The sequence below is a fragment of the Dama dama genome, chromosome 17, assembly GCF_033118175.1.
Source record: "Dama dama isolate Ldn47 chromosome 17, ASM3311817v1, whole genome shotgun sequence".
NCBI classification, from domain to species: domain Eukaryota; kingdom Metazoa; phylum Chordata; class Mammalia; order Artiodactyla; family Cervidae; genus Dama; species Dama dama.
Window position 1 is genome coordinate 20,690,260 of NC_083697.1, and position 72,089 is coordinate 20,762,348.

Sequence of the window (72,089 nt, forward strand, 5' to 3'; positions counted from 1 at the left end):
CCTCTGTTCGTAAAGCCTTAAACAATTTACCTGTGCTTCCTCTGAATTCCCAAAGAACAGACAGGTTACATAAGACTTTGGGGGGCTGAATCAAATATTGACAGGGTGAATATGACGTGGTATGTGGGAACCTAGAAGGCCTAGAATCTAACCTACTCTCACAAAAATTAGCTTGAGATCATAGACGTAATTATTCTGAATCTCAATTTCCTCACATTTAAAATGGAAAAATTACTTTTTCCACTTTATAAGGTTGTTAGATAATCAAAGAATTTACCTCAGAGATTGTCATGATTATATGCATATATTTTCACTGTGTCTTGATTGTTGGTATATTTTGCAGCTTGATGGAGGCATAATTGACAAAATTATAGTATAACATATTTAATGTATACATGATAATGATTTGATATATATATGCATTGTGAAAGGAGTTTCCCTCCATATAATTACACATACATCACCTCATTTATTTATTTATTTTTTGGTGGAAATATTTAAATTCTACTCTCTTAGCAAATTTTAGTTAAAACATTGTTATCAGTGACAGTCATCCTGTTACACATTAGATTCTTACATTTTATAGCTGAGCATTTTTACCCTTTTACACTCTCTGTCAATTTTCTCTATGCTCTAGGCCCCTGGCAACCACTTTTCTACTCTCTGTTTGTATGTTAGACTTTTTTTTTCTAAAGATTTCAAATAGAACTGATACCATGCAGTATTTATCTTTGTCTAGCTTATTTCACTTAGTATAAGGACCTCAAGTTCTATCCACGTTGGTGCAAATGGCAGAATTTTATTTTTTCTCATGGCTGAATTGAACAATGAAATGAACATGAAATGAACAATCTCATCATTGTTATAATATTTTGGTAAAAGTTAGGCATTGATTTGTGTAATGCTTATAGATTTGGGGGGAAATAACTGTATTAGCTTCCCAGGTGGTGCTAGTAGTAAAGAACCTGCCTGCCAACACTGGAGACAGTAAGAGATATGGGTTAGAAACTTGGGTCAGGAAGATCCCATGGAGAAGGAAATGGCAACCTACTCCGGTATTCTTGTTTGGAGAATCCCATGAACAGAGGAGCCTGGTGGGTTAGAGTTCATGGGGTCACACAGAGTCGGACACGATTGAGCGACTTGGCACGATAGCATATAAACTGTATATAAAAACTATAATAGGTGCTATTTAACACATATATTTCTTTAGGACAGAAATAAATTCTAAAATATATTTCATAATGAATTATGGAATAATTCATCATGAAGAAATTCAGTCTTCTAAATTCATTTTGTATTTTGCATTCATCATTTTCTATCTAAGTCCCTGAGAACTACACTTCTAAAAAGCATGGTGTTTAAAACAAACATATTAACAAACTTTTGGCATCATCAAGCTGAGTGAAAATTCCAGAGAAGGTTATTATGCTTTCTTGAGTTATTTCAGTTTCCAGAAGGAATAAAGACAAAAAGAATAAATACTGATTAAAGTTTAAATTTTTTTCTTTAACCTTGAAGTCTAACTTTTCCTTAAACTAATTTATTTTTGGTTTGTTTGAAGCCCACAGACCCCCTCCTAAAGGGAGAAATTATTATTAAAATGGTCCATTTGTAAGATTACCCCCGTACTGGCCCCACCTAGGCTAATTGGCATTATTGAATGTGGGTAGAAGGAATGCTGGCCACAGGGAGTAGACCATTTTCTGTGATTCATATCTTGGAGCCACTGGGGTAAAATTTAGAGGGAATCCACTCCTATTTAAATGTCAGTTTCTTACTCTTAGACAACTATTTTTCAGTACCCAATTAAAAAAAAAAATCTGGCCACACCCCTTGAGGAAACAGAAAACATGTCAAGCCATCACAGGTAGCAACTTCAGTCTTATTCATTCAGTTTTGTTAACCGCAGACACAATGAAGAAATAAGATGTAGTAATTCAAAATGATTGTGAACTGGATTCTTTTATTTAGCCTTAGCTCTGGGAATTTTGTAAATAAGAATGCATGCAGTAGAGGTGAAGATGATTTTTTTTCAAGGAAATAATATAGACTTTCTAGTTCATTCCAACTCCTGCTGGTATTCTTGTATGTTGATGCTTTTGAAAGAAATAATATTCCAAAATTAGTGTAATCTGTGAAGGAATTCTTGGAGGGTATAATGCTTTCTAAGATGATTATTCAAAGCCCTTATGTTACATAAGTTCTTTGGTGACTAGAAGAAACAGTTATAATAACAAAAATAATAGGCTGAACTTTCCACTGGGATCTTTGAATAGACTCCTTGAACAAAGAAGTGAAAGTTGTGAGCATATGTGAGCATATGAGCAAATAATTAAACTTAAAAGATTAAAAGATGTGGTTTACATATAATTTACATTGACTGTTATTTTGATATGGGAACTCTTCCTTTTGTTTCGGTTTTCTGAAGTGTGCAGCTAAGAAAATCTTCCAATTATTTTTCAGTGGAGACTGGGATTTGAGCAGAATCTGAAATGGAAAGTACCTTAAAATGATATATTTGCATTCTTCCTTTAGGGTCAATGTTTAAAGTTTGCTAATGTAAGAATGTTTAAAAAGTAGGACTTTCATTAAAAAAACATTTCTTTCTCTTTTTTTGTTTGGATAATTCTTCCTCACTGGAATCCCAGGCCTGTGCTCCAATAACAGGATGATGGTTGTTATTTTTGTTTGTTTGTTTGTTTGTTTTTCCCATTTATTTTTATTAGTTGGAGGCTAATTTGTTTTTTAATTAGTCTTTAACTCTGTTTTTTTTTGGGGGGGGGGTCAGATTATTTCAAAGTCAGAAATTCAAATAAGGTTCTTTGATTTAATGAACTTTATTGAAATAATTATATTCAACAGTAAAAATCCATTAATTCAACAAAATTTAATAGTTTACCAGGAAATAAGGCCAAGAGTTCTTTGTATAATTACTAATATTCTCCTGTGAATTGTGGAAAGTCAAGCAGGGAACGAAAAAGCCAGAAACTTTTTTGTAAGACTCCATTATCAAACTATTTGTGTGACAGATATCCTTTCTTTTTTTCTGTTTCAACTCAAAATTCATAAGTAAATCTTCTATTTTTCCTTTTGAAAATGAAAACACTAATACAGATCTTTTGAGGCGTGGGAAGTTTATGGATTTGAGGAATTCAGGAGTGAATGTGGGTTGTAATGGGTAACAAAGATAATATTTTTCAGTATCTTTTGGGAACTAGAGAGGAAAGAGGTATATTTTAGAGATTAGAGGAATCCAGGCCCAGGTATATATATACAAATTTGCAAATTTTAGTCACCTTCCCAAGAATATTTCAAAAAACTATTACTATAAGTGACCCACTGCAGAAAAACTATGAGTATTATTGACTGAGGTCACTGCTCTTGTGCAAATCATCTAAATTTCATGCAGTTCCAAGTACAGCTATATGAATAAAAGTGATATTACAACATTTTGTGTTGTGTTGGATTGTTCTCATTTTTCATGGTGGGTCTGTTATCCCTCCCTGCTCCCAATTCTTGCTAATTTTTCCTTTCAAGTATCTACAATTCAGAGCCTATAGTCAAGGAGAAAATGGGAGGACAGCCCCAATATGAAGGGTGGAAAAAATTAAAACGCAAATGAAGGATATCACTTTTTTTCAACCTAGGCTGAAATCTAGGTTGTATTTCATAAAATGAGAGAAGGAGTTGCAGGAAGGTTTTCCCCTGTTGCTGTGACAGGTCAGCATTTCTAATCTGAGGGTCACAGCCAAGTTCCCTGTTTAGTAATTGCTTGATTTGACATCTATCTTGACCTTTATTTACTTTGGCCTCTCTGGTTAGAGGTCACAAAAGCAAAAGAAGATAGAAGTCTTATAATGCCTTGATGATGAAAAATGAGAACGGTATCCCTTTGCCCCTATGTATGAATATATGTATAATGCACTGCAGCATTTTAATTCTTTGGTGCAATCCACAGTGGAAACACTTATAAATTTTCATCTGATTCTAGAGATGTATTTTGTAATGACTTTGTGGTGAAGATAAAAGATGTTAAAAATGTTTAATCTAAACTTGACCATAAGGAAATAGAGACAGGTTGTCCTGGATTAATTACTTTTTATATGATCAGAATTCCCAAGCACATAATTGTGGTGTCACAAATAGAAAATGTTACTTTCCAAATCCTCTAAAACAAGATTTTGATATATGCTTTTAACTGCATGGTTATCATGGATGGGAATCCAGATAGAAACTGCAGTATCAAGAATAGATGTTAAATTTATCCTTTCCTATATTGTTAGATATACATCAGGCATAAGTCTCAGCTTTTTCCACGAATGAAAATATCGTATTTTAAAAATAAAAATAGTAAATTGAATTATTATTTTTCCTTCATATAGTCAGCCCAGGAATATGAATTTTAAGATGAGATTCCTCAATTTCTTTGCCAAATGTTATGTCCTAACCAGAGAATTTTACTAATAATATTCAAGGCAATTATTTAGAAAAAGTGAGAGTCTAGTTTAACATGAGATATTCTTTACAATGTAAATAACAGTGGCCAAAGGAGAAAAATTCTGATTTTTGATGCTATTCAAATTTCTCTGTTTCTGTATCTTTGTAATGATACAGCAGATGTATGTAATGATACAGTAGATGGAAAACATGAGGTACTATGATTGCTAGTGAATATGTGGAAATTTTTGGAAAAAAATCAGTATTCACCTGGGCTTTTCATAACAGTAGGTAAGACAAAATTTTCTAAAAATAACTATAATTTGCTTTCTCTGAAACTGTATATCATTAATTCTTAGTCTCTATTAACTTGATGTTTTACTTTATGCTATGTGGTGATTTGTAAAGTTAAAACATCAAAGATATTCAAATATCTCTCATTCTCTATCTTTTCTTCATTATAGTCACCATTTATGGTTATATATATTTATTTTATGATTTATTTAGTGTTTGTGTCTTGACTGTAAATAGGAACTAAGTCTTTTACTTGCTCACTATCAAGTTCTCAGTACCTAACTTAGCTTTTAATACATCAGTTCAGTTCAGTCGCTTAGTCGTGTCCGACTCTTTGCAACCCCATGAATCGCAGCACGCCTGTCCATTACCAACTCCCGGAGTCTACCCAAACCCATGCCCATCGAGTCGGTGATGCCATCCAGCCATCTCATCCTCTGTCGTCCCCTTCTGCTCCTGCCCCCAATCCCTCCCAGCATCAGGGTCTTTTCCGATGAGTCAACTCTTCACATAAGGTGGCCAAAGTACTGGAGTTTCAGCTTCAGCATCAGTCTTTAATACATAGTAGGCCTTTAATACATATTCTTGAATACATATTCTTGAATACATGTGAAAGCAGAATGCTTGTAATGAATGAGTTTATCCTTTGAGACTACTACAATCTAGCAAGGCAGAAATGAGGTTAGTGGCAAGGATAGGAAATGGAAGATTCTTTACTTCTCTCAACATAAAAGAATGGGGGTTATTGACTTATGAGCACTCCTATTTTGAACAGATTGTAGAAAGCTGTCTTACCTGGGGCTTTTATTCATCATGGTTAAAAACTGGGTTCATGGACACAGGAAGGAAAATGGTGATGTTTTGTGTTGGTAAACTAGTTCTCAGAAAAATAAAGCACTGATTTGTAACTTTTGCCAGCTTCTCTGGTGTAAATGCTTTATCCAAGGATGATTTCAAGATACCAAAATGATGTCACTGAAGGTAGAGTTGGGAAGAGATACACAATCGGCTTCCTCTGGCAGGACTAGAACGTTATTGTGAGAATGTATCTTTGAAAATTTACTTTTTCAACTTCTTTTCCTACCATTTACTACATGGACATTTACAGTTTAATATGCTGGCCCTCTACTAGATTTACATTTTTGGCACCATGGAGATGCTCTGTTTGCACCCTCTTCCAGGAGGACTTGCTGACCAGCTGCCTCCAGCTCTCAGCCACTTCTCTGATTTCCTCAACTTCAGGGTGCTGCCTCGCCCAAGGGCTCACCATTTGGGCATCTTACATCTGGTGACAGAGCCAGGCAAGGATATAAATGTCTGGTTCCAGGTATTCTCATGTTTTTGGCAGAGACTTGGGCATCTTGTATACTGGTTCAGTTTCCACTTCTGCCCCAGTCCTGCTTCTTCATGCTTCCTTCCACAGATATTGATCTTAATAATATCCTACACTAAGTGTTCACTTCAGAGAGATAAAATTTTGGGCACACTTCTCCATTTTACTTTATTTCTCTCCATGACTTGGGAGAACCTTCCCACCTTCCCTGCTAACCAGCCTCTTATCCTTCTCTCCTGAAATTAGCTCATCTAACTTTTCCAGGAAGTCAATTGAACAATTCTTGGATGGGCCACGTGGCTTCATAGCACCATTTCCTAAGTTTTATAGCACCCTGGGTAGATTGTTATTTTTTTTTCTTACCTCATCCTGGAATGTGATGTCATGTCAGCCTTAAGAAGCATCACTACGAACAAAGCTAGTGGAGGTAATGGAATTCCAGTTGAACTATTTCAAATCCTGAAAGATGATGCTGTGAAAGTGCTGCACTCAGTATGCCAGCAAATTTGGAAAACTCAGCAGTGGCCACAGGACTGGAAAAGGTCAGTTTTCATTCCAATCCCAAAGAAAGGCAATGCCAAAGAATGCTCAAACTACCGCACAATTGCACTCATCTCACATGCTAGTAAAGTAATGCTTAAAATTCTCCAAGTTGGGCTTCAGCAATATGTGAACCGTGAACTTCCAGATGTTCAAGCTGGATTTAGAAAAGGCAGAGGAACCAGAGATCAAATTGCCAACATCTGCTGGATCATCGAAAAAGCAAGAGAGTTCCAGAAAAACATCTATTTCTGCTTTTTTGACTATGCCAAAGCCTTTGACTGTGTGGATCACCACAAACTGTGGAAAATTCTTATAGAGATGGGAATACCAGACCACCTGACCTGCCTCTCGAGAAACCTGTATGCAGGTCAGGAAGCAACAGTTAGAACTGGACATGGACCAACAGACTGGTTAAAATAGGAAAAGGAGTACATCAAGGCTGTATATTGTCACCCTGCTTATTTAACTTATATGCAGAGTACATCATGAGAAACGCTGGGCTGGAAGAAGCACAAGCTGGAATCAAGATTGCCAGGAGAAATATCAATAACCTCAGGTATGCAGATGACACCACCCTTATGGCAGAATGTGAAGAGGAACTAAAGAGCCTCTTGATGAAAGTGAAAGAGGAGAGGGAAAAAGTTGGCTTAAAGCTCAACATTCAGAAAACTAAGATCATGGCATCCGGTCCCATCACTTCATGGCAGATAGATGGGGAAACAGTGGACACAGTGGCTGACTTTATTTTTCTGGGCTCCAAAATCACTGCAGATGGTGACTGCAGCCATGAAATTAAAAGACACTTCCTTCTTGGAAGTAAAGTTATGACCAACCTAGATAGCATATTTAAAAGCAGAGACATTACTTTGCCAACAAAGGTCTGTCTAGTCAAGGCTATGGTTTTTCCAGTGGTCATGTATGGATGTGAGAGTTGGACTATAAAGAAAGCTGAGCACTGAAGAATTGATGCTTTTGAACTGTGGTGTTGGAGAAGACTCTTGAGAGTCCCTTGGACTGTAAGGAGATCCAACCAGTCCAACCTAAAGGAGATCAGTCCTGGGTGTTCATTGGAAGGACTGATGCTGAAGCTGAAACTCCAATACTTGGCCACCTGTTGAGAAGAACTGACTGATTTGTAAAGACCCTGATGCTGGGAAAGACTGAGGGCAGGAGGAGAAGGGGATGACAGGATGAGATGGTTGGATGGCATCACTGACTCAATGGACGTGGGTTTGGGTGGACTCCAGGAGTTGGTGATGGACAGGGAGGCATTGCGTGCTGCAGTTCATGGGTCGCAAAGAGTCGGACACAACTGAGCGACTGAACTGAACTGAACTGAACTGAATGTCAATATATGTTTATATATGTCTCTCAATTGTAAGTCCCTCAAGAGTTTTCTTCTATCTCTTGTTGCCCGATGCCTAGCCCAATGACAATGCATAATAGGCACTTAACACATATGTATTTGTTGAATGGAATTAAATGATTTTCCAGTTCTCATTGTGAGCTGATTATGGAGATTCTTAATATCTAAACTGTTAAGGTGGGGTCTCATGGGAAAGCAGTTACCAACTTAGTTCCTGAACAGTTGGAAAGATGGTCACCTGAGCCATCGGGCCCTTCCTTTTTTCTTGGTATGAAGGCAGCAATACAGACATATTTATAACGTAAGGTAGGAGTAAAAACTTAAAACAGAAGGGATATGTCTCTTGAAAAATACAAACAGCCACCTTTCAAATGATACTTGGAGAGGACTAGTTCTCTTTCCTGGTTTGTATAGTTGTATGAGAAAGAAAAATTCACACTCAAATGTTATTTCTGTTTATAAAGGAGTTATTTCATTGTCTGATTAAAATCCAGATATCTTCTCTAGAGTATACATGAACTTTATAAAATAAGTAATGTTTACTAATCTTGAAAGAAGGTAGAAATCATTGGGCATATTTAATAGTTTTTAGAGAACTAATTTCACATTTATAGCATCCAGCTGTATGGTTTTATGACATGTTAAATCATAAAATGTGAAGTTTGATTATGTTTTGACATTTAGTTTGATTGCAGTCTATTAACAGACAGCTAAATGTGGAAGTTAGATGAAGTGTTTATCTTTGAAATCATTGTTTGAACTAAAGCAATCCTTTAAAATATTTTATTTATCTGTGTCACTAATTTTTTGCAAGGCTTATTGTGGGGACCAGATTTCTTGTATGAAATTGTATATGAAAAGAGAGGCCTGAGGATTGCATACACTAGGGAGCAGACGTAAAGAAATCTGATTTTGAAATATCTCTACAATGTCTTTAAAATATTGTAGATAGTAGGTGGAAATAAAGTTTTCAAGTGTAGCAATCAGATAATAATAAATAAATGGGGTGAAACAAATACATGAAGGTCATAAATTTCTGTGTTCAGTTATATGAAGCTTAATCAAAATAGAACTGTATGACTTGACTCTAGATATAATTGATTTTTACAGCACATTGTGCTGTCTATATTTTTATGATTTTGTATTCAATTCATCCTCTGCATACAGACATTATCTAATTGTTTGTAATGCTATTTATATGTTTTTTTCCTGGATTAACTTCTAGAAACCAGAAAATTTAAGTAAAAAGATCTAATTTTTTGGCATGTAATTTGCTCAACTAGATGATTGAGAAAAAAACCCTTTGAGAGTGATTGAAGATCTAGAATTTTATTGATTGGCAAGGACCACACTAACCAAGTGTCACAAACTGGGTGCCTTAAACAGCAAGCATTTATTGCCCCAGTTTTGGAGGCAAGAAGTCTGAGACTGAAGGGTCACCAGAGGTGTGCTCCCTCTGAGTGCACTAGAGAAGGATCTTTTTCAGGAATCTCCAGCTTCTGTTCAATCCTTGGCTTATGGAAGCAGGACTCCAGTTTTCATGTAGTATTTTCCCCTGTGTGTTTGTCTCTAAAGTTTCCTTTTTAATAAAGACACTAGGGATATTGATTATTGATTTAGGTCTGCTTTACTCTGCTGTGATCTCATCTTAACTACTTACAACTACTATAACTCTATTTCCACACAAGGCCATATTCTGAGGTACTAGGGGCTGAGACTTCAACATATACATGTTGAGGACACACAATTCAATCTGGAATAAGAACCAATACAATTCATAGCCAGGTTTAATGAGGCTGCCTCCCACTGTTGTCTGATGTTAAGATTTTGCCTCCAAAAATGCTGTGAATTCAGAGAGGAGATACATTCGTGGGATTCTCTCAAAGTAGTATCACTATTATTTTTTCATTGACTTTGTTAATGGGGGAAAATTCCAAAAGAGTCTATGATGAAAATCTGACATAAGGGAAGATACAGGTACCTGGCAGCCTGCCATTTACAGTTTTTGGTTAAATATCACCAGCGTCATAGGCAATGTGCTCTCTAACACAAATACTTTTTCAATGTAATTCAGTCTAATACTTCTTTAGTGTCCATATTTCCTAGTATTGTTATCATCTCTTTGAATAGTTTTACTTAGGCAAGAGGAAAACTTTTCTAGGGCTCCCAGAGCAAAGCTCTTTTTACCATTAAAAGTGTGAAAGGATTTTGGAATGTAGGCCCTTGAAGCCAGAAGACTCAGGTCTCTTCTTACACCATGTGGTGTTCCTGGGAAGATCACAACCTTCTCAGTCTTTGGCTTCTTTTTTTGCCATATAAAATTCTAGACTAGGTTGGAGTCTGTACAACTGTGGTATTCAGAATCTTAGAATCTCCAGGCCCAGAGAGGACATAGAGAAGTAGAACAATCAAGGCCCTTTATTCCCTGGAAGCAGCTCTTAGGCAAGAGCTATAAAGTGTTTATGTTCTGGAGATGATTATGATTTTGATCTACTGCTAAATAATGGATTGAAAATCACTAGACTAGATTCTACAATTCTTTCATGTTCTGAATTTATGACTTTATTATTTGAATAGATACTATGAATCAAGGTTGCTTAAGCCATGATATTATGGCTTAAAAAAGAAAGGAAACTTGTAATTTTACTATATGGGATAGCTATAGTTCTCAAAGATTTTCAAGTGTCTATTATAAAAATCATAAATACATTAAACTTTATGTATTGCCTTCCTATAGCACCATCATGGTCATCTTTCATTTATTCCTATTCAATAGACCAATGTCCTATTTTATTAAAAGTAAAAATCTATCGTATGCTTACTGTGCATCAGATCTAGTTCTGAGTATTGGAATTAAAAGATAAAATCTCTACCACAAACAGCTTATAGCCTAGTCAATGAGACAGACACGTAACCAGAACATTGCACTATCATGTGGCAATGTACTGGATGTTATGGCACTCCAAGGAAAAGCATCTAAAATAAACCTAATGGAAGTTGGCAAATAATCAGAAAGAGTTTTTTTTTTTTTTTTTAAAAGACTGTAATTCCAACTTGAAGACATTGCAGCAGTGGTGAAAAGGACACGGAAACATCTTGAAAGAGGAGAGATAGACCTTCACTCAACCATCCCTCACCCAAGGAGGTGACACTTAGGAGATCAGAAATGGGTAGAATTAGAGAGGCCTCAAAACTCAGCTCAGTAATGACAACCTATCCCATCAGCTTCAGTTTGGTGCTGTGTCAAGCAAGAATTTAATCAAGAGATAAGCGGAGAAGAGGATACCAGAACTGTCGGCTTGAAGATGTGAAAATTAGGACAATTTGAGGAGAGAGGAGGAAGAGGTAAGAAGGCAGTCTGTGCTAAGGCAAGAGAGAAGCCAGCATATTATGGCAACTATAGAACATTTAGTGGGACGGGATGTAGTCTGTGACAGGGAAGGTAGTGAGACATTAGGACGGAGAAGTAAGCAAGGAGCAATTAACAAAGGGCCTTAAGCGTTCTGAGAAGGTTTTAGTGTTTATCCTGAAGATTCTGAGGAATTGCTTAAGGATTTTAAATTAGGATGACTACATGATGAGATGTGTTCTTTTTAAAAAAAAGAATAAAGATATTTGTTTTTTAGTTGTCCAAAAAGGAAAATTTAAACACATGAGGAAACAAGTGCAGCAGCTTCATTGCTTTTCCTTCTTCTAAGATGGGATCCCCCAACAGACCAGAAAGAAATATGTGTGCATAAAATAAGAGTTAGAAGTAATTAATAAATGTGCTTTAGAAATAATGATGTAGATCTAGAAATTACTTTTTACATTTTTCTTTGGCTTCACAATAGTGTTTCTAGGAATAAACCCTAGTGGAAAATATTTTTTAAGAAGAAAATCATTATTTAGCAAATGTGTTCAATACAGTTACTGAGAGCTGTGGGTAATTTGGAAATAACATGGAAGGTGTCCTTTTGAAAGTTTATAACTGCAATGTAGAGATAAGATTAGAGATAAATTACAATGTAGGTAAAAATATCAGTTGAGAATTTTTTTAATTGTTCAGAAAATAAATTCTGAGAGTCAGAACTAAGACAGTGGAATTGTAGCTGGAGAAAAGCTGGCTTTGAATATAATAAGTAGAAGAGAAGAAGAGAAATATCAATAACCTCAGATATGGAGATGACACCACCCTTAGGGCAGAAAATGAAGAGGAACTAAAGAGCCTCTTGATGAAAGTGAAAGAGGACAGTGAGAAAGCTGGCTTAAAATTCAACATTCAAAAAATAAATATCATGGCATTTGGTCCCATCACTTCATTGCAAATAGATGGGGAAACGATGGAAACAGTGACAGACTTTATTTTATTGGGCTCCAAAATTACTGAAGATGGTGACTGCAGCCATGAAATTAAAATGCTTGCTCCTTGAAAGAAAAGTTATCACAAGCCTAGACAGCATATTAAAAAGCAAAGACATTACTTTGCTGACCAAGGTCTGTCTAGTCAAAGCTATGGTTTTTCCAGTAGTCATGTATGGATGTGAGAGTCGGACCATAAAGAAGGCTGAGGGCCAAAGAATTGATGCTTTTGAACTGTGGTGTTGGAGAAGACTCTTGAGAGTACCTTGATCTGCAACAGATCAAAACAGCTGACCCTAAAGGAAATCAGTCCTGAATATTCATTGGAAGAACTGATGCTAAAGCTGAAGCTCCTGTATTTTGATCATCTGATACGAACAGCCGACTCATTGGAAAAGTCCCTGATGCCGGAAAAGATTGAGGGTAGAAGGAGAACAGGGCATCAGAGGATGAGCTGGCTGGATGGCATCACCAATGCAATGAATATGAACTTGGGCAAACTCCGAGAGATGGTGAGGGACAGGGAGGCCTGGTGTGCTGCCGTCCGTGGGCTTGGAAAGAGCTGGACACGAATGAGCGACTCAACAATAGCAACAGGAACAATGAAAATAACATGCATTTGGTTTCATGCGTATTAACTCAAAGTTAAATTGATCATATAAATTATTTTTCAACTGGGACACTTTTGTGAAAGAAGGGGCGATTACTATTAATATATATGTTATGTGAAAGTTATATAAGATGGATATATGGCCACCTAGTTTAAGGTGGGACACTAAAATGTAGAGTTGGATATATGGAAAGCAGCATTGTATAGGATAGAGCCTGTTTTAGAGTTAGCTAGATGTGTACTTCAAATCCTGTTGAATGGAAGAGGGATTTTAGTCTTGTTTCTGTTTTTTGAGTCTGTGAATTTTGAGGATATAATTTAGCTTGTATTAGCCTTAAATTCTTTCTCTTTAGTATAGGGACTATACTACCAGTCTCACAGGGTTTCTGGAATGTCAAATAAAAAAAATTAAGTGAGTACATACTTGGCACTCAATAAATAGTAGTAATTATTATAAGGTAACAAGATATATGAAGGCTAGAAACTCTTGACTAGCCCGGGTATTTACACAGGTTTGAAAGAAGCAGAGCTCCTGTCCCCAAAGGAAATGGTGTAGGCAGTCTCAGGTATGCTTATCTTGTTCGTGTTCTAAATCCTGCAGAACCCTTGAAAGCCAGTGTTTGTTTTGTATTCTCGTTGAAAATATTATTGGATGTATTGATATAACAATGAGGATTACTCAAAATAGACTATCCTGCTGTTTAACTTTCAGGTCAAAATTTTAATCATGGAAATGCTAACAGATTCAAGGAATGATGCAAAATGTACTTCTTCATATAAATAAAGAAGAATTGATTGTGGATGAAATTCTTCTGCTATAAAATTTGCTTCTAAAACTTAATTTCATGTTTCCCCCAAATTGTATGCAACTGAGACTTCTCTGAAGTAAAACTTGGCACAGAGGAGTGAAAACTTGATTGCTGTTTAACCACTTCATGGGATATTTTTCCATCTTTGCTGTGTCATCTTTTAATTTTACTGACATATAAAATTAGACAATTTTAGTAATAATAGTGCCTTTCAGTGAATAAGGCTTTCTTCTTGTTTTTATCACATCATATAATTAAGAACCATTAACTACTGTTAGAGGATTTGGTTAAGTCATCTTTAAGTTTATAAAAACAAAATGAATGGCCTTCCATAATCTTAAAACAGAGTCATGGACTTTGGCAGGCAGTAAGAAGCTACTGTCGACAGTTCTTCTTGGGTATTAACTGCATTGTGTGATCTTCATCACAGATGTTTTTAAGACCTTATCAGAGTTTTTATGTAAACTTACTAAAAGGTTTTGGGTTTACAAAGCAACATTAGCTAGTTATAACAAGATATACTCACTTTCTAGGGACATGCTATATATTTTAGTAGTTATGGTTTGTATATTTAAGAATGAATGCATTGTTAAATAAGCAGAAATTGAAACCTAAATACAACCTTTAATGACAGTATTTAGAACTATGCTTAGTTTTAATTTTATTTTTTTAGGAAGGGGATGAGAGGGGGCTTTGTCATTTCGGGAGACATGACAGGCCTTTTTCCTGCAATTATGAAAAATATTTTCTAAAAATCTATTCTACCTGTATGGTATAACTTCCCTAGAATCAGTATTTCCTTAATTTTCTTAAAGCCGAGAATTTCTTTCTCATTGTACCACAGAGTTATAATAATATGTTTAATTTTAGGTTGTGAAGATAGTAATTACACAGATAATGTATTTTGTTTCAGCATGACTCAATGGGAAGAATAACTGGTCAAATGTTGAAATGAGCCCAGAGAATATCTATGATGTCAGCCTATTGGGCAAAATGTTGAGGACGCTCAATCATTTCTGTCTCCTCTATGGGTCTTTAAAAATATAACACAGTTCAGGTTACTTCATAGGTCATGGGCAAGTCTGATCTCGGTGGGAAACAAAAGTACAGAAGAGACACATGCTCTCAGCAGGAGGGAGAAGTCATATGCCCAATCAAGGGAGAAATAAAATTATTTATCACTTGAAAGCATGAGGGTTATGACCTGGCATGTAAATCCTACATAGCTCAAGGAATTAGAAATTTGTGGCAATTTTCTTCAAGGAGCAAATTCTTTACGTAGGCATTTTTATTCAAAGTAAGATGATGTCTTATAAGATGATTCCTTTCAAAGTAACTGCTAGGGGGAAAAAGCTTTTTAAACAGAAAAATTCTGAATCCTGAAAAATGTCATCTTTGTTCCAATAGATGCTTGATGGTGTAACAGGCCCCTTATTAGTAACACATTCCAAATGAAACTCACTTACTCCCCATCCTCTGAGACTTGTGTCTATCCTAATCAGACTCGGCTTTTCTGTCAAACCTCTATATCCAACAAGTATCCAGTGAGCCCTATCAATTCTGCCTCTATGTATAGTTTCAGGTTCTCTCTTCTTTAAACTTTCTGCTTTTGCCGTTGCTGAAACTTTTCTTAAAAAACTTTCTTCCCTGGATATTCAAAATAGTTCTACTGATATTTTTCCTTCAGCATAATCTCCTCCATCGCATCCTTCATACCCTGGGCAAAATTATTTTTCCAAAATACTAATTTAGTATGTGACTTTTTTCCCTTAAGACCCTTTATTGATATTCTGTTGCCCCTAGGATAATTTAAAAACCTTAGCAAGGTATATGAGATCCTCCATAAACTGGCTCCTGCCCATGCTGTTTGACAGTTCCACCTCCCGCAGCCTGGACCCTAGCAATATGCATCTATCTGTGTGATACTAATTGCAGTTTCACGAATTCCCTGTGTTGTTTCGTGCCTCCATGCTGGCCTGTGAGATCTGTTCTGCATGGAATGCCTTCTCTTTTTTCCACACCCTTCCTCTTTTGCTAGCCCATGTTGTTTATCTGGCAAAACGATATCCATTCTTTCAAATTCATTCTTTGAAATTCAGACTCCTTTGGGAAGCTTCCCCTTAATTTCTCCTCCTCCAATGTTTGTCATTGTATTATCAGCTCCTACCACATTATCTCGCATATGACAGTGCTCAATAATTGGTGGGTAATAATGATGGTGATGTCATAGAATGCATACCATTACATGGCATGTAATCCTCTCACCTCAGTTTGGTTGTTTGATTTGTTTGTTGTTGAGAAGGTATAAAGGTGGTTTTATTCCCACTTGTTGCTCTTTTATCAACATTAGAAAAATTCCTTTTGGTTATGTTCAAAGAAAGATCTATGTAAATTGCATTTAATTGAGCTTTGTGTTAAATCCTGAAGTAATCCTATGGTTTTGGATGTTGAGAAACTCTGACCCTTGAAGGTCTTTTTTTGATTGACTAAGATGTCGGAATTTACAGAGATGCAGGAGGACTGAAGATAGTATTTTAGGATATTATTTTATTAAGTTCTTAAAACATGCTCTGTTATTTAGAAATAGTATATTTTTGTAGATTAATTATAATGTATATGTTTATCAGCATATGTAATTAATGGAAAATAATTGCTTTGAGGATGATCATTATCAATAGCATTGAACTGGAAAGATAAATTGTTGTTGTTCAGTCTAAGTCATGTCTGACTCTGCGACCCCATGGACAGTAGCCAGCCAGGCTCCTCCGTCCATTACATTTCCCAGGAAAGAATGTTGGAGTGGGTTGCCATTTCCTTCTCCAGGGGATCTTCCCAACCCAGGGATCAAACCCACATTTCCTGCATTGGCAGGCAGATTCCTTATGAATACTTAAAATATTCTGGGGCTTTCTGAATGTAACGTGGCTAATGTTCTTTGTTTTTCAGGAAACTTGCTTTAAGTAAATTATGATTCTTGAATTATGATTGGTTTCTACTATATTCCTTCTTTTTCATCTAAATTACTTTATGTTAAAATTATTTATAATGGCATAAATTATTTATAATGCTTATGATGTTTATTATTTATAATGCATAAACCTAAATATGCAACATTTAGTTATAAGATTTAATCGTCAGGTACTCGAATGTTTTTAGAACAGTGGAACATTTAGACCTGTATAGGCATGATAAATTTTATTATGGAGAGGTCTTTGAGAAATTGTCTTTTTGGTGAGTGGGTTCTAATATGATTTTCTGATCATATTATAGTGAGGCACTGTGCTATATAAGTAAATCTTAAGAATTTCTTTCTCCAGGACCTGTTAGAACATTTCAGATAGTCTTTCCTGGAGGCTGTGTATAAATTAACTCATCTCTCTCTCCATATATAAATATATATGAAATAAGTCACAATGAAATAAATAAGGGCCACTAGTGACATATGCCACTTCCATGCTTAAGTTTTGAGAGTCATTGCTTCATTCTCATCTCTCTTCTCTGTCACAAAACCAGCGAGCTCCATGTCAGGGCTGCTTATTCAGACTTACTTCCAAAATAAAGAGGACACTGAGCAGATCAGCAGCTCGTCAATGTGATGAGCGTAAAAGTGAACAAGAAATAAACTTTCACTATTTAGTCCATAAGACTTGAGATCACTATTACTGCAGCACGATTTAGCCTACACTGGCTAAAACAGATGAAAATTTTAATAATGAAATAAAAATAGATGTATATACAAGTACATGCAAATTCTTCTTTTCTCAGACTTCAAAGCAGAACTCAATGTCTGAATATAAAAAATAAACTTTTCTAGTGCACTGCTTTTGATCGTCTGCCTTGCCTGCGCTCGGCGCTGGGCGTCCTGCTGCAGCGCCAGAGTCTGCACATGCGCAAAACCGCGGCCTTCCGACCCGCGGAAGCGGCCTTTTTAACCCAGAGCACCTGGGGTCCTCCGGGCACTTAGGGTTTGAGGGCTTAACGACTCAGGCCTCAGCCTTTAAAGACAAGGTTGAAATTCCTTCAGAGACGTCGGGGATCCTGCAGCCTCCGCTGCTTGGTGTCAGGCATAGCTTGTGCCTTTCCTCTAAGTCCAATTGTCTATCTCTTCCTAGGGATCGTTGCAAGTTCAGTTAAAAAAACCATACATGCATACGTATGTGTACATACATGTGTGCTCGCTTAGTCGCCGCAATTGTGTCCAAGCCTCTGCGACCCCGTGGACTGTAGCCCGCCAGGCTCCTCTGTCCATGGGATTCTCCAGGTAAGAATACTAGAGTGGGTTGCTATGCCTGCTTCCAGGGGATCTTGGCGACCCAGGGATCTAACCCACGTCTCTCATGTTCTCTGCATTGGCAGGTGTCTTCTTTACCACCAGTGGGAAGCCCATGTACATACATACATACATACATACATACATATACATACATACATACATATATACATATAATTTTTAAAGTTAATTTAAAACATGATTATTTTGAAAAAAGATTGTACAATCCAGTAGAATCTCTGTTGTGTTTCAGTATCCCTTGAAAATGCAGTTGGTTTTAAGCTGAAGTAAAACTAGTTTTGTGGGGAGGTTAACAACACTCTGAAAAACATTAGGTGTCTGCGTGCTTCGTTGTGTCAGACTCTTTGTGACCCTATGAACTGTGGCCTTCCAGGCTCCTCTGTCCATGGGGTTTTCCAGGCCAAAACACTGGAATGCGTTGCCATTTCCTACTCCAGGGGATCATCCCCACCCAGGGATGGAACCTGCGTATTCTTTACCACTGAACCATCGGCAAATTTAATCTTGAAAGACATTACTGGAAGGAAATTGGAATTTGTATTTTATATTTTGTAATTCAATGAAACCACATGAAGTAAAGCGTAATTTATCAGTTGAAGATAGGTTCTGTAATGAATAGGGAAGGTGACTGTTAATGGAAGTTTGTATCAGTAGTTTCTTATTAGAAACTAGATATGTATTTGTGGCCTGGAGAATTCCATGGACTGTATAGTCCATGACGTGGCAAAGAGTTGGACACAATTGAGTGACTTTCACTTTTCATGTATTTGTGGAGAGAATCAAAACACACAGTTAAGGAAAGATATTTCAAATAATGTATTATTTGATGTGTAATGACCTTGAAAAGAGAAAGTTGTGAGAATGAAGGTACAATTGTGATGAATATGATAGAAGCCTTGAAGAGAGACTGCTAATCGTTTTGTAAGCAGTATGCCCTGCTTCATAAACTTAGAACATATTCTAATCACTTACGTACCTATCTGCCTTCTCAGTATACCACCTCCTTAATTGCCCAAGAAGCCCAGTAAATCCTTAAGGCTAAAGGGGAAGCTAGTCTTCTCAAACAAGGCATACAGGGAACAGGAAAATTTATTCAGCTCACTTTGCCTCCCTTGTCCAAATGGATTTACTGTTAGACTTGTCTGCACTTTTTTGCTAGATGCCTACTCATTCTGCAGGAGGGAGTCCCTATGCATACGCTTAGTTACCAGTCACTCCAGCCTAGGCACTGGTTTGAAAGGCTTCAATGACACGTACATGCATGTGAAGTCACTTTAGTCATGTCCGACTCTGCCACCCTATGGACCATAGCCCACCAGGCTCCTCTGTCCATGGGATTCTCCAGGCAAGAACCCTGGAGTGGGTTGAGGTGCTCTCATCCAGGGGATCTTTCCATTGCGGGGATCTAACCCACATCTTTTAAGTCTCCTGCATTGGTAGGCTGGTTCTTTACCACTAGTGCCACCTATTGCATCCAATATCCTACTCCCAGAAATGCCTCCACTTCTCGTTCAACCCTGAGCTAATAGCCTAGACTTTCCCTTCACTTAGGGATTCATAGCTCTTTACTCCTGTAAGCACCTGGTTGGAGCCACCATGGTCCTGGACTTTATATGAAGTTGCTCTGCTGCTGCTGCTGCTGCTAAGTCACGTCAGTCGTGTCCGACTCATAGCAACCCCATGGACTGCAGCCTACCAGGCTCCTGCATCCATGGGATTTTCCAGGCAAGAGTACTGGAGTGGGTCGCCAGTGCCTTCTCCGATATGAAGTTGCTTTACCATCTCCTAAGTAACAGCTTTACTTACAAAGAAATGGAGCATCTTTCACAAATGCAGTCAAAAAGCCCAAGCTGCATTTCTTATCAGTCTCCCAGGACCTCAGGGCCCCCTAGCTGGGATTCATCCTCCAAGAAGGCAACTGTATTTTGCATCTTTTTATTGGTGGAGAAGAAAACATTAGGTTCTTGTGGCCCCTGAAGTGTTGCCTATGACCTAACAGTATCAGCATTCTGATACTTGGCTTGCTGAAGGGGTGTGGGCTGAAATGTGCTGCCCTCTTCATATGTGGTTTGGCCAAAAGAGGTAAATCCTTTCCTCAAATACTGTCCTCTGTGGTCTGCCATTATGTTCTGGCCATCTGCCCTGATGATACATTCCTGTGAATTTTTAGAGCTTTTCCTCTACCTTTGTTCTTTGAGATTTTTAACCCACTGTAGAAAAATAGCCTGGGTTGTTATTCTTTACAGAATGTTGTATGGTGATGAGTAGTATGCAGAACTGGTAAGGCTGACATATCCCAGGGCTTTGCTGGTAGGGATCCTGTCTTACTGCTTGTAAGATGTGTAAATGTTTGTTTGATTGTTGTGTAAATGTGGTTCAGAACAGGAATTTCTGAAACTGTGTAAGACACGAGATGTGTCTTCTGTCATAGTGGCCAGGATCTTAAAAAAGTTAGAGACTGTGACCATTCCATGGAACTTGAACTTGGACTTTCTATTGTCTTTCCAAAGGATATTGCCATTTTAAATTCTGTTGTCTATTTTTTTTTTTTCTTTTGCGTCTCTTGTTGAGTACCTCTTTATCTTTGAGGACCCTCCTATCGGCTTCTCAGTCTGAGGACCAATATTGCACAGTTGAGATTATATTCCAATCTTTCTTATTTCTTGAAATTTAAAAATTTGACAGGTAAGTATCTGAGGAATGCTTCCAAAGGGAATCTTTGGTTTGTATGATGCTGAGTTGTTTTTTAAAGGAATGTTTTCTTTTAATTTTTGCATGTTTTTTCCTGGATTTCCTACTTTCCACAGGTTGAGTTCTTTGATTTTTTTTCTCCATTGGATTTTTAGTGTCTCTAGTATTAAAATTTTTAGTGGATTTTAGCTATGATTTTAGCTTGGTCTGCTACAGTTGTTTTTTTTTTTTAAGATTTTTTGATGTGAACCATTTTTTTAAGTCTCTATTGAATTTCTTACAATATTGTTCCTATTTTATATTTTGTTTTGTTTTTGGCCCTGGGGTATGTGGGATTTTAGCTCCCCCATCAGGGATTGAACCTACATCCCCTTCATTGGAAGGTGATGGCTTAACATTGGACCACCGGGGAAATCCACTACAGTTTCTTCTTAATTACTGATTCATAGTTCTGTTGTATCATTTTCCATTTTTCTGGTCTCATGCATGTTTCCTTTTCAACTTAATAATATTCACAAGTACAACAAAATTAAGACATTACTTATTGTGAACTTCAGAGTTATAGCACCAATTTCTGGTGTCTATTTTGGGGACATAATTTATTACTTCCCTGCCTTTCAGTCATTTGTTACTGGCCAAGCATTCAGGACTGTTAGCCCTATTCAGGACTGTTAGCCCCATTCTGGAGCCTATTCAAATTTCTCCAGGCAGATGGGTATGGTCTTGAGGTCCTTGACCCCTTTAAAAGCAAGGATTTTGCAGAGACTTACACATTTCAAGGCATAACTAGTCACCTATGCCAAATAGTGACTATTCAACATAAACCATCTAAAATAAAATCCCATGATATAAATTTAATGATTTTTGCACAATTCAGAACATGAGTAACAATAAGCTAGTTTAAATAACATTTTGTTGTAAGTCGTTTAGTCACTAAGTCATGTCTGACTCTTTTGTGACCCCATGTACTGTAGCCTGCCAGGCTCCTCTGTCCATGAGACTTCCCAGGCAAGAATATTGGAGTGGTTTGCCATTTCTTTCTCCAGGGTATCTTCCTGGCCCAGGGATTGAACCTATGTCTCCTGCATTGGCAGGTAGATTCTTTACCACTGAATCACCAGTAAATAAAGCTCTATATTTCATTAAAAATGGCAAGGATTCAGAAGACTGAGTAGAGAATTTATAAGTATGTATATATAATTAATGTTATTATATATTAATATATATTAAAATATATAATGTATATATAATTTCCTGTAAATTTATATATAAATTTATAAATGAAAATATATAACTTTAATATATAAGATATATATAAATAAAATATATATATTTGTATGTAAATATATATAAAAATATATTTATATAAATATATATATAAGTAGATTCACAAGGAATTGCCAACATTTTCTTGCACTCTAACTTTATCATGTCATTTGGCCAGGTTAAACAGTTAGTAATCTGTGGTTTGCCATCCCTTGAAATATTGTAGAGGAAACATTTTGGCCTACAGTTTCCAGAGTATCCTGGACTTGTTTCTACATTTTGACAATATCTTGTGATGACACTTTGACCTTGAGGTCTCTGGGCCCTCTAGGAACTGATTTGAATCCACTAGCCATCTGGAGTTTAAACATTTTCTCCACAAAAAATAACTTCTTTTTCAAGGTATCGTCCAGTAGGAAGGAACCCCCTAAAATTATATAGTTTGGTATGGTGATCGTCATTCAAAAATTTTGGACTGCTCTTTCCCACTAATACATCTGAAAATGCAATCAATTATCCAGTTTCATTATCCTTCTCTAAAAATTGGATCCATTAAAAAATTGCTTATAAATGAGGAAGGTGGGAGGGGGGTTCAGGATGGGGACACATGTAAATCCATGGCTGATTCATGTCAATGTATGGCAAAAACCACTACAATATTGTAAAGTAATTAGCCTCCAACTAATAAAAATAAATGGGAAAAAAATTTTAAAAAAAGATAAAAGGAGAAATTTCAGCCATGATATTTATAAAATTAAAAAAAAATTGCTTATAAAAATCAATATATTCCTATATTCCTAACACTGATATATCCAAATTATAGTTATTGTCCTCGTGGAGTTGTGTACTTTTCTAATTACTTTGATTATTCTTGTGCTCAGCACAAATATGTTTTCAGTGATAATAGAATCAGCCGAGAAGATTTTATTATCACTAAACCAATTCTGTCCCAATCTAGTGACCTTTAGTTTAAGAAGTAAGAAATGAAGTTAGAGTAAATGACTATTGATTGATATTGGTCTCTAGTTTCTAGGATTCAAAGTAGAAGAAGCTGCAAAAAAAGAAATCGTTACACACTGACACATTTATCCCAAATGGATTTATAAATTAGTGTCTAAATATTTATGGGAAAATAGTAGGTAGTAGATGGTTGGATTGTGTGAGTATTGGGCATCAAGTTATGTTCCCTCTCTTTCTATTTCAATTCAGCTTAAAAATCTCTTCACTTAAAAAAGTGATTGCCTGGAGACCTTTGAAGCCAGGGAGGATGATGAGGGGGCAAGAGGTTTATTCCCAGGGTCACACTTCATTTGCATAAGCTAGTAACCATAGGCCACTGTGGAATGTCTGTAAATAGATTTCATTACAAAAGTTCAGCTTAAAGGGACTCAAATAAATCCTCAAGCAAACATTTTATATTGCTTCAGGTTTTGCCGTAATAAAAATATTTTAGTAGCACAACATTCTATGAAGGCAGGAAATGAAACAGGAGGGTCTCCGTATCTTTTGTTGGTGCACTGTTATGAAATGTTTTAAAGAAGGCAAACATAATATTCTTGTTATTTTAACAAAATCGTATACAAAACAGGATTATGTCATTCTACATGGCTGTCACAAGGTATTAAGAATAATACAAATCTCTCTCTCTCTCCCCCTTCTGCAGCCACCACCACCTTCCTCTCTCCTCTCCTTCTATCCTGGCATCTTGGCTTTGTCCTTTTTGAACTCTTACTCTTTCATCCTGCCAGTCTTTTCAGGTTCATTGCTATGGGATCTGTCCAACAACAGCATGCCTGGAAATACTGAATATTGCATTCTGCTCTCCAAAGGAATGTTGGTCAGAAAACATGATTTAAACCCAAATATCAGATTTAAACATTGCTTTCTTTGAAAAAGGAATGAAGGTGAGATACACTATTTTAATTCTGACACAGCAAAAAGGGAATGTTCCATTAACAAATCATAATTAAGTTTGAACTTGAGTGAAAACAGTGAAAGACATCAATATGCCCAGTTTCTCAGACTGTAATATATGTACGTGTATTAGATCACATATGCTTGTTACCTTAAAGTATGGGTAACATACTTTAAGTATAAATATGTTTTTCAAGTAGAAATATGCTGCTGTAAATGTGATTTTAATGAGATTTATTTTTAACTGAATTATACTTCCATGATTTTGCATGCTGACTTTAAGAAACTATGATAGTGCATTTCAAAGTCGTGGGCCGTATTCTGTATTATACCAAGATTAATATTTTGTTTATTTATATATTCATTCATTCTTTCATTGACCACTTACTAAGCAATCACTGGATGTTGGGCACTGTGCTGGGTGCTGAGCTGGCACAATGCTTAAGTTCAGGTCTCAGAAATGAAAGCAGGAATGTGAGAGGTGCACTGGAGTGATCATATACTTTAGAACTTGGTTGACTAGGTTCAAGAACTACTTAAGCTAGTTAGCTGAACAATTTGGAATAAGACAATTCAGTTCTGTGGGTCTTAGTTTTGTTACCTGGAAAAGAGGTCAGCAAACCTATCCTGCAGAATGCATGGAGTTTTATGCAAAACTTAGGTAGAATGGTTGGTACTGTGTATGTCATATAGATCCTGAAAACATCATAGTTAATCTTATTATTATGGTAGTATTTCAGTAATTTAAGTAAGCAACTTGAAGTATCAGTGAATGGATGGCATTTTTAATGGTTCAAAATGAGTAGAATCAGTTCAATTCAGTCGCTCAGTTGTTTCTGACTCTTTGCACCCCATAAACTGCAGTACGCCAGACCTCCCTGTCCATCACCAACTCCTGGAGTCCACCCAGACCCATGTCCATCAAGTCGGTGAAGCCATCCAACCATCTCATCCTCTATCGTCCCCTTCTCCTGCCCTCAATCTTTCCCAGCATCAGGGTCTTTTCAAATGAGTCAGCTCTCCGCATCAGGTGGCCAAAGTTTTGGAGTTTCAGCTTCAACATCAGTCCTTCCAATGAATACCAAGGACTGATCTCCTTTAGGATGAACTGGTTGGATCTCCTTGCAGTCCAAGGGACTCCCAAGAGTCTTCTTCAACACCACAGTTCAAAAGCATCAATTCTTTGGCACTCAGCTTTCTTTACAGTCCAACTCTCACATCCATACATGACCAATGGAAAAACCATAGCCTTGACCAGACAGACCTTTGTTGGCAAAGTAATGTCTCTGCTTTTGAATATGCTATCTAGGTTGGTTGTAACTTTCCTTCCAAGGAGTAAGTGTCTTAATTTCATGGCTGCAGTCACCATCTGCAGTGATTTTGGAGCCCAGAAAAATAAAGTCAGCCACTGTTTCCACTGTTTCCCCATCTATCTGCCATGAAGTGATGGGACCGGATGCCATGATCTTAGTTTTCTGAATGTTGAGCTTTAAACCAACTTTTTCACTCTCCTCTTTCACTTTCATCAAGAGGCTTTTTTGTTCCTCTTCACTCTCTGCCATAAGGGTGGTGTCATCTGCATACGTGAGGTTATTGATATTTCTCCCAGCAATCTTGATTCCAGCTTGTGCTTCTTCCAGCCCAGCGTTTCTCATGATGTACTCTGCATATAAGTTAAATAAGCAGGGTGACAATATACAGCCTTGACGTACTCCTTTTCCTATTTGGAACCAGTGTGTTGCTCCATGTCCAGTTCTAACTGTTGCTTCCTGACCTGAACATAGGTTTCTCATGCGGCAGGCCAGGTGATCTGGTATGCCCATCTCTTTCAGAATTTTCTACAGTTTATTGTGATCCACACAGTCAAAGGCTTTGGGATAGTCAATAAAGCAGAAATAGATGTTTTTCTGGAACTCTCTTGCTTTTTTGATGATCCAGCAGGTGTTAGCAATTTTATCTCTGGTTCCTCTGCCTTTTCTAGGTCTTAATAAAGTAGTTTTATTTGCATATTTGTGAGCACTGTGCAATCAAAGTAAGTTTTAATGGACTTAGCCATGTTATCAGAATATAAGGACTAGTGCATCTGAAAACCCCGAGGTGTAATCTGAAATTGGTATTCAGGAAGAACATCCTTAAAAGCAGTAAGACTGTTTTTAGTCTAGGGAACTATCAGACCAGGCTCTACACATAAAATGCCATAGTATCTCTTTCATTGTACATGCTCCAAAATTTTATTTCTATTTAAAATATCCCCACATCCTCTCTCTATATATTTGATTATGAGAAGATACAAGTTATAACATAGTCCTATAACAACAAAAGGAGAGGTAAAATATAGAGCACATAGATGCTTTGTTTTTCCTTGGAAATACTAGTCTTTTATAGTAATTTAATCAGATAATTTCAGTTTATGTAACTTTGTGCTTCATCATGTTTACTTTTCTAATAACTACAATTATTCTCAGAACTGACATTACATTTCTCCCCTAGAATAGATGTGCTTAAATTGAAAAAATCCAATTGAATAAGCGAATGTAACGAGAAAATGTAATCCATTGTTATTAAAAAAGGCAGCTTACCTTTATCTGGGTGTTAAATAGTACAAATCCACGAGAGCCAGTGAATGTTTTGAAGTCAAAACGAAGGGCATTACCAAGGCTGAAGTGGATTTGTCACAGAATTATATGTATTACCTCAGAAATAGGTTATTATATCTAGGAGGGGCAGGGGGAAATATGAAGGAATAAGAGAAAGACCATTTTTATTTTCTTCATGTATTTTCACCTGGGTGAAATAGTTCTGATTTGGATTTTTATGCAGAATTTATTTAAGGTAAAGAAAATCCGAAACAGTTTAAAAGAGCTTTACACCTAGTTTATTAAATTGGATATGTTTTCTAGAAGAAAACTTCGGATGAAGATGTCTTTGACTATCAAGAGCTCTTATAATAGCACTGTGAAGAATACCAGCAAAGACCCCAGTTACTGTGGAGGATGGCGTCTGTTTTGACTGGGAACCCATCCACTTAGCCCACAGGATTCACTCTGTTTAGTGCTGTTGCATGTCTTTAAAGTATTTATGAGCCATGCCTTTCTTGTTAAAAGATGTGACCACTTATACGTAATTTAAATGTTTTTCACAGCGGTAGCAACAAATCAACATTATTTTAAACATGAATTTCTAAATAAAACCTTAAAATGTACTGTTTCATATGTAGTTGTAGTGCTCTTGAATTTATTTACAATGAGAATAACAAAAAAGCAGTGAGAAGCAGTACTTCACGGGATAATAGCACTTTAATATGATAGTAACCACAGCATGGTTTGGGATAAAGTTACCTGATTAGTTGAAAGAATTCCATCATAATGTGATCTCACCTATATATTAGACCCTACAACTCGGATTTTATAGACTGACTTACAGTGTTGTGCTAGTGTTTAAATTACATGCTTTGCAGAATCAAATTCAGATGTATTTCTGTATGTCATGGAAAGTGGTATCCATACCTGCAATGTAGTTTTAGGTAAATAGTGTTTCAAAAAGAGTTGTATATGCCTTCATATGAGGTGACCCAGAGGAAGCTTGATTCATCTTAGTAGCTGTTTTTCTTAATACTTACTCATTCTATATCCTACTATCATTTCTTGTTTTATAAGCATTAGAAAAACATTTTGTGTACCTTTCTGCTCACTCTTCTGTATGTCTCTTTCCTGGTACTCAGGACAAAAACAAGACCCACTCATGATCCAATGTTGCTTTGATTATAAGGAAGTATTAATATTTTTTAATCTTTCAGGCTCTGGAACACAATGTATGTAATGGCACTGCTGCTATAGAATTTGAGCAGTTAAGAATGAGCAACGTGGCTCCTGTAGAATTTGTCTGTCATGCTTCCCTGTTGATGGTAGTTAGGGTCAGCAGAGTAGGAGTGGAGTGCTCAGGAACTTTGGAATCGGTGGGTTATGGGGTCCCTGAACCAAGGAAGGAGATGGCTGAACCAGGGAAAGATAATAATAGTCGCTGTTAGTTTTTCACCCTAAATAGGAATCCAGCACTATGCTTCACATGCAGTACTCTAACAGTAATAGTGGAAGGCAGATGATATCTTCAAAATTTCATATTTGAAGAAACTAGACTTCTTGGAATTCTAGTGACTTGCCCTATTCTTCACAAATAGTGGTAGAGCTAAGATTCAAATGCATGTTTGACTCCATGGTACAAGCAGAGGTGGAAGAATGTACAAGTAGAATGAGAACGTGCAGAAGAGTGAGTAGGAGAAGAGATACTGTGATGTGAATGACAAATCCAGATGATAAATGAATTAACTATGCAGGTTGATAGTGGTAGGGTGGTCTCAAAGGCTAATGGCAGGAAATCAGGTGTCTCAAATTGATTGGTACTCCAGGATCTGCTGGTGCACTTGTATGGTAGAGTGCAGATGGGCCCTGCTGCCACTCTGGAAAGCCATGCTCACAGGACTTTAGGGGGCATCGCCTGCATGTGAATCAGTTCAGTTCAGTTCAGTTGCTCAGTCGTGTCCACCTCTTTGCAACCCCATGAATCGCAGCACTCCAGGCCTCCCTGTCCATCACCAACTCCTGGAGCTTACTCAAACTCATGTCCATCGAGTTGGTGATGCCATCCAGCCATCTCATCCTCTGTCGTCCCCTTCTCCTCCTGCCCCCAATCCCTCCCAGCATCAGGGTCTTTTCCAATGAGTCAACTCTTTGCATGAGATGGCCAAAGTACTGGAGTTTCAGCTTCAGCATCAGTCCTTCCAGTGAACACCCAGGACTGATCTCCTTTAGGATGGACTGGTTGGATCTCCTTGCAGTCCAAGGGACTCTCAAGAGTCTTCTCCAATACCACAGTTTAAAAGCATCAATTTTTCTGTGCTCAGCTTTCTTTACAGTCCAACTCTCACATCCATACACGACCACTGGAAAAACCATAGCCTTGACTAGACGGACCTTTGTTGGCAAAGTAGTGTCTCTGCTTTTTAATATGCTATCTAGGTTGGTCATAACTTTCCTTCCAAGGAGTAAGTGTCTTTTAATTTCATGGCTGCAATCACCATCTGCAGTGATTTTGGAGCCCCCAAAAATTAAAGTCTGACACTGTTTCCACTGTCTCCCCATCTATTTCCTGTGAAGTGATGGGACCAGATGCCATGAGAATAGGTTGGCTGAATCTAAGGATTATTTTGTTTTATAGGAATATTCAGATATAAATGACTCACAAAGTAACATATGACTATAATTTCATTATACAAATTTAAATAAAAAATCTAACATAGAATAAAAAAAAGTGAGATTTTGTTATTTGCTCCCTCATGGAGGGATAATTATTTTTAACAATATTATGTGAGATATATAATATAATTAGTTTTTGAACATATGTCATGTATACTTATTACTTTTTTGTTAATATTATAAGGGTCTTATTCTAAGCAGTGTTTTCAGCTTGATTTTTCATTTGGCAGTCTATCATTGAGATATTGGCAGGACTTTATCATGTTATTTTTAAGTGCTAATGATGTACCAAATAGGTACTAGCATTTATCTGAACTATTCCCTTATAGCTAGATGCTTATTTTCACATTTTCACCACTGCAATTAATAAAAATAATATTATTACAGAAATTTGCAAATGTGGAAATATATCTGAAGAGTATGTATTTAGAAGGAATTGCTGGATTAAAATGTGTTTGCACTTTAAATTTTATTGTTGTTGTTTAGTCACTAAGTCATGTTCTACTTCTTTGCGGCCCCATGGACTGTAACCTGCCAGGCTCCTCTATATGTGGGATTTCCCAGGCAAGACTGGAGTGGGTTGCTATTTCCTTTTACAGGGGATCTTCTCAACCCAGGGATCAAACCTGCATCTCCTGCATTGGCAGATGGATTCTCTATCACTAAGCCACCAAGGGAGCCCTTAAAAATTTTATTAAATACTCCCAACTTGAATTCCTCAAATTCTTTACTGTTTTACCCTACAGCATTAACATGTATGAGTATTTATTTTCCCACACCTTCACTAACATTGAATTAAACTTTTATCAATGTGATGGGTAAAAATTATATATTCACATGGTTTAGTTAGGCTTCCCAAGTGGCTCAGTGGTAAAGAATCTGCCTGCCGAAGTAGGAGACACAGGAGATGAGGGTTTGATCCCTGGGTCAGGAAGATCACCTGAAGCAGAAAATGGGAACCTCTCCAGTATTCTTGCCTGGAAAATTCCATGGAGAGAGGAGCCTGGTGGACTACAGTCTACGGGGTCACAAAGAGTTGGACATGACTGAGCATGCATATGCACATGTGATTTAGTTGCTGAATGTTTGGTGAGAAATGATAAATACATCTGTACCTATGTTATTTAATTTATCCTTAACCTGACTTTCCAATCAATATATTTAAAAAGTCATTTCTCCAAAGAAGACATATAGATGGCTAACAAATACATGAAAAAATGCTCAACATCACTCATTATCAGAGAAATGCAAATCAAAACCACCGTGAGGGACCATCTCACCCTGGTCAGAATGGCTGCTATCCAAAAGTCTATGAACAATAAATGCTGGAGAGGGTGTGGAGAAAAGGGAACCCTCTTACACTGTTGGTGGGAATGCAAACTAGTACAACTGCTATGGAAAACAGTGTGGAGATTCCTCAAAAAACTGGAAATCGAACTGCCACATGACACCACCCTTATGGCAGAAAGTGAAGAGGAACTAAAAGGCCTCTTGATGAAAGTGAAAGAGGAGAGGGAAAAAGTTGGCTTAAAGCTCAACATTCCGAAAACTAAGATCATGGCATCCGGTCCCATGACTTCATGACAAATAGATGAGGAAACAGTGGAAACAGTGTGAGACTTTAATTTTTTGGGGCTCCAAAATCACTGCAGATGGTGATTGCAGCCATGAAATTAAAAGGCATTTACTCCTTGGAAGGAAAGTTATGACCAACCTAGATAGCATATTAAAAAGCAGAGACACTACTTTGCCAACAAAGGTCCGTCTAGTCAAGGCTGTGGTTTTTCCAGTGGTCATGTATGGATGTGACAGTTGGACGGTGAAGAAGGCTGAGCGCTGAAGATTTGATGCTTTTGAACTATGGTATTGGAGAAGACTCTTGAGAGTCCCTTGGACTGCAAGGAGATCCAACCAGTCCATCCTAAAGGAGATCAGTCCTGGGTGTTCACTGGAAGGACTGATGCTGAAGCTGAAACTCCAGTACTTTGGCCATCTCATGCGAAGTTGACTCATTGGAAAAGACCCTGATGCTGGGAGGGATTGGGGGCAGGAGGAGAAGGGGACGACAGAGGATGAGATGGCTGGATGGCATCACCGACTCAATGGACATGAGTTTGAGTAAGCTCCAGGAGTTGGTGATGGACAGGGAGGCCTGGCGTGCTGCAATTCATGGGATTGCAGAGTCGGACACGACTGAATGACTGAACTGAACTGAACTGAACTGATGACCCAGCAGTCCCACTGCTGGGCATACATATCGAGGAAACCAGAATTGAAAGAGACACATGTACCCCAGTGTTCATTGCAGCACTGTTTACCATAGCTGGAACATAAAAGCAACCTAGATGTCCATCGGCAGATGAATGGATAAGGAAGCTGTGGTACATACACACAATGGAATATTACTCAGCCATAAAAGAAGAACACATACGAGTCAGTTCTAATGAGGTGGATGAAACTGGAGCCTATTATACAGAGTGAAGTAAACCAGAAAGAGAAACACCAATACAGTATATTAATGCATATATATGGAATTTAGAAAGACAGTAACGACAACCCTATATGTAAGACAGCAAAAGAGACACAGATGTAAAGAACAGACTTTTAGACTATGTGGAAGAAGGTGAGGGTGGGACGATATGAAAGGATACCTTTGAAACATGTATATTACCATATGTAAAAGAGATGATCAGTGCAAGTTTGATGCATGAAGCAGGTCACTCCAAGCTGGTGCTCTGGGACAACCCAGGGGGGTGGGGTGGGGAGGGAGGTGGGAGGGGGGTTCAGGATTGTGGGACATATGTATACCCATGGCTGATTCATGGCAATGTATGTATGGCAAAAACTACCACTATATTGTAAAGTAATTGGCCTCCAATTAGAATAAATAAATTAATTTTAAAAAATCAGCTCAAGGTTACTTCATTAAATTTGCTGTACTGATCTGCTTCAGATAGCTGATGAGTTACATTTAGCTGTGGGTACAGGTTCTAAAATTTTACCCAGACTACTACTAGGGATTAAATGATAAAATATTTCAAAATTTTCTTTTTAGAGTGAATTATAATTTCTCTGTTAGATGATTTATGGTTAAATGAGGGATAACTGCAGAATGCACATGTCAGAGGTGATATTTGTTTCTATTGTGATATCAGAAAAAATAAATATATGGTCTTTGTACCTGGTTCCTAGCACAGAGCTCTGAAAAATCCTTAGAATTTACCGTCCTTTGTATGCTAATGAGATGATACATGGGGGCAGGGTTAGATAGCTTCAGGATGGAGGCTGGTCACCAGAAACACTAATCTGGCAATTAGAGGATTAGAACGTTCAGTGCTTTCTCCTAGCCTTCAGGGAGAAGAGAGGGGTTGGAGATCGAGTTTAATTACCAATGGCCAATTGATTTAATTAACTATGTCCATCTAATGAAACCTCCATACAAATCTCTAAATAATGGGATTTGGGGAGCTTCTGCATTAGTGAATACATCCATATCTGAGAGTATAGAAAGAAGAAAAGGGGGGAAATAGATGAAAATAGGTAGAATTGGTATGTTCAATGGGGAGAGTTGGTAAATTCATAGTGAATTCCATAAAGGAATATGTGACCCTATAAAGCCTATTTGTATCTTGTAGGTTCTTCAGAATAATCTGAATAAGATTTTTAAACCTTTGCATACACTTGCAACTTTAATCAACTTTCTGACTTTTATTTTTTTTATTTTTTACTTTTTTTGATAAAAACAGTCCCACTTTTTAAAATTACAAATTACACAACATAAATGTGTAAGTTTGAACATTATCAGGCATTAATAATGTTATTAACCCTTTACATTTGAAAGCATATTATAGTTTACAGAGTACTTTGCCATACTCATTTTTGTTTCATCTTTCTCATCACTCAACCAGGCATAGCAGATATTATAGAAAACAGAGACTTTCAGATGTTATGTGGCTTAACCAGAGTCATGAAAGATGTATTTGGTGAACCTGGGAATAGAATATTTATCTTTTTATTTTCAATCTAATGCCTCCTCCCTTTACATGGATGTATTTCTGAAAGCATTCATAAAGCTATTATATGCAAAATAATGTTAGATTCTGGGGATGCTAAGAGATACAAGTTAGTCCACCATCATCGTGCAACAAGTCGGAGCCAGGAATAGAATGCAGTAAACCAGGGTTCCTCCAGTATCCTAGGCTGGAGTCCAAAAAGAGATCATTTTTAGTAATAATCATCATCTTTTTTTTTAAGTTTATTTATTTATTTGTTTTTATTTTTTGGCGGTGGTGAGTCTTTGTTGCTGCACGCTGGCTTTCTCTAGTTGCAGAGAGAGGACTACCTCTCATTGTGGTGCAGAGGCTTCTCATTGCTGTGGCTTCTCTCTTGTTGTGAAGCATGGACTGCAGGTGTTTGGATTTCAGTAATTGCAGTATGTGGACTCCGTAGTTGTGGCTCTCAGGCTCTGGAGAATGGGCTCAGTAGTTGTGGCCCATGGGGTCAGTTGCTCTGCAGCATGTGGGGTCTTCCTGGACCAGGGATGGAACTGGTGTACCTTGCATTGTAAGGCGGATTCTTAACCACTGGACCATCAGGGAAGCCCCTGATAATTATTATTTCACTTGTTCCTTTTCTTGTCTAATAATTTTGATCATAGTCACCAGCAACTCTTCCACCATCGGTTATTGCTGCAAATCCCCAAATGGTGTCCTCCACGAGCGCCCCGAATCATCTAATCAACTACCCAGAATTACTTCTTCCTTAAAACCCCAAAGTTCTGTTTCTGAACTATGCTTATGCCTACTTTATCTTTTTTTAGGTAGACGTGTATTTTCTTCAGAGTCCTCTAAGTCTCTTATATAAATGTATTTCTATTAGGATTGCTGAGGTATATTTAAATATGTTTTAATTCAAACTGGTGGAAGAAGAAAAAGATAGTGATTTTCACTTGCAGAAAAAGGTAAAAAGATAAAATGTATTGAAAAATGGCATATGGCAAATGCCAATCTAGTGATTATACCTGTCAGGATTATTTAAGTTTCAAGTGACCATAAACTTAATTTCAACTAGCAAAAATGAGATTTATTAACTCACATAATTGAAAAGATGAGGGATAGTACAGTTTCAAGTTTCACTAAGGCCAGGGATTCAAACAATGTCATCATTATCAGTCTTCCTGCATTTTTTTCCTTTTGCTGTTTTATAATTCCTTTCTGTTGGTTCCATGTTTAGACAGATAATTTTCACATCATAGCAAGAGGATGGGAACGGAACTTTAAACTTAAATGCTCACAACTCCATGTCAGTTGGTTGCATAGGACTGGAATAGCAAAACTGGAGACCTGAGTTATCTCAAACACACAACTAGTCTCTCCTCAAAACATTTGCAAAATTTAAGGCTATATAAAGTGAAAGACTAAAGAATCAGAATTTCTAACCCTGAGACTTCTTAAAAGCAGAGCAGAAATGATAGCAAACTCTTAGTGACAGCAAGAGAAAGAGAAAATTGGAAATAAGTATATTTGAAAGGAAAATCTCTGACTATGTTCCAGAACTGATTAAAAAAACAAAAACTCACAGACTTGAAAATCTCAGCAAATCCCAAGGAGGATAAATACAGAAATAAAACAAAGAAATAGAAACCCACCAGAACAGTATCACAGTCTTACATCTATGTATATAACTTAGTCTTATGACATTAGTAAATATAAAACACAAATTGAAAGAAAAATATAAATACACAAATTCACAGTCAGGGTTAGTGACTTAGCTATCCACTAGCTAAGGAAAAGAAGAAAAAAAAAAAGAAAAGAAAAATCTTAGTGGGGATAGTGCAATTAACAAATTTGACCTAATTAATATATATATAAATATATAAATAAAACTATGTATGCAACAGTGACAGAATTCACATTCTTTATCAGTGCACATGAAATATTTATCAACTTTAATATAATCTGGACCATTAAAAGTCTCATATTTCAAAGGATTGAAATACTTCAGAATATATTTTCTAAAAGTTAATGAAATTAATAATATAAAGGTAAAAACACTTTCATAGTTGTCTTTAAAATACTTATAAAAGTTTGTGGGTCAGGAAAGAAATCATGATACATTTTAAAAAGTATTTAAAATTAAATGATGAAAACATGGCATATCAAAATTTATGAAATGCATTTAAAACATAGCTTAGATATTTAGAGCATTAAATACATACAATAGACAATAAGAAAAGCTGAATACCAATGTTCTAATGCTTTCATGTCAATCAGGAAAAATTACAACCAATCTATAATAATTGACCAGAAATATAAGAAATAATAAAGATAAGAATGAAAATAATAAAGGAGGAAGTAAACTTAAAATCAACAGGCAAAATTCAATGCTTTGAAAATATTAACACAGTTGAAAAGCTCTTTGTATGACTAATGAAGAAAAAGAACACAAATTATCTATAACACAAATTACCAATATTAATAATGAAAAAGGAAATATTATTGCAGACATTAAAGGCTTACAAAAGTAATAAGAGGACATTATGAACAACTTTGTGTTAATAACTTTGATAGTTGTTATGACATGAAATGATAAATTCCTCTGAAAACACAACCAAAATTGACAGAAGAAAAAAATATAAAATACCTAAAATCTTGATGAGTCAATTACCTATAGTGTAACATGCTAGGTAACTTTATTGTTTATTATTTTTGTATAGCCTTTTGCTAATCCTCAAGCATTTTTTACCTTTTCTATATCTGCTCATTCTTCATTGATTTTAGGCTCTCACCTCAGATTTTTGTAAGGGAATCCTTAATACTTAATTTTTTCTACTTTAGATCTCTTCCTGACTTGATATTTCCCAAATATTTATGGCTTTAGTAATCTTTCGAAAAGCTATGACACACCTAGACAGCGTATTGAAAAACAGAGACATCACTTCACCAACAAAGGTCTATATAGTCAAAGTTACGGTTTTTCCAGTAGTCAAGTATGGATGTGAGAGTTCCACCATAAAGAAGGCTGAGCACTGAAGTATTAATGCTTTTGAACGGAGGTGTTGGAGAAGACTCTTGGGAGTCCCTTGGATTGCAAGAAAATCAAACCAGTCAATCCTAAAGGAAATCAACCCTAAATATTCATTGGAAGAACTGATGCTGAAGCTGAAACTCCAAAGCTTTGGCCACCTGATGTGAAGAGCTGACTCTCTCTAAAGACTCTGATGCTGGGAAAGATTGAAGACAGGAGGAGAAGGGGGCTACAGGAAGAGATGGTTGGATGGTATATCAACTCAATCGATGTGAGTTTGAGCAAACTCGGGGGGACAGTGAAGGACAGAGAAGCCTGGCATGCTACAGTCCATGGGGTCACAGAGTCAGACCTGACTGAGCAATGCAACAACAACAAAATCTTTCCAAAGCATGACTTTCATATTGGACTACTTAGAGCTTCCCAGGTGGCTCGTGATAAAGAATCTGCCTGCAATGAAGGAGATGTGGATTTGATCCCTGGATTGAGAATTTCCCCTGAAGAAATAAATGGCAACCCACACCAATATTCTTGCCTGGGAAATCCCATGGACAGAGGAACATGGTGGGCTACAATGGGATCACAAAAGAGTCAGACATGACCTAGCAACTAAAACAACAACATGGTCCCTAAACAGTTCTCGAACTTTTAAACTTTAAATATTTGTTTAAACCATCTTTCCTTTTTATGCATGGTGGTTCTTGATTTTGGTCCTCAGATCAGGAGTATCAGCATCACCCGGAAACTTGCTAACACCCTCCCAAACCTCATCCCAGACTTACTGGATCAGGAATTCTGAGAGTGGGAATTTCTCAGTGAAATCTTTTAAATAAAATCTCCAGGAGGTTCCAGTTGATCCTTATAGATACTGTAATTTATGAGATATTCCCTGATGTATAGGAAAAAAATCTACCTTTTAAGCTTTTACTAGATGATCTAAATAGGCATTTTTAATTTTTTTGAATATGTTTATGAATTATCACGTAATTTACTACTGCTTTGACTGACTTACTAATCAGTCTTTCATATATACATCTTATCTTACTAATGGATTGTATGTTGGGCAAGATAAGGAAATACATACCCTAATACAGTTATTTACACACCACATGTTCTCCATTATGTAAATCAACCAGAATATGCAGGTGTATGTTTTTCACTGTGGCTGTAACAGATTACCACAGATTTAACAGTTTTGTTTTAAAAGTTAAGGTAACACTCATTGGTTTATAACATTGTGTGTTTCATTTGTACGACATTGTAGTTTGACTTGTGTATACACTACAGCATATTCACCCCAAAAGTTTAGTTTCTGTCACTATACTCTTGGCTCCCTTTATTTTATTTTATTATTATCTTATTTTTTTTTATTAGTTGGAGGCTAATTACCTCACAACATTTCAGTGGGTTTTGTCATACATTGATATGAATCAGCCATAGATTTACACGTATTCACCATCCCGATCCCCCCTCCCACCTCCCTCTCCACCCGATTCCTCTGGGTCTTCCCAGTGCACCAGGCCCGAGCACTTGTCTCATGCATCCCACCTGGGCTGGTGATCTGTTTCACCATAGATAGTATACATGCTGTTCTTTTGAAATATCCCACCCTCACATTCTCCCACAGAGTTCAAAAGTCTGTTCTGTATTTCTGTGTCTCTTTTTCTGTTTTGCATATAGGGTTATCGTTACCATCTTTCTAAATTCCATATACATGTGTTAGTATGCTGTAATGTTCTTTATCTTTATGGCTTACTTCACTCTGTATAAGGGGCTCCAGTTTCATCCATCTCATTAGGACTGGTTCAAATGAATTCTTTTTCATGGCTGAGTAATATTCCATGGTGTATATGTACCACAGCTTCCTTATCCATTCATCTACTGATGGGCATCTAGGTTGCTTCCATGTCCTGGCTATTATAAACAGTGCTGCGATGAACATTGGGGTGCACGTGTCTCTTTCAGATCTGGTTTCCTCAGTGTGTATGCCCAGAAGTGGGATTGCTGGGTCATATGGCAGTTCTATTTCCAGTTTTTTAAGAAATCTCCACACTGTTTTCCATAGCGGCTGTACTAGTTTGCATTCCCACCAACAGTGTAAGAGGGTTCCCTTTTCTCCACACCCTCTCCAGCATTTATTGCTTGTAGACTTTTGGATAGCAGCCATCCTGACTGGCGTGTAATGGTACCTCATTGTGGTTTTGATTTGCATTTCTCTGATAATGAGTGATGTTGAGCATCTTTTCATGTGTTTGTTAGCCATCTGTATGTCTTCTCTGGAGAAATGTCTGTTTAGTTCTTTGGCCCATTTTTTGATTGGGTCATTTATTTTTCTGGAATTGAGCTGCAGGAGTTGCTTGTATATTTTTGAGATTAATCCTTTGTCTGTTTCTTCATTTGCTATTATTTTCTCCCAATCTGAGGGCTGTCTTTTCACCTTACTTATAGTTTCCTTTGTAGTGCAAAAGCTTTTAAGTTTCATTAGGTCCCATTTGTTTATTTTTGCTTTTATTTCCAATATTCTGGGAGGTGGGTCATAGAGGATCTTGCTGTGATTTATGTCGGAGAGTGTTTTGCCTATGTTCTCCTCTAGGAGTTTTATAGTTTCTGGTCTTACATTTATATCTTTAATCCATTTTGAGTTTATTTTTGTGTATGGTGTTAGAAAGTGTTCTCGTTTCATTCTTTTACAAGTGGTTGACCAGTTTTCCCAGCACCACTTGTTAAAGAGGTTGTCTTTTTTCCATTGTATATCCTTGCCTCCTTTGTCAAAGATAAGGTGTCCATAGGTTCGTGGATTTATCTCTGGGCTTTCTATTCTGTTCCATTGATCTATATTTCTGTCTTTGTGCCAGTACCATACTGTCTTGATGACTGTGTCTTTGTAGTAGATTCTGAAGTCAGGCAGGCTGATTCCTCCAGTTCCATTCTTCTTTCTCAAGATTACTTTGGCTATTCGAGGTTTTTTGTATTTCCATACAAATTGTGAAATTCTTTGGTCTAGTTCTGTGAAAAATACCGTTGGTAGCTTGATAGGGATTGCATTGAATCTATAGATTGCTTTGGGTAGAATAGCCATTTTGACAATATTGATTCTTCCAATCCATGAACACGGTATGTTTCTCCATCTGTTTGTGTCCTCTTTGATTTCTTTCATCAGTGTTTTATAGTTTTCTATGTATAGGTCTTTTGTTTCTTTAGGTAGATATACTCCTAAGTATTTTATTCTTTTTGTTGCAATGGTGAATGGTATTGTTTCCTTAATTTCTCTTTCTGTTTTTTCATTGTTAGTATATAGGAATGCAAGGGATTTCTGTGTGTTAATTTTATATCCTGCAACTTTACTATATTCATTGATTAGCTCTAGTAATTTTCTGGTAGAGTCTTTAGGGTTTTCTATGTAGAGGATCATGTCATCTGCAAACAGTGAGAGTTTCACTTCTTCTTTTCCTATCTGGATTCCTTTTACTTCTTTTTCTGCTCTGATTGCTGTGGCCAGAACTTCCAACACTATGTTGAATAGTAGTGGTGAGAGTGGGCACCCTTGTCTTGTTCCTGATTTCAGGGGAAATGCTTTCAATTTTTGACCATTGAGGGTGATGCTTGCTGTGGGTTTGTCATATATAGCTTTTATTATGTTGAGGTATGTTCCTTCTATTCCTGCTTTTTGGAGAGTTTTAATCATAAATGAGTGTTGAATTTTGTCAAAGGCTTTCTCTGCATCTATTGAGATAATCATATGGTTTTTATCTTTCAATTTGTTAATGTAGTGTATTACATTGATTGATTTGCGGATATTAAAGAATCCTTGTATTCCTGGGATAAAGCCCACTTAGTCATGGTGTATGATTTTTTTAATATGTTGTTGGATTCTGTTTGCTAGAATTTTGTTAAGGATTTTTGCATCTGTGTTCATCAGTGATATTGGCCTGTAGTTTTCTTTTTTTGTGGCATCTTTGTCTGGTTTTGGAATTAGGGTGATGGTGGCCTCATAGAATGAGTTTGGAAGCTTACCTTCATCTGCAATTTTCTGGAAGAGTTTGAGTAAGATAGGTGTTAGCTCTTCTCTAAATTTTTGGTAGAATTCAGCTGTGAAGCCATCTGGTCCTGGGCTTTTGTTTGCTGGAAGATTTTTGATGACAGTTTCGATTTCCTTGCTTGTGATGGGTCTGTTAAGATCTTCTATTTCTTCCTGGTTCAGTTTTGGAAAGTTATACTTTTCTAAGAATTTGTCCATTTCATCCAAGTTGTCCATTTTATTGGCATAGAGCTGCTGGTAGTAGTCTCTTATGATCCTTTGTATTTCAGTGTTGTCTGTTGTGATCTCTCCATTTTCATTTCTAATTTTGTTAATTTGGTTCTTCTCTCTTTGTTTCTTAATGAGTCTTGCTAATGGCTTGTCAATTTTGTTTATTTTTTCAAAAAACCAGCTTTTAGCTTTGTTGATTTTTGCTATGGTCTCTTTAGTTTCTTTTGCATTTATTTCTGCCCTGATTTTTAAGATTTCTTTCCTTCTGCTAACCCTGGGGTTCTTCATTTCTTCCTTCTCTAATTGCTTTAGGTGTAGAGTTAGGTTATTTATTTGGTTTTTTTCTTGTTTCTTGATGTAAGCCTGTAATGCTATGAACCTTCCCCTTAGCACTGCTTTTACAGTGTCCCATAGGTTTTGGGTTGTTGTGTTTTCATTTTCATTCATTTCTATACATATTTTGATTTCATTTTTGATTTCTTCTATGATTTGTTGGTTATTCAGAAGCGTGTTATTTAGCCTCCATATGTTTGAATTTTTAACAATTTTTTTCCTGTAATTGAGATCTAATCTTAGTGCACTGTGGTCAGAAAAGATGACTGGAATGATTTCAATTTTTTTGAATTTTCCAAGACCAGATTTATGGCCCAGGATGTGATCTATTCTGGAGAAGGTTCCGTGTGCACTTGAGAAAAAGGTGAAGTTGATTGTTTTGGGGTGAAATGTCCTATAGATATCAATTAGGTCTAGCTGGTCCATTGTGTCATTTAAGGTTTGTGTTTCCTTGTTAATTTTCTGTTTAGTTGATCTATCCATAGTTGTGAGTGGGGTATTAAAGTCTCCCACTATTATTGTGTTACTATTAATTTCCTCTTTCATACTCGTTAGTGTTTGCTGTACATATTGCGGTGCTCCTATGTTGGGTGCATATATATTTATAATTGTTATATCTTCTTTTTTGATTGATCCTTTGATCATTATGTAGTGTCCTTCTTTGTCTCTTTTCACATCCTTTATTTGAAAGTCTATTTTATCTGATATGAGTATTGCGACTCCTGCTTTCTTTTGGTCTCCGTTTGCATGAAATATTTTTTTCCAGCCCTTCACTTTTAGTCTGTATGTGTCTCTTGTTTTGAGGTGGGTCTCTTGTAGACAGCATATATAGGGGTCTTGTTTTTGTATCCATTCAGCCAATCTTTGTCTTTTGGTTGGGGCATTCAACCCATTTACATTTAGGGTAATTATTGATAGGTGTGGTCCCGTTGCCATTTACTTTGTTGTTTTGGGTTCATGTTTATACAGCCTTTCTGCATTTCCTGTCTAGAGAAGATCCTTTAGCATTTGTTGAAGAGCTGGTTTGGTGGTGCTGAATTCTCTCAGCTTTTGCTTTTCTGTAAAGCTTTTGAATTCTCCTTCATATCTGAATGAGATCCTTGCTGGATACAGTAATCTAGGTTGTAGGTTATTCTCTTTCATTACTTTCAGTATGTCCTGCCATTCCCTTCTGGCCTGGAGGGTTTCTATTGATAGATCAGCTGTTATCCTTATGGGAATCCCTTTGTGTGTTATTTGTTGTTTCTCCCTTGCTGCTTTTAATATTTGTTCTTTGTGTTTGATCTTTGTTAATTTGATTAATATGTGTCTTGGGGTGTTTCGCCTTGGGTTTATCCTGTTTGGGACTCTCTGGGTTTCTTGGACTTGGGTGGCTATTTCCTTCCCCATTTTAGGGAAGTTTTCAGCTATTATCTCCTCGAGTATTTTCTCATGGCCTTTCTTTTTGTCTTCTTCTTCTGGGACTCCTATGATTCGAATGTTGGGGCGTTTCACAGTGTCCCAGAGGTCCCTGAGGTTGTCCTCATTTCTTTTGATCCTTTTTTCTTTTTTCCTCTCTGCTTCATTTATTTCCACCATTTTATTTTCTACCTCACTTATCCTATCTTCTGCCTCCGTTATTCTACTCTTGGTTCCCTCCAAAGTGTTTTTGATCTCATTCATTGCATTATTCATTTTTAATTGACTCTTTTTTATTTCTTCTAGGTCTTTATTAAACATTTCTTATATCTTTTCAATCTTTATTTCCAGGCTATTTATCTGTAACTCCATTTTGTTTTCAAGATTTTGGATCATTTTTATTATCATTATTCTAAATTCTTTTTCAGGTAGATTCCCTATCTCCTCCTCTTTTGTTTGACTTGGTGGGCATTTTTCATGTTCCTTTACCTGTTGGGTATTTCTCTGCCTTTTCATCTTGTTTATATTGCTGTGTCTGGACTGGGCTTTCTGTATTCTGGAGGTCTGTGGTTCCTTTTTATTGTGGAGGATTTACCCAGTGGGTGGGGTTAGACGATTGGCTTGTCAAGGTTTCCTGGTTAGGGAAGCTTGCGTCAGTGTTCTGGTGCGTGGAACTTGATTTCTTCTCTTTGGAGAGCAATGGAGTGCCCAGTAATGAGTTTTGAGATGTGTCTATGTGTTAGGTGTGACCTTGGGCAGCCTGTATGTTGACGTTCAGGGCTATGTTCCTGCGTTGCTGGAGAATTTGCGTGGTATGTCTTGCTCTAAAACTTATTGGCTCTTGGGTGGTGGTTGGTTTCAGTGTAGGTATGGAGGCTTTTGGACAGTCAATTATTACTTAAAGTTCCATGTAGTCAGGAGTTTTCTGGTGTTCTCAGGTTTTGGGCTTAAATCTCCTGCCTCTGGATTTCAGTTTTATTCTTCCTGTAGTCTCAGGACTTCTCCAACTATACAGCACTCTTTTCTAAGACAATGGGCTGCTTTTCTGGGCGCCTGATGACCTCAGCTAGTGATCAGAAGTTGTTTTGCGAAGTTTGCTCTGCGTTCAGTTATTCTTTTGATGAATTTGTAGGAGAGAAAGTGGTCTCCCCGTCCTACTCCTCCGCCATCTTGGCTCCTCCCGTCTTGGCTCCCTTTATCTATTTCACATTTCACCCATCCTCCTTTCCCTTTCATAGCCACTATATTCTCTGTATCTATCTTTGTTTTTTAATTTGGTTTGTTTGTTTATTTAATATTGCACACATGAGTGTAGTATATGGCATTTGTCTTATTTTACCTAACATAATACCCTCAAGTTTCTGTCATGTTGCAACTGGAAATATTTTATCTTTCTATGGCTAAGTAGTATTCCACTGGGCTTCCCTGGTGGCTCAGATGATAAAGAATCTGCACGTAGTGTGGGAGATCCGGGTTTGATCCCTGGGTTGGGAAGAGCCCCTGGAGAAGGGAATGGCTACCCACTTTGGTATTCTTGCCTGGAGAATCCCATGGACAGAGGAACCTGGTGGGCTACAGTCTATGGGGTCACAAACAGCTGGACACAGCTGAGCAACTAACACACACACACACACACAGTGTATTCCATTCCACATCTTCATTCATCTATCGATGGCACTTAGGTTATTTCCATATCTTGATTATTGTAGGTTATTTCCATATCTTGATTATTGTAAATAATGTGGGAATGAACATAGAAGTGAATATATTTTTTTCAAATTAGTGTTTTTATATTCTTCAGGTAAATTTCTAAAAGTAAAATACCTGGATCATATATTAGTTCTGTTTTTAAATCCTTGAGAAATTGCCATACTTTTTCCATAGTAGTACCAGTTTACATTCTTGCCAGCAGTATACAAAAGTTCCCTTTTCTCTACATCCTTTCCAACACTTATTATTTCTTGTCTTTTTGATAGTAACTGTTCTAACAGGTGTGAGGTGATATATCATTATTATTTTGATTTGCAGTTACCCAATAATTAGTGATGTTGAAAATTTTTTATGTGCCTGTGGACATTATATATATTTTGGAGCAATATCTAATCAGATTCTCTATTTTTTAATCAGGTTTTTTTTTTTTGTCATTGAGTTATATTAGTTCTTTATATATTTTGGATATTAACCCCTTGTCGTGTATTTGATTTATAAGCATCTTCTTGCATTTATAAGAGTCTTTTTGTTGATGGTGTCCTTTGCTATGCAGAAGCTTTTTAATTAGTAGTCCCATTTGTTTATTTTTGCTTTTGTTTCCCATGTTTGAGGAACCACATCAAAAAATATATTGCTAAGACTGATGTCAAATAATGTGCTGCCTTTATTTTCTCCTAGGTGTTTTATGGTTTTAAGTCTTGTATTCAAGCCTTTAGTCCATTTGGAGTTGATTTTTGTGTATGATATAAGATAGTGGTCTAATTTCATTCTTTTGTATTTGACTGTCCAGTTTTTCCAGCACCATTTACTGAAGAGACTTTTTTTCTTTATTGTACGTGCTTGGTGCCTTTGTGGTGATTTAGTTGTGTGTGTAAATGTGGGTTTATTTCTGAGCGCCCAGTTCTGTTCCATTGATTTATGTGCTTGCTTTTCTGCCACCGCCTTACTGTTTTGAGGACTGTAGCTTTGTACTATAATTTGAAATCAGGGAGTGTGATTCCTCCAGCCTTTTTTCCCCTCCAGATTCTTCTATGGGACCTTTGGGTTTTTTTGAGGTTCCATACAAATTTTAGGACTTTTTGTTTTATTTCTGTGATGATGTCATTGGGCTTTTGATAGGGATTGCATTAAATCTCTAGATTGCTTTAGGTAATATGGACATTTTAACAATGTTAATTTCTTGCAATCTGTAACATAGAATATTTTTCTATTTCTTCGTGTCTTCAAATTCCTTTCAATAGTGTCTCTGGTTTTCAGTGTACAGGTCTTCTATCCACTTGGTTAATTTTATTCCTGGGTACTTTATTCTTTTTGATGTGATTGTAAGTGTGATTGTTTTCCTAATTTCACTTTCTGCTAGTTTATTGTTAGTGAATAGAAGGACAAGATTTTTTAATGTTAATTTTGTACCCTGACTTTTCTGTATATGTTGATTATTTCTAATAGTTATTTTGGTGGAGTCTTTAGGGTTTTCAATATATAAAATCATGTCACCCACAAATAGTGACAGTTTTGCTTCTTTCTTTCCAATTTGGATGCCTTTTATTCCTTCTTTTCTTGCCTAATTGCTCTGGTACTTCCAATACCGTGTTGAATAGGAGAGGTGAGAGTGGGCATCCTTATCTTGCTCCCGAGTTTAGACTGATAGCTGTAGGTGCTCACGTTTTTCATATTGTGAGTTTGTTACCAAATTGAAGTGGATATAGTTATTTTCATTCTTGTTTCCTCCTTTGACCTTTATGCTAATGATTAAGTCCTTAGTAACAGATTCTGATATAGCATTACAATTTTCTGATTCTATTTATCTCTTTAGAAGAACTTCTTTCAGTACTTCTTGTAAAGTAGATCTAGTGGTGATGTACTCTTGAAGCTTTTATATGTCTGGGAAAGCCTTTATTTCTCCTTTTCTGAAAAAAGCCTACAGGATAGAATATTCTTGGCTGCAAGTTTTTATCTTTCTACATTTAAAATTTGTCATTCTGCTCTCTCCTGGCTTATAGAGTTTCTGCTGATGGCTTATAGCTTAATGGGGGTTCCTTTTAGAGAACTGTCTTTTTTTCCCCTTGGCTACCTTTAAAATTCTTCCTCTGTCATTAACTTTTTGACAGTTTTTAACTTAAGGTGTCTTGGAGAAGGTCTTTTTGCATAGAAAAAATTAACTGATTAGCTTCATGGACTTGTATATCCATTCCTTCCCCAGGTTTGGGAAGTTCTCAGGTATCATTTCTTTAAATAAGCTCCCAGCTTCCTTCTCCCTTTCTTCTTTGGGGATATCCATTATCCTTATGTTGCCCTTTTAATGGCGTCAGATAGTTCTTATAGAGTTTTTTCATTAAAAAAAAAAATAGTTTTCTGTCATCCTCTACCGGAATCCTTTGTTTAGTTCTATCTTTGAGCTTGTTAATTCTCTATTCTATATGGCCTGCCCTATTTCCAGTACTTTCTAATGCATTCTTCACCTCATTTATTGAGTTCTTCAGCTCCAGAATTTCTGTTTGGTTCTATGATAGAGTTTCATTCTCTTTGGAGAAGAGTTTCCTTCTTATTGATTTTATTTCTGAGCTCAGTGAACCGCTTTTCTAAGCTCACTGAGTTTCATCATAATTATTGTTGTTCCCTCACTCAGTCATGTCTGACTCTCTGTGACCCCATGGACTGCAGCACGCCAGGCTTTCCTGTACTTCACCAACTCTTGGAGCTCGCTCAAACTCATGTCCATTGAGTCAGTGATGCTGTCCAACCATCTCATCCTCTGTTGTCCCCTTCTCCTCCTGCCATCCATCTTTCCCAACATCAGGGTCTTTTCCAATGAGTCAGCTCTTCGCATCAGGTGGCCAAACTATTGGTGCTTCAGCATCAGTCCTGCCAATAAATATTCAGGACTGATCTTTAGGATGGACTGGTTTAATCTCCTTGCAGTCCAAAGGACTCTCTAGAGTCTTCTCCAGCACCACAGTTCAAAAGCATCAATTCTTCGGCATTCAGCCTTCTTTATGATCCAACTCTCACATCTATACATGACTCCTGGAAACACCATAGCCTTGACTATATGGACCTTTGCTGGCAAAGTGATGTCTCTGCTTTTTAATATACTGTCTAGGTTCTTCATAACAGCTACTTTGTTTTCTCTATCAGTTTGATCACAATTCTTTGTGACTTGGTTTCTGGAGAATTGTTCTTTTCTTTTTGTGATGCTTTGTTACTGTGGTCTTCATGGTGCTTGATGAGTTGTTCCTCTACCAATGAAGTAGCAAACGTCTTTCTTTTGTAGGCAAAGCATTTTTTACCAGACTCAATTCAGTTCAGCAGGTTGGTAATTTGAAGCATTTATGTTGATTTTCAGTAGGTGGTGCTACAGCACAAATTTTTGGCTCCTTTCGCCTGCGCTGCCTCTGACTGTGTTTGAGACTCCACAGTCTTCCCCTCTAAGGCCTGTCAGAGGTGTCACTGGCGGCCACGTCATCACTGCTTGTGTCCTTATGATTCACTCGCCTTGAAGCTGCTGTTGTCATGCTGCTGTTGCCGGCCTTACAGCTGGGGCATTGGAATGGGGGGTACCTCCTGTGTTTGGGGGTACCTGGGTCATGGGCATTGCTTCCTTGGCAGGGGGAGGAGGTTGAGCGGGGGAGCTGGGGCAGTTTGAACTTCAACTGTGTATGGGGTTTTCAGGGAGTTGAGTGCTGCCTCTGAGGGCAGGGGGCTGGAGCTGTGGGCTCTGAATGGCTTGAGGGACTGGGGTTGCAGGTCCTGCTGAAACTGCCGCTTGGTTCTCTGTGGTTGTGGTCGCTGCTGTGGCCAGAGGAGGCTGGTATCATGTGTATCATCTCTGCTGCTGCTCCTGGGTCCCTGGGGCTTCAGGCTCAACCACTTTAGCTTGAAGGTTGTGATTGTGGGCTCTTCCCGTGGTTCCAGTCTCGCCTGTGGGTTTAGTCTGCCCACCTACAGATGTACAGATGTATGGGTGTCTCTGGTGTCCTGGCATGTCGGGCAGAGGAACGTTTGTTGAGCTATGGATATTTTACTGGCTGTATATTGAAGACGAGAGACAAAGGGATTATCTTATACTGCCATGACACTGACATCACTCTGCCACACTTTGCAGCTTTAAATAACACAAATGTATTGTTCCTCGGTTTCTGTAGGTCAGAAATTCTAGTGGACCTGACTGGGTCCTCTGCTTAGGGTCTCACAGGTGGAAATTAAAGCTTTGACTGGGCTGCATTTCTCACTGGAGGCTCTGGGGAAGAATCTTCTCCAGGCTCAATCAGGTTCTTGGCTGAATTCACATTTCCTTGTGGTTGTATGACTAACATCCACATTTCCTTGTTAGCCATCAGCTAGGGACAGTCTTTGCTCCCAGGGACTTGTGTTCTTTCCAATCCCTTCCATGAGGTCCCCTTTAACGATGGTGAGCTGACTCCCAATTATGTTTTAAATCTCTCTGATTTCTGCAGTACCTCCTGACTGTAGCAAGAGAAGTCCTCTGCTTTTAATGACTTGTGATAAGATTGGGCCCACCTGAAAGATCCACGATAATCTCTTTTAAGGTTCATGATTTTAATTACATTTGAAAATCTTCTTTTGCCGTACAAATCAGCATATTGACAGATTCCAGGAGTTAGAACATGGACTTGTATTGGGGAGCTATTCTGCTTACTGTATCAGTTGATTTAATGACTATATGCACAGCACGGTAATTCAGTTGAAAATGATAAATTCTGTTTTGCATGTGTAACCCATGCACAGTCAAAGCTAAGACAAATTATACCACTATGAATTTCATTAGTAGTCAGAAGCATATATTTGTACAAGTAGAAATGAGTAATATAGGCAAAAGAAAAGACAATTTATAGCATTTTCAATTTTTTTAAAAAAGCCCTAGCTTATACTCTTGGAGAAGGCAATGGCACCCCACTCCAGTACTCTTGCCTGGGAAATCCCATGGACGGAGGAGCCTGGTAGGCTGCAGTCCATGGGGTCACTAAGGGTCAGACACGACTGAGCGACTTTACTTTCACTTTTCCTTTCATGCATTGGAAAAGGAAATGGCAACCCACTCCAGTGTTCTTGCCTGAAGAATCCCAAGGACAAGGGAGCTTGGTGGGCTGCCATCTATGGGGTCACACAGAGTCGGACACGACTGAAGTGACTTAGCAGCAGCAGCAGCTTAGACTCTAGTGAAAGTGGAGACTACATTTGTGTATTTTAGTTGATACTACCTAGTAAGGCTTCAAACACTGCTGGAAGTTTCTGAGTAATGATGGCTTCCTGGATGAATCATAAGCTGGAATCGAGATTGCCAGGTGAAATACCAGCAACCTCAGATAATGCAGATGATATCACTCTAATGTCAGAAAGCAGCAAGGAACTAAAGAGCCTTGATGAAGATGAAAGAAAAGAGTGAAAAACCTGGCTTAAAACTCACTGTTCAAAAACTGAAGATCATGGCATCCATCACTTCATGGCAAATAGATGGAGAAACAATGGAAACAGTGACAGGCTTCATTCTCTTGGGCTTCAAAATCACTGCACACAGTGACTGCAGCCAAAAAATTAAAAGATACTTGCTCCTTGGAAGAAAAGTTATGAGAAACCTAAACAGCATATTAAAAAGCAGAGACATGGCTTTGCCAACAAAAGTCCATATCGTTAAAGCTATGGTTTGCCAGTAGTCATGTATGGATGTGAGAGTTGTACCATAAAGAAGACTGAATGCCGAAGAATTGATGCTTTGAACTGCGGTGTTGGAGAAGACTCTGGAGAGACCCTGGGACTGCAAGGAGATCAAACCAGTCAATCTTAAAGGAAATCAATCCTGAATATTCATTGGAAGAACTGATGCTGAAGCTGAAACTCCAGTACTTTGACCACCTGATGCAAAGAGCCAACTCATTGGAAAAGACCCTGATGCTGGGAAAAATGGAAGGTGGGAAGAGAAGGGGGCGACAGAGAATGAGATGTTTGGATGGCATCACCAACTCAATGGACATGAGTTTGAGCAAACTCTGGGAGACAGTGGACAGGAAATCCTGGCGTGCTGCAGTCCATGGATATGCAAAGAGTTGGACATGACTTAGGGACTGAACAACTAGAAACTGCTGGCAGCGTTTGAAGCTACACTTGGCCAGGCCCTCCCACTGGACATGTCGAACAACTATTACTTTCTTAAGTCAGGTTATCACAAACATATATGCCCAAATTGCTGAAAATCTGTCTAACTAATTTCAAGTGATGCTAACAGCTAGCAGGTGGAAACTTAAATAGATTAAGACATAAATGCTTTGTGTGGCAATTATGGTGCAACAGTCATGCTTGAAAAGCTTTAAAATCTCTAAAACAAACATAAGGTATTATTGTCATCAATAACAACAATTATGTTTTATGACTTTCTGTGTAAGCACTGTCATTTTATTTGTGTCTATAAATAAGAAGGGATAAAATGTACTATCAATATCTGTTTAATAGGGCTTAATTATTTATTATGGGACTTTATAGAATATTTAATAAAATTAATGAGATTCTGATTACTTGAGCCTGCCCCTCTCTTTAGCTGGAAAGTCTCTTTGATAAGAAGTAAAGCAAGATTGCCAGTTTTCTTATGAGAATTACAGGGTTTGAGGATTAGTCAACTGAGAATTGGTGAGGTCCTCCTCTAATTAATGTCTTCCCACCGATGTTTGCCCTAATCTTCCCTTTTATTACATTTATTACAATGCTTCAGTGGGATATCTGTGTGGCAAGGAAGATCTATTAAATAAGGTTACTGTCGGCTAGTGAAATAGCAATAAAGGTCCTAATTCTGTATTTGTTTCTTTGTTAATTCCTTTTAATTTAAAAAGTCACCTTGAGCGGAGTTCTTTTATAATAGAAAGAACAGCGGGGCTGGAAGTGAGGAGATCCACAATCAGTATTGGCTTTGCAATTTGGGGCAGGTCATTGAATCTCTTGATCCTCAGTTTCCTAAATCATAAAGTGCAATGTGTGGTCAAGATGATCTGTAAAATCTCTTTGGGTGCATGCATTTCAAGTGGCTTCAGTCATGTCCAACTCTTTGTGACTATGGACCATCGCCCGCCAGGCTCCTCTGTCCATGGGATTCTCCAGGCAGGAATACTGGAGTGGGTTGCCATGCCCTCCTCCAAGGGATCTTCCCAACCCAGGGACTGAACCGAGTCTCTTATATCTCCTGCATTGGCAGACGGGTTCCCTACTGCTAGCGCCACCTGGGAAGTCCCCCAAACTAAACAATTTGCTGATTTCAAGGAAACATTTTCAGAAATTGATGAGCAGAAACATTTTCAGAGTTTTATTTACTTCCCACTTGGATTTTTGCAATTCTCTTTCCTGGCTTTCCTCCTACCATTATTTTAATACAGTAACTATTTTGTAGCCCGTTGCTTGATTTAGGTTCATAAAATGCTATTTCGTTGCATGTTCAAAACCTTCCAGAGTAAGTCTGAATTTCAAGTCTTCCTGAATCTTGATCTGATCCTAGCTTCCTTTTCCCCCTTATTCTCTTCAAAATTCTTCTTTCAGCCCCACATTTCAGTCAGTCTGCCTGCTGTAACAGACTATGTTTATATTTTATCCTCCACATCTTTGCTTATGTTATTCTATCTGCCTGATAGCCTTCCTTTCCCAAAGCCACCCTCTGCTCTCCAGCGTTCAAGCACATCTTTTAACCCCACCTACTGAAATTCTAGCTCAATCTTCAAGGTTAACTCAAGACTTATTTCCTTTACACAGGCTTCTATAGTTACCTCAACTGGAAGCAATCTTTTCCCCTCTGAAATCCTACAGGACTTAATATATTTATGATTCAGTGATAAACATTTAGCACATGTTTACTTAATGTACACGTTTCCTAGACACTGTCTTTGGCAATAGGGATAAAATAAAGAGGAAAAGTAGGCCTGATTTCTGTCCTAAGGAACTTTACAGTTTCACCAGTGAGATTGTTATCAATAATAATTATACAAATTGGGATAAATTGGATGACAGAAGTTTCACTTCACTTTTATTTACCTTTTTACTGTTTGAATCTCAACCCCTGAATTGTAAACTTGAAAAAAAAAAGTTTTTATAAGTCTATGACAATGTTAATTTATTTCTAAATGAATAGAGATTATTTAGAGATAAATAAATGCTTATTTAGAGATTAAATGCATATTTAGAGATTAAAGAAATGCTTGTCCTTTAGATTTGGGGCTATAAATTAAAAATGGTTTCTAAGATTGTTCTAGGATTCTAAGATTGTTCGAGGTTTCTAAGATAGTTCCAGAGAATAACTGGGCATTTTTTTCTCTTTCCTACTGTTTTCAAAGTTAAATAGAAGTTATATTAGATTAAATACAATAATAAAGATGACGGATTTAGTTTTGAACCTGGAAATTTTTTTTTGTCCACCCTCTTTCAAGTTTTGAAGTCTCCAAGTAATTTTTATTGTCATATTTTGAAAAAGATGTTCATTTCCATTTTATAAAGAGGTCATCATTTTCCTAATGTATGTATATGAAATACCATCCATGTATTTAGGATTGTGGAATGAGTTATAAATGGCCCAAAGTACTAACAGTTCGTTCAGTAAACTTTTTTTGAATCTCATGGTGTGATATTTGGCTTTGAGCATGTCAGACACAATTTGTACCATTTGAAGGCTACAGCTTTGGGAGAGGAAGCAGAAACAAATACTGATAATATCAAATTATTGGATCCAAACATGGATATTTCATCAGTGGTTATAAATTTGTATAAATTCCAACAGTAAAGTTTTAAAAAAGATAGAATTAAGAGCCACACAATGTGAAGATAATGAAAGTTTTAAGGAATGCTGTGGCCAGAGATTTATCTTGTTGTGTCAAGTCTCTGGTTATTAAGATAATTTAATTTTTTTATTTAGTAAAGGTAATGTTAACACTATAGTGAAATACTTTGAGCTCTGTTGAATATGTTCAACTTAAGTTTTAGAAGGTACAATCCATTGATTACTATAATCACAGCCCTAAAAGTCTGACTTTGTAGGCTAACAATAGTATTCTATTACTGGAGAGGAAATTTATCAGACTGGTTAAACTCTCAATTCTAGATTCAGATGGGATTGAGCTAGTATTAAAATCATGGCTTCACTGCTTTCTAGTAGTAAAAAAATAACCATGTTTCTCTAAATCTCAGTTTTCTTATCTATAAAATGGAGGTAATAGAGCTACCTCACAGTAAGTGCTAAAGAAATGTAGCTATAATTTATCTTCATTTCAACCAAAATTTAATTCAAAAATGGAAGATCTTTATTGTGTGTGTAAGATACTTTCAATCTAATGCTGAAATACGGACACCTTAATTTGAAAAAGTGGGGAAAATTAAAAACCAGCTAAGAGTATTTGGCCCAAAGAATTAAAGGCACCTGTTTTGAGTTTATACCTTCACAGTCAAGTTACACACAAATACTTGTATTGCTCAAAGGAACATAAGATTTAAAGAAGATACAGATTTCTTAATGATAAGTCTTCATTTGTTTGCTTAATTTTGCTTACCAGATCATCATGTGATGCTCTTGAAATGATATAGGATATATCTATAGAGCATCTTTTTGAGAAGATGTACCACAGTTCCAGAAGAAACTTTTAAATCTAGCGTTACAGGAAAATAGGCATAGGAAACCACATGGGCAAGAGAAAAAAAGAAATAGATAAAAGACTAATAATATAATTAGCCTTTAGTCCAATAAATTTAATTTATTATTTTTCCTCTGTAATGCACATTTGATGGAAATCTCTCACAACTAAGTGCGAATAATATAATCTTTCCACCATTAATATTTTCTAGAATATTAAAATAATAAAATATAAATATGTTGCCATATTTAGATTCAGAAATCTAAAAATTAAGTTTATATCAGTCTCCGTTGAGGTTAAGCTATACAAATTACAGAAATAGAACTAATTTTGAATAAGTTCTGTTTTGGTAAGGCTGAGTTTATTCAAATTAGGTTTTTTTCTTTTTCTGCTTAATGAATGCAGAATATAGAGGTGTTAAAGTGAATTTATAAAGAAAATAAAACATAAATATCATATCATTCGTTCTTAATTCTCAGCAATTTTAACTCACTGCCTAAAAGTGTGACCCATAAAATTAAAAATGTCATAACCCTGGGTTTTATATTCTTTACTTAAGCTTTTGATGATAAATGACTGTGGGCAAATTTCAGATGGAAACAAGTGCCAAATGGAGAGAGAGAGAGAGAGAGAGAGAGAGAGAGAGAGAGACAGTGCAGGTGAGGGAGAGGAGGGGAGGAGGACAGAGGAGAGAATAAAGAAAAAAATGATATGGTGACGTGAAAGTCGCTGAGTCATGTCTGCCTCTTTGTGACTCCATGGAATTCTCCAGGCCAGAATACTGGAGTGGGCAGAGGTTCCCTTCTCCAGGGGATCTTCCCAACCCAGGGATAGAACCCAGGTCTCCTGCATTGCAGGTGGATTCTTATAGAAGCTGAGCCATGAGGGAAGCCCAAAATGAGATAAAACCCCTAATAAAGCAATCAGGAGACAATTTCAGATCTATCATATATATCATGTCTGTTGGCTTGAGAAAACTAGGGAAACTTTATATCCAAGACAGTCCAGAAGAGACATCTTATTTTGGGGGGACATTATTTCCTTTTAAAGTGTAAACTTAGGTAAATCTCAAGGTGACTAGAGTCATATGAGAAGCAAATTCTTTTAGTATCATACTCGGAAATGCTTACAAGATTTCATTTATATGGAATCTTCAGATGTATGATGATAATCAGTTAAGTAATATGAAATTTTCATTGATAGAAGCATATTAAAAATGGTTAACTTTGCAGTTATTCACAGAGAAGGCACTGGCCCACTCCAGTACTCTTGCCTGGAAAAGCCCATGGACGGAGGAGCCCGGTAGGCTGCATCCATAGGGTCGCAAAGAGTCGGACACGACTGAGCGACTTCATTTTCACTTTCATGCATTGGAGAAGGAAATGGCAACCCACTCCAGTGTTCTTGCCTGGAGAATCCCAGGGACAAAGGAGCCTGGTGGGCTGCCGTCTATGGGGTCGCACAGAGTTGGACACGACTGAAGCGACTTAGCAGCAGCAGCAGCAGTTATTCATATACTGATGAACAAATGTAGCAATAATGATTTGTCTTGATCATCCTCTGTTCAGGCTTGATTAAGCTAAGTGTAGACAGTGTCCTTTGATCGAATAATGTGGATTGATTTAGAATTCAAAGATTCTTAATTCAAAGTAAATATAAGATGTAAAAAGGCTTTGATTTTCATGTGCCATAACTTTTCCTTCTTTTGTAGTTTGTGTTGAAAATGAGAAAGTGGATTTCCTTGTGAAGTTTACAGGTTTCCACATTAAGGGACTACAGAATAACTTTTGTGAACATAGATAGGAAGCAACTTGGTTAGTAATTATATTCCCCAGCTTCCTATTTTTTGGGATAGCCAAATTTATGAAGAATGTATTGTTTAATCCTTATAACACATTTTGAAAACCTAAATCACACTGTTGCAACTAGGCAACTATTGAAAAGTAAGTACTAGATTTATTAGCAGTTATTTTCACAAAGATTTCATTTAATAATGTTGGTGTGCCCTCTGTAATTTATTTGATTAATAATATTTGATTTGAACCCAAATGATGACTTCTCACATATATGACAGAACTAATGAACTGTGAAGGAAGAACCGTTCAGATGGTCACCAATAACCACTGCTTTGTTAATCCTTTAAATAAACTAGAGCTCACAATGTGTCCCTTTGAAGTCATAAATAATGTATATTTTTCTTTTGACTTTTAATAAGCCAGTAGGGTTCATCTCACAGTCTCCAAACACATATATTTTATTATGGGCCTCTGCAGTTTACTTTAATTAGTGTGTCTGAGTGCTTTGGGAGACTTAGCCCTACTGAAAACAAACAGACTCTTACCATCTATAAAACATTAGCTCCCTTTGGTTTATCCTGACACAGCGGGGGAGGCTCAGTGAGAAACACATGGTGTAAGTAAACACTCATAATTGCATTAGCATTCTCTGGTGGATTGGTAATTCAAGCTCTGTTCCATGATATTGTAAGAGCAGTTAGAACAGGTTTGCCAATCTTGTGGTCTGATTGGGGATTTCATCAAATTCCATGGGAACAGAGCTTTAAGTGACAGATCTACTGGAAACAGTTGGAGAGAAGGAAGCATGCTATGAGATGGAAACTTAGTAAAAGGCGATATAATTTTATTTCTGATGTAGCTGTGAAGTTTTTCAGTTCCAGTTGCCATTTCTTTTCTCATTTTATTTAATATCAAAATTGGTTTCAGTCTGTGCTTTGGCTATGGCCACTCTACTGACTTTCTTAGACAATACTGTGTAAGACAACTGATGGATTGATTAAAATTTACAGCTTTCAAGTATCTGTTTTGATATAATAATACTCAAACATACTTGCCAATAAAATAACCATGTTACTTATTGTTGAGGGAATGAGTATATAATTTTTTAAAAAACAATTGGTAGTTAAACTTGTATATTTTGTAGAGTAGAGCTATTTGTGTGTATGAGCTAGTATACATGATCAATCTTATGCTTTTAATTTTAATCATCTAGCAATTGCTTAGAATAACACGTGGCCAATATATATGGAAGGGTAACAGGAATGTAAAATATTCTCTAGTGGGATGAATCTGATGGATCTGGATGAAAAACTGAAGCTGCATCGGTATTCACACATGGTTTGGCCATTTGTATGACTTCAGTAGTGGAAAATTGTCCAGTTTACCTATTTTTAGATATCTTTCCACCTTTTGTGGGTTTTTTGTTTGTTTTACTGCTTTTGGATTTACTTCACTTTTGTTTATCTTTTGGCTAATTTTGGTCATGTTAGTTTGCTTAGGGCATCTCTTTGGCACTTCAGAAAAAAACAAATTACATTAATATTGTGATTGAAATGATCATTTAGTTCTATGTATATGCAGTCTACACAAGTGCTGTTCCTTAGAAATAAATGCAAGAAATATAATTTTATATTTTCTAGTGACCATATAAAGTAAAAAGAAATGTGAAATAACTTTTACTAATATATTATTTAAACTGATACATCCAAAATATTATCAGTTTAACATGTAATCAATATAAGAAATTTAAGGATATATTTTTTATTTTTTGTACTAAATCTTTGAAATCTAGTGTGTATTTTGCTCTTAAACACATCTCTCATTTTGGGATAGCTACATTTGAAATGCTCAATAGCCAGATGTGGCCAGAGGCTATCCTATTGAAAGTACAATTGCACCTTTTCATGAAAAAAAAATCAATACATGGTGAAAAGTTTATCTATGTTGACATTTTTAAAAAACGCAAAAATCCATATTCTTTATTGTAATACATATCTTATATCTTAAACATTATTCTTTCTGAAGCTGAAATCCCTAGTCTGATTTGAAAATTATAACTTTCCTGTTCTATTCTGTCTTCTTTTCTCAGTCCTGATGTTATTTCATCATTTTCTCTCACTTTTATATTTTGAAACATTTACTTAACAAGCAATGAAATGAGTTATGTGGAAAAGATTTTCAAGTATAGAAAAGAGACTGGTGATGTTTTTCAGATTGTACCATACTGTTTTTGGATTGCTTTCATGGGTGAAGTCCTTAGTTTGAAGGCATGAATTGCCTAGTACTGAAATAGTATGAAAGAGGAAATTTTGGAGCCTTAAAATATTTTAGCAGAGCAAATAGCAGAACACTGTAAATTATTTTTCCTCCCCAATTCTCATGTTTTAAAAGTTAATTTACCTTCTACATAGAACATATTTAAAAAATTTGTTTAACATACTGCAAAGTCTGTAGTTTAATGTAAACCTTATTGCTTAAGAAAAAATTTCTTCGAAGTATCATTTCATATTTAAGGGGAACAAAATCTAAGATTGAGTCTTACTGATAATCAATAAGTAGGCACATCAAAAGAAAAGTTACATGTTTCTGGTCTATAACTTGCTATTTATGCAGATATATCCATCTGGCTTTATCTGTTCAAACCTATACCTCTTTTATTTATACCTATTTTACATGAGTTCAACATATAGAACATACATATTTGACTTTTCAAATATGTATAATGCTCATATAAAAAAATCATCCAATATTTATATATTTAGATGATTAATTTTAAAAATGAAAATTATCAGAAGTCCCTTTTATAAAATGTTAAAACCTTATATGATGGGTCAGATTATTGTTATTTAATTTTTTGAGCCAATTTTAGTCAGAATGGATCTTTTTGTTTATCAGGTTTTGTGGGTCACATTTTTCTATGGCTGTAATTGATACCACATTTTTAAATACTTAAGTATTTTCAATTTCTTTTAATTTGTTTATACAATCTAAATTCAAGTGTATATTTAAAATTTTATATATAGCTGGACTGTATGTAATATATAAATATATTTTGCACATTATATAGACTCTCAACAGAAATAAAATAAAAATGTATCATCATTTATATAGTGAAAGTATAGACTGTATTTAATTGCATCACAGATGGCTTAAACTACATGTACATTTTTCATGTCAGTTATGTACTTTGAATATTTTTTACATAAAATCTTCCATGAGATTCATTACTCAAATATATTACTATATCATTATAAGTATTTAATTGGCAAATTTTCTAATTTTATATCGACTCCTAGAAATTTTGAAGAACCATGTTCAAAAAATATAATCATATATAATCTTATTACATAGGATTCAATTTCTGAGAATCAAAAGATTGATAACGTATTTAATTTTTTGAAAACATATCTAACTTAATAAGGTAATTTTCTTAAACATCTAAACTTCTAGACAGGACATAATTATGTCCTATTTAAATGAAAATTCTCTCATATTATGAGGCCTACTAAAGGATATGTCAGTATATATAACATTTTTCAAAAGTCATAACACAACCTTAGTTTTGAAAAGATGTTCTTCACATGAAGATTTAATTTGTAGAACAGCTTTATGTTTTTCTACAGTTTAGGCAGGCTCTTTGTTTATGTATTATGATTATTAAAATCTCAAGAAGGAAATCAATCTGTCAAAATTTTCAAGATTTTATCTGATAACTAAATGAACAATGCTAAATAATTCTTTGTGTTATCTCTGTCAAGTTGTTCCCAGTGATCTTCTTTAGGAGTAGAAACCAGGTTTGCTTTGAAATTGCTCAATGTTTGCCCGCTGCCAAAACTGAACTGTCCGCTAAGCACACCCACCGGCTTAAGCAAGGTGCCTGACTGACTAGAATCCTTGGTGAGGAATCAAAACTATGCTTTAATCCAGTGTTCATTTTCATATCACAAAAGGTGCTACAGAATGATTGCCATTCACGAAAGATAAAGGCAAGCACAATTAAAAGCCAGGTTTCTAATCCCCTTTGCCTGGGTTTAGAACCAGAGCCAAAAGAAATAGTGTGTTAACAGTTACACATGCCCTCAGGGGGAAGCGCACCCCGACCACCTAGCTGGTGAGATGAAAAGATACTGGGTTATATCAGTGGCCAACAAATTGTGCCCCAATGGCTGTGGCTGACAAGAGAGCAGAGAACTAGTGGGTGGCCAACAAAAGCTCCGCTTTGTGACCGCTGGCAGACAAGTGCTGAGCCAATCAAATGCTGTCTTTCCTGCTTATAGTAACTGTTTTAGCAGCCAAGACATAGATTATCAGTATGTGAGAAAATCGTAGAGTGAGTGCCTGTCATTTGTGTGAAAAGCTATTTCCAAATGATTGAAGGGCAGTCTGAGCTGCTAACCACTAATTAGCCTAATTGACACCAAATTGAAAGGGATGACTCAGCTGTTGGAGAAACACTGGCTAATGGTAGTGTTGTGTCTCAGATGCTTGAGTGAGAAGTGATTATTAATTGTACCCTGTGGAAAGAAAAACTGCTGTATTCTATTAATATTGGGGAAGTAGGGGATTAAACTTCTTATTAATCTGACTGTAAGCTTGCCCCACCCTGCTGGCACTCTTGTCATCAGGAATAGCTAATACCAGTTGGGGTAAGTGACTTAAGCTCTGCTGTTTCTCCACGGAGGATTTTGCAGACAGGTTGAACTGTGAACCAGTCAGTTTTCTGAGAGCACTGATAACTACTCAAATGTATCTAAAATTGCAGACAAAGCCTAAAAACTCAGTGAAAGTGAAAGCTGCTCAGTCGTGTCCGCCTCTTTGCGACCCCATGGACTGCCTAGTCCATGGAATTCTCCAGGCCAGAATACTGGAGTGGGTAGCCTTTCCCTTCTCCAGGGGATCTTCCCCACCCAGGGACTGAACCCAGGTCTCCCTCATTGCAGGCGGATTCTTTACCAGCTGAGCCACAAGGGAAGCCCCCAAAACTCAGTAGTGGGTATTGAATAAGTACCCACTTGAAGAACACAAGTTTTTGTGGTTAATATTATTTTTTCAAACACAACAAAACAGTATTTTAAATTCTGTTTTTAAGTGCAGTAGAGATATATCTTGTACATATTAATTTTCAATTGCTAGATAAAATAGTTGGTCAGTAAGTATCTAATGAAGAAAGGAAGAAATCTTGAAAGTACTACAAGTCATAGATTCACATATGACCAAACACTTGAAATGTAAAATTGATTTCAGTTTTATTTATCTTATACTGAGAGACATATTTCTGAACCATTAGGAAGGAAGAGTTTTTTTTTTTTAATTAAAATATATTTAATACCTGATTTTTAATTCCATCTTAATAAAACTACTGTTTTTTAAATTTTTTAAATTAATTAATTTTAATTGGAGGCTAATTACTGTACAATATTATAGTGGTTTTTGCCATACATTGACATGAATCAACCGTGGGTGCACATGTGTTGCCCATCCTGAAGCCTCCTCCAACCTCCGGAAGGAAGGAAGAGTTTTAAAATGCAACTTCTGTTATCTAGGAGGCTGTAGTTTTCCTTTTCCCTGTAAATTGTTGAGGGTTCCATTGTCTGTGTTGCCTGCATTATAGCTGTAGGATTAGAAGGACCTCTACAGGCTATGTGGGGTTTGGACAAATTTACCAACAGTTGTAGAAACAAATGGAGGAGTTTCTGCCTTCTCCAGTTTGTTTGAAACTGGATTCTGAAGGAAGCTACTGAATTAAAAAAAGGCGCAATGATAAAAACAGATATAATCAAGACTTCAAAAATTTACTTAGGAAAGCTCATCAGGGAAGACAGAATTTAATCCTACTATCATAGCAATTACAATCACAACGTTTACAAAGATTTGGTTGAGAAATAGCATTATATTTTCTGGTCCCTAACAAGATGCAGAGTTGAATGAAATTGTGTCAAATGTAGTTGATTTTTAAGATGGCAATGAAATGTGTTCTAAGTGAACATTTTTTCAATTAGATTGAATATTGAAGTGCATTTATACAGATTCTAGAATAGTGATTTTGATCTTATAATATCTATTTATTCATCACTCATTTATTCATTAATTCAGTTAAGTTCCTTTAGCATGCATTTAGGTATATAAATCTTTGGGCTAAAGATCAGATTAGCTAATCAGAGACTAGTAATTTGTAATGTAGATTAAATCTAAGTGCATTTCCAAAGAAGAGGTGGAAAATAATAATTGTAATGCTGCTTACAAAATAAAATGATACAATTTGGAATCCTTTTGAACATTTTTAATAAAGCACATGAAATTATAGGATTTTCCCCTAAGAAGTGTCCTTATTTTCCATAAGAGCTCAAGGAAGAAATCAGCAGGTATCAAAATGCATGAAATTATGAGGCTGGTTGTTGGTTTCTCAATTGGAGCAAGGCTCCTAGTAAAGATTATTTATTACAGTGGTAATGTGATTATAGTGTTGGTGAAGAGAAAAAACATCAGGGGAAGTGTTGGGGGAATAGGTTAGGGAAGAAAAGTACTTGAGTGATGTTCTAAGCCAGTTGCTTTCATCTGGTACAATTTTTCAGATGCTTACATGGCCTCCTGGAGTATAGGCAGGTTCTCCCCAGGGAATCTGGGCCTGGAAGTTTGTAGAAACAGTGACAGTACAGATAGCAATGATTTCGGACAATTTTAGGAATATAGTATTTTCCCTTTGGGCTTCCCCTGGTGGCTCAGTGGTAAAGAATTCACCTGCAATGTAGGAGCTGCAGGAGCTGCAGGTTTGATCCCTGGGTCGGGAAGATCCCCTGGAGAAGGGCATGGCAACCCACTCTAGTGTTCTTGCCTGGAGAATCCCATGGACAGAGGAGCCTGGTGGACTGCAGTCCGTGGGGTTGGAAAGAGTTGAACACAACTGAAGCGACTTAGCACACATGGACATTTTCCCTTTCCTGCAGTTTAGCAACTTAATTCTTCCATTGATATATTCAGAAACACTTCTGTAGGCTTCCCTTTCATAAATGGCCTTCATATTACTCATATTGTATAATAGCTGAGGATATACTATGGAGGTACATTCATATTATAGATACTTCCTTCTGTGGGACTGTCCATATGGGTATCACAAGATTGAGAGAGGAATGAATATTCGTTTACTTATTCAACAAACACAAATCCATCCCTTCTCTGTGCCAGGCGTGACTGTGCACTTCCCATGTGAAACCCTTCATGGTGACCCAAAAGGTGAGGAGATGGGAAAGAACTTTGATAGGAAGTTCTGAAATCACCACAGCCTTGTGTGTTGAAATGTACCTTAGGGAATGGTTATAATTGTTTACCTTCCTCTTGACTCTAGTCCTGATGCTAGGAAATAAAAGCAGCTACTGCTTTTTTTTTTTTTTTAAGATCACGATATTGTCAAGATGTGCAAAGTGAAGAGTTTGCATTCTTAATCATGGAATTAGGGAAGAAGTTTCAGATTAAAAGCTCAGCAGAAAATTAGACTTGGTTTTCTAAAGGAGGAGGAAAAATGATGGGAAAGGAGAAAGAATGGATGATGACACGATAACAGGGGTGCTTTTCATTTTTGGGGGAGTAGTTATGATTGTGGCTGTATGGAGTGAAAAGTTGGAATCTCACTGAATTTCAGTTATCTGTTCAAGATTGCTATGAAGTGGCCTGTAGATGCTCCCAAGAGCTGGTTGTGCACGTCCCTTCCCAACTCTGAAGTTATTGACCTATTTCAGTATCTTGAAATTGGCCATAGTGGGAATACTTACCACCCGGAAATTGGAAAATGCTACAAACCAGGACTGGTCTCCTCCCTACCCGCAGAACTGATTGTTAACCATGACCAACACACCCTTGACGGTAAGAGCTTTAGGATCTCAGTGAATCATTTAGCCATGTGTAACCGCACGAATGATGAGTTTCAGCAATTAGCATTTAGCTCCTGAAACGATCTAAATCCAGTTTAAATCACTTAAAGACACCAGGAAACCAGCTACAGCAGTTGCCACATCAATGATACAGAGACCATAAAGAATGTATATTAACATTCGGGAAATGGGGTGGGGGTGAATGGTTTTTTTTTTTAATGTATCCTTTATGTTGTCTGAAAGTGAATATGTTGTCTGAAAGTGAATATGTTGTCTGACTTGATTAAAATAAATATGTATTAGTTAAATACTTTGCAGCTTCCTTTTTGTAATGCTATCCTCACTCACCCCCTTCCACAAAGAAAGAAATGCAATGTGAAGGATACAGATAGGAAGAGAGTGCAGTATATAAATGGTTTTGTGGGTTTTGTTTTTACCTGTCAGGAGAAAAAACACAAAATGTTTTGTACTTTCAAAAATCTAAATTATTGTCATTTTCTCTTGTTGCTTCTATTTTTATATCAATCTATTTCCCCAATGAGATTTTGATAAAGATATTTGTTCTTCTCTGCTAGTGTGTTGATATTCATATAGAAATTTTTATTAGTCCAGTTTTGATCTGAAATTTATTATTCTGTTGAGAGTTTCTTCCCTTGAAATCTTAATGGCACAGGCCAGTGTGCCTAACTAGGATGGTTTACATAGTCACACTTTTGTCTGTCTTCTGATTTGTAAAGCAAGGAAAAATACAGTTGAAGTGGTTTTATTTATTCTAATTCTTGTGGATTACTGAAAATTTTATATTGACACAGCACGAATTATGGAGGTAATATTTTTCCATTATAAAAATTCAAGTAATTCAAATGACAGTTGAGAAAGTCAGTGGGGACACATTCAGTAAAGGAAGCCTCAAAACCTTACACCACTTTAAGCACCTTTTAACAAGATGAAAGTAACATTTTAAAGTTTGGGGTCAAAAAAACAGTTTGAGGTGTGCTGTTACCACATCTCTTCATCTTTTTTCAGACAAGAGCTGTTTCAGATCTCTTTGCGGTATGTTTGGCAATACACTTAAAAGATTACTACTTAAGCTACTAATAATCTGGCTTCAAGCAATTGTCTGTCTGTCCATCCAACTGTCTATTCTTTCTTCTGTTTTCAAAAAAACCCCAAATGAACAGCATGAAACACAACAATAACAAAAAAGAAGGAAACCATAATCCTGCCTGGAGTTTTTCCCCTCAGCTTTCAGACAGCTGTGATACTACTAGAAGGCTAATGTACTATGGGCTCAGTTTCAGCAATCATTTTTAATTTTTTGGGGAAGTGGAGTGGGATAGAGGAATGGGGACAGGAGGTAATGTGGAATGGAATTATTTTGAAATTTTCATGATCTCTTTTGTGTATCAATCTGTCCTTTTCAGTGTTTTAATTTAGATTGGGGAAGGCAAATCTCTTTAGAATTTGAAGTTTGTTTTTTGGTGGATTAACTCGATAGAACATTGCTCTCAAGAGTCCAGTTAAAGATAAAATTAATTTGAGTTGTAAGGACAAGGGCAATTTACAAAGCAATAGATACATTATTGTCCTTGGGTTCCTGATTGCCAAAGTTCAAATTTTATCTTGCTCTTATTTCTGAAGACTCAGATACATCTATTAGTCTCAGTTCACTTCAGTTGCTCAGTCATGTCCCAACTCTTTGTGACCCCATGGACTGCAGCCCACCAGGCTTCCCTGTTCTCCACCCACTCATGGAGCTTGCTCAAACTCATGTCAATTGAGTCAGTAGTGCCATCCAACCTCAACCATCTCATCCTCTGTCATCCGCTTCTCTTTCTGCCTTCAATCTTTCCCAGCATTATGAGTCAGTTCCAATGAGTCAGTTCTTCGCATTGGGTGGCCAAATAATGGAGCTTCATTTTCAGCATCAGTCCTTCCAATGAATATTCAGGACTGATTTTCCTTAGGATTGACTGGTTTGACCTCCTTGTAGTCCAAGGGACTCTCAAAAGTCTTCTTGAACACCACAGTTGAAAAGCATCAATTGTTTGGCACTCAGCTTTCTTTATGGTCCACCTCTCACATCCATATGTGACACTGGAAAAATCATAGCTTTGGCTATATGGACCTTTGTCAGGAAAGTAATGTCTCTGCTTTTTAATATACTATCTAGGTTGGTTATACCTTTTCTTCAAAGGAGCAAGCGTCTTTTAATTTCATGGCTGCAGTCACTATCTGCAGTGATTTTGGAGCCCAAGAAAATAAAGTCTGTCACTGTTTCCATTATTCTCCCTTCCATTTGCCATGAAGTAATGGGACTGGATGCCATGATCTCCGGTTTTTTGAATGTTGAGTTTTAAGCCAACTTTTTCACTCTTCTCTTTCACTTTCATCAAGAGGCTCCTTAGTTCCTCTTCACTTTCTGCCACAGATTTCTCAGAAGGCAGGTAAGGTGGTTTGGTATTCCCATCTCATTAAGAACCTTCCAGTTTGTTGTGATCCACAGAGTCAATGGCTTAGTGTAGTCAATTAAGCAGAAGTAGATGTTTTTTTCTGGAACTCTCTTGATTTTTTAATGATCCAGTGAATGTTGGCAATTTGATCTCTGATTCCTGTGTCTTTTCTAAATCCAACTTGAACATCTGAAAGTTCTTAGTTCATGTACTGCTGAAACCTAGCTTGGAGAATTTTGAGTATTACTTTGCTAGTGTGTGAGATGAATGCAATTGTATGGTAGTTTGAACATTCTTTGGCATTGCCTTTCTTTGGGATTGGAATGAAAACTGACCTTTTCCAGTCCTGTGGCCACTGCTGAGTTTTTCAGATTTGCTGGCATACTGAGTGCAGCACTTTCACAGCATCATCTTTCAGGATTTGAAATAGCTCAGCTAGAATTTCATCACCTCCACTAGTTTTGTTCATAGTGATGCTTCCTAAGGCCCACTTGACTTTGCATTCCAGGATGTCTGGCTCTAGGTGAGTGATCACACCATCGTGGTTATCTGGGTCATGAAGATTGTTTTTTGGTATAGTTTTTCTCTGTATTCTTGCCACCTCTTCTTAATATCTTCTGCCTCTGTTAGGTCCATACTGTTTCTGTCCTTTATTGTGCCCATCTTTGCATGAAATGTTCCCTTGGTATGGCCAATTTTCTTGAAGTGATCTCTAGTCTTTCCCATTCTATTGTTTTTCTCTGTTTCTTTTCATCTCTATTTCTTTGATCACTTAGGGAAGCTTTCATATCTCTTCTTGCTCTTCTTTGGAACTCTGCATTCATATGGGTATATCTTTCCTTTTCTCCTTTACCTTTCACTTCTCTTCTTTTCTCAGATATTTGTGAGACCTCCTTAGACAACCATTTTGCCTTTTTGCATTTCTTTTTCTTGGGAATGGATTTGATCACTGTCTCTGGTACTATGTTATGAACCTCCATGCATGGTTTTTCAGGCAGTTTGTCTATCAGATACAATCCCTTGAATCTGTCACTTCCACTATATAATCATAAGGAATTTGATTTAGGTCATACCTGAATGGTCTAGTGGTTTTCCCTACTTTTTTCAATTGGCAATAAGGATTTTATGATCTGAGCCACAGTCCGCTCCCAGTCTTGTTTTTGCTGACTGTATGGAGCTTCTCCATCTTTGATTGCAAAGAATATAATCAATCTGATTTCAGTATTGACCTTTCTGGTGATGTCCATGCATAGTCATCTCTTGTGTTGCTGGAAGAGGGTGCTTGCTATGACCAGTGTGTTCTCTTGGCAAAACTCTGTTAGCCTTTGCCCTGCTTCATTTTGTACTCCAAAGCCAAACTTGCTTGTTACTACAGGTGTCTCTTGACTTCCTATTTTTGCATTCCAGTCCCCTATGATGAAAAGGACATCTTTTTCTTTGGTGTTAGTTATAGAAGTTCATGTAGGTCATCATAGTACCATTCAACTTCAGTTTCTTTGGCATTAGTTGTTGAGGCATAGATTTGGATTACTGTGATGTTGAATGGTTTGACTTGGAAATGAACAAGATCTTTCTGTTGTTTTTGAGATTGCACCCAAATACTGCATTTCAGACTCCTTTGTTGACTATGAGGGCTACTCCATTTCTTCTAAGAGATTCTTGCCCACAGTAGTAGACATAATGGTCATCTGAATTAAATTCACTCATTCCACTAATTGCCAGAATCTATTAACCTAGTTAACATTTATTTAATATAATTTGATTTTTAAAAATATAAAATTCATTTAAATTATAAAGAATTGGAAACTATGAGCAATTAATAGATGATTCATCAATTAATCTGATATAAATGCTTAACATTGTTAAATTGGAGAAATCCTGTATCATATTTCTTTTGTGAGTGGTGAAATTTCAGATGTGTGAAATTTTCTTGTGTAGTGACCAATCTTAAATCTCTTTGAGTTGCTGACATTCTTTTTTTTTCTTAAAATTTTAAAATTGAAATATAGTTAATGTACAATATTATGTAACTTACAATGTGACTCACAATTTTTAAAGGTTATACTCTTATTTATAGTTTTATAAAATATTTAATTAAAACTATGTTCCCTGTGCTGTATGGTATATCATTGTACCTAATAGTTGTACCTCTTAATTCCCTACTCCTATTTGCTGCTCCTCCCTTCTCTCTCTCCACTGGTAGCAACTAATTTGTTTTCTATGTCTGTGAGTCTGCTTCTTTTTTGTTATATTCACTAATTTATTTGTGTTTTTTCAATTCCACATGTAAGTGATATCACACAGTGTTTATCTTTTCCTGTCTGACTCATTTCACTTAGCACACTGCCCTTCAAGTCCATCCCTGCTGTTGAAAATGGCAAAATTTCATTCTCTTTATGACTCAGTAGTATTGCATTATATCTATATACCATATTTTCTTTATCCGTCCATCTATTTTGGACACTCAGGCTGCTTCCATATCTTGGCCATTGTAAATAGTGCTGCTATGAACATTGAGGTTCATGTATCTTTTTCAATTATTTTTTTTTTTGTTTTTTCACCTATATACCCAGCTGTGGAATTGCTGGGTCATATGGTAGTTCCATTTTTAGTTTCTGAAGGAACCTCCATATTTTTTTCTACAGTGGCTTCACCAATTTACATTCCCACCAACAGTGTCCAAGGATTCCTGTTTCTCCACATCCTCTCTAAAATTTGTTATTTGTAGACTTTTTCATGATAGCCGTTCTGGCAAGTGGAAGGTGCTGTCTCATTGTGGCTGTGATTTTCACTTCCCTGATGATTAATGATGTTGAGATCTTTTCATGTGCTAGTTGGCCATCTGCATTTCTTCTTTGGAAAAATCTTTATTCAGTTCTTCTGCCCATTTTTTAATCAGGTTGTTTGTTATTTTGAGGTTGACTTGTATGACATGTTTATATATGTTGGATATTAATCACTTATCAGTCATATCATTTGCAAATATTTTCTTCCATTCCGTAGGTTGTCTTTTCATTTTGTTAATAATTTCCTTCACTGTGCAAAAACTTTTAATTAGGTTTAATTAATTAGGCTTAATTAATTAGGTTTAATTAGGTCTCAGTTGTTTATTTTTGCTTTTATTTCCTTTGCCTTAGGAGAGAAATCGAAAAAACATATCACTACTATTTATGTCAAAGAGTGTTCTTCCTATGTTTTCTTCTAGGAAGTTTCTGGTCCTACATTTAGGTCTTTAATTCATTTTGAGTTTATTTTCATATATGATGTTCTATTTTAATTATTTTACATGTAACTGTTCAGGTTTCTCAGCACAACCTATTGTAAAGACTGTTTTCTTCATTGTATATTCTTGCCTACTTTGTTATAGAATAATTGACCATAAGTGTATGTGTTTATTTCTAGGTTCTCTATTCTTCTGTTCCATTGACTATGTATCTGCTTTTGTGCCAGCACCATACTGTTTTGATTACTTTAGCTTTGTGGTATAAACTCCCTGAATTCAGGGAGTGTGATTCTTCCAGTTCTGTTCTTCTTTCTCAAGATCGTTTTGGCTATTCAGGGTCTTTTGTGTTTCCATACAAGTTTTAAAAGTGTTTGTTCTAGTTCTGTGAAAAATACCATTGGTATTTTGATAGGGATTTCATTGAATCTATAATTTGCTTTGGGTAGTATGGTCATTTTAACAATATTAATTCTTCCAATCCAAGAATGGTGTGTATCTTTTCATCTGTAACTGTCATCTTCAATTTCTTTCATTAGTGTGAGTTGATGACATTCTTTATCCACTGATAGGTAAACACACCTATATATGTTAATATAGTTCATGAGACCTAATCAAACTAGCTCTTTCTAAGTTCTTTTTCGTTCATCTTGCATCCTCTACAGGTTTTGATAATCCTCAGTTCACTGCTTTTAAGTAGATGCTAGTCCATACACTTTGAATTGGTCCCTTTGAAATATATATTAATATTTGAGTACCTCTTCTTGATGCATTGCATTTGTTACTAGTCAATTATAAGAAGAACATCATGCATCTCCATTGTAAAGATTTGTGTGCTGTGGTAAGTCACTTCAGTCGTGTCCGACTCTTTGTGACCCCATGGACTATAGCCCACCAGGCTCCTCTGTCCATGGGGATTCTCCATAGCAAGAATACTGGAGTGGGTCACCATGTCCTCCTCCAGGGGATCTTCCTGACCCAGGGATCAAACCTGTGACTCTTAGGTCTCCTGCGTTGGCAGACAGGTTCCTTACGACTAGCAACACCTGGGAAGCCATATATATACACATATATATGAAAGTGAAAGTGAAAGTGAAAGTGAAGTGGCTCAGTCGTGACTGACTCTTTGCGACCCCATGGACTGTAGCCCACCAGGCTCCTCCGTCCATGGGATTCTCCAGGCAAGAATACTGGAGTGGGTTGCCATTTCCTGCATAACTGTAACTCTTACATTAACAAGATTTTCATTTAACAAAAAGATGCCCATGCCTCAATCATAACAGGTAAATGATAAATTAAAATTCTCATTTAAATAAACTTGCAGAGAGTAATATTTGTAGAAAGGCATTTGAATAAAACTGTTTAGTATTAGAAATTGTAAAGATGATTTTTTTAAAAGACCTCACTAAATCTTTACAATGGAGTAGGAAATGGCAACCCATTCCAGTATTCTTGCCTGGAGAATCCCATGGATAGAGGAGCCTGGACAGCTATAGTCCATGGGGTCGGAAAGAGTCAGACATGACTTAGAGACTAAACAACAACAAATAGTTGATTTTCAATGTTGTGTTAGTTTCAGGTATATAGCAAAATGATTCATATATATATATAAAACATATATATTGTATGTATGTATATGCATGCTAAGTTACTTCAGTCATGTCTGAAAATCATATTGTGAAAACTTTGGGGGTGCTGTCCTTTCCAAGGGTTAATATAAATGTATTATGTTTACTATGTGCTCTAGGCCAGCCCTGCTTTTTCTAGGTTTGCTAACAGTGGCATACAGGGGCTTATTTTAATGGTGGTTTAACTCTGCTATTATAATAGCTTCTGTTTCTGTCTCTTGGACATCACATTGTGGCAAGATGAATTTAGGAGTAATATGATCCAAATGCTTCACATTCTCTACTATCTTCATACTTCAAAGAAAACTTCTGTCCCTAAAAAGATATTTCTAGCTTATCTGTGCTCCAGAAGCCTGGAAGCAATAGTTAATTATTTTGGTACTTTCCTAGTAGCATTTTCTCTCTGTCTCTCTGTTTCTGTCTCTCTTTGCTCCCCCCTCCCCCTTTGATTATCATTTATGATCTTAAGTTATCTACCATCGTTGGTCTTACAGGGATTGTCTCTTGTTTTACTTCTTTAGTTAATCTTATTTTTATTTCCCATTTACATACCTGTTCCTTTAAGGGCAATCATTTTAATATATGTATAGAAGATCCGTTCTTTTGAATGTATTGATTCTTTTAAATGTGTGCTTTTCTTACTGCGTATATTAAGGATGCATTAATGATTAGAAAACTCACCTAAATGGCACTGTGCTCCTGTTATCGTTTTTCTTTGCACATTTTTTCCCCTCAGCACTCTATCTGGTGTGTTCATTCTAACTAGTTTGTAATATTCACCATTTGTATCTATCTACTTGCCCAAGGAAGGACAATCCAAATGGCCTCTACTTTACATCACCATTAGAACACTATAATGAGCATTGTCATGCTTTCACATGTACAGATCCATTGGAATTCCAAGGGACACATACCCAGGAAAATACTCAAGTGGATGCTGCCAGTACACTCTTCTCCAGGGTGGCTGTCGACTTAACACCAACAGTGCCCACTGTGCTCGGGATCAGCACATCCCCATCAAGGCTTGACTTTCTATTGGTTTATGATTTTTGCTAGTGTATAGGGTGTAGACTTAAATTTCACTGTGGTTTTGATTTGTATTTCTCTGATTAACAATGAACTAGAACGTCTCTTCATTTTATTGTTACCCTTTTGGGTTTCCTCTTCTTTGAATTGTGTGTGGTAGCTCTTTATCTTTTTTCTGTGGGTTGGAGTTGATTAAATTTGAGGATTGTCTATAGAAAAAATGAATTCCTTTGTGTTGTTTAGGTTTTTGAAGTCATTTCATCTTGTCTATTTCAGTTTATTTTTATTGCATGAGTAAATGCTTTTTTCAAAAACCTTGTTTTAAGATATATATATATATATATTTTTTTTGTTGTCTATATAGAAATGATAGATCCTGGAGAAGGAAATGGCAACCCACTCCAGTATTCTTGCCTGGAGAATCCCATGGAGGGAGGAGCCTGGTAGGCTACAGTCCACGGGGTCGCAAAGAGTCGGACACAACTGAGTGACTTCACACATAGAATTGATAGTAACTTAGGTCTTCCCTTTCTTCCTAATCTGTAATGAACATATCTGTGGTATAAAAAATTTCTCTGCAGATACAACAATATCAGTGAGAATATCAAGGGGGATACATTGTAG

At 36.7% G+C, this 72,089-nt stretch overlaps 1 non-coding gene across 1 annotated transcript; it reads left to right on the top strand.

Annotated features, from left to right (window-relative positions):
* The first annotated feature begins 17,551 nt into the window (after window positions 1-17,551).
* Window positions 17,552-17,683, top strand: LOC133071952 (small nucleolar RNA SNORA76). Its single transcript, XR_009696573.1, has one exon. It is a non-coding gene; the product is annotated as a small nucleolar RNA SNORA76 (small nucleolar RNA).
* The last annotated feature ends 54,406 nt before the right edge of the window (window positions 17,684-72,089 follow it).